Source organism: Saccopteryx bilineata, chromosome 9 (genome assembly GCF_036850765.1).
Source record: "Saccopteryx bilineata isolate mSacBil1 chromosome 9, mSacBil1_pri_phased_curated, whole genome shotgun sequence".
Classification (NCBI taxonomy): Eukaryota; Metazoa; Chordata; class Mammalia; order Chiroptera; family Emballonuridae; genus Saccopteryx; species Saccopteryx bilineata.
In genome coordinates this window covers 41047715-41119803 of record NC_089498.1, presented here as the reverse complement: position 1 = coordinate 41119803, position 72089 = coordinate 41047715, and the positions used below count along the sequence as shown (strand labels likewise).

The following is a 72089-nucleotide window of genomic DNA, read 5'->3' as shown; positions in this document are numbered from 1 at the left end:
TATTTAGGAAATTTAACACTGAAATAACACTTTTTTGTAATCTACAGTTCATCTGCCAGTTTTTTTTCAGTTTCCCTAGTAATTTCCTTTATAGCAATTTTTAAGTTCTGGTAGAGGGTCCAGTCCAGTGTTAGGAAGTGCATTTAGCTTCCTTGCTTTTTTTGTTTAATATGGGATTCTTTCTCAATGATACTCTAATAATTGAAAAATACAGGCCATTTATTTTTTATTTTTTTATTTACCGAGACAGAGAGAGAGTCAAAGAGAGGGATAGAGACAGAGACAGACAGGAATGGAGAGAGATGAGAAGCATCAATCATTAATTTTCTGTTGCGACATCTTGGTTCAGGGTCCCCAAACTATGGCCCATGGGCCGCATGCGGCCCCCTGAGGCCATTTATCCAGCCCCCGCCGCACTTCCGGAAGGGGCACCTCTTTCATTGGTGTTCAGTTAAAGGAGCACATTGAGGATCTCATTAGCCAAAAGCAGGCCAGTAGTTCCTATTGAAATACTTGTCAGTTTGTTGATTTAAATTTACTTGTTTTTTGGGTTTTTTTTTATTAAGCTGGAAACGGGGAGAGACAGTTAGACTCCCGCATGTGCCCGGACCGGGATCCACCCGGCACGCCCACCAGGGGCGAAGCTCTGCCCACCAGGGGGCAATGATCTGCCCCTCCGGGGCGTCGCTCTACCGCGAACAGAGCCACTCTAGCACCTGGTGCAGAGGCCAAGGAGCCATCCCCAGCGCCCGGGCCATCTTTGCTCCAATGGTACCTTGGCTGCGGAAGGGGAAGAGAGAGACAGAGAGGAAGGAGGGGGGGGGTGGAGAAGCAAATGGGCACTTCTCCTATGTGCCCTGGCTGGGAATCGAACCCTGGTCCCCCGCACACTAGGCCGACACTCTACCGCTGAGCAAACCGGCCAGGGCCTAAATTTACTTGTTCTTTATGTTAAATATTGTATTTGTTCCAAAATTTGTTTTTTTACTTTAAAATAAGATATGTGCAGTGTCCTTAGGGATTTGTTCATAGTTTTTTTTATACTCCGGCCCTCCAACGGCCTGAGGGACAGTGAACTGGCCCTCTGTGTAAAAAGTTTGGGGAACCCTGCTTTAGTTGTTCATTGATTGCTTTCTCATATGTGCCTTGACCGTGGGGCTACAGCAGACGGAGTAACCCCATGCTTGAGCCAGTGACATTGGGTCCAAGCTGGTGAGCTTTGCTGAAACCAGATGAGTCCACACTCAAGCTGGCGACCTCAGGGTCTCAAACCTGGGTCCTCTGCATCCCAGTCCGATGCTCTGTCCACTGCACCACCATTTGGTCAGGCGCAGGCCATGTACTTTATAGAATTTTTTGAACTTAGGTTTCACTGATATTTCTTCATGATTATATTTAAATTTGAAAGTTTTGGGCAGAATATTGCATGAATATGACTCCTTTTAATTTTGTGTCACAGGATAGGGTCTCACTTGGACAGGTTCCATGTGCACTTGAGAAGATTGCCTATTCTGCTCCTGGTGGGTGTAGTGTTCTGTAAATATCCGCCAATCAAGGTGGTAGTGTTGCTCAGGTGGACTAAATGTTCAATCCTGAGAGAGGGATATTGAAATTTCTCCAAATTGTAGTTTGTCTGTTTCTCCTTGCAACTATGTTTTCACTTCACGTATTTTATTAGGTACATAAGCATTTAGGTCCTCTTGATTAATTACCTGCTTTGTCATTGTAAAATGGCCTTCTTTATCCTAGTATTTCTCTGATATTTATATAGCCAATCCATCTTTTTTTTGGCTAATGTTGGCATGCTGTATCTTATTCCATACTTTTTGCTTTTAACCTATTTGAGTCTGTATATTTAAAGTGTATTTTTTTTAGGCGACTTATAGCTGCGTCTTGCATTTTTTTCTAAAATAACAATTTCTAACAACACATTAAAAAAAATACATCACAGTCAAATAGGATTCATTCCATGAGCAGAAGGATGGTTCAACATACATAAATTGATCAATGTAATACACCACTTCAACAAGACAAAGGACAATAATTATATGATCCTATCTATAGATGCAAAAAAGGCATTCAATAAGATAACAACACCCATTTAAGTTCAAAACACTTAGTAAAATGGGTATAAAAGTGGTAGGATTCAGCCAGTTCACACTGGTTTGGTAGAACCAATACCTAACTTTTTGTTGAGCTCGGCCAGCCATTTGTGAAAATGGCACTCACAATTTCTGCTAGTGTTTAAAGAGCTAAAAATATTGTCAGAACAATTTCTGTGAGTTCAATAGAAGCAGAAAGGGGTTTTTCAAAGATGAACATAATATGGTCAGAGAAGTTGCCTGTTTCTAAGATATCAAACACAATGACCATTAGTCTAATTGGCCTACCTAAAGGAATGGGATCCTACTCCTACAGCGAAATGATGGTTAACGATAAATCACACAGCCGTTGATGCTCGGATTAAAGCAAAGAAAATTGCAAGTGAGGATGCCAATCAAGGAGCAATATGGAAACACCTTAAATAACAGTTTTATTGTTTTTTGTCAGGTTTTTAATATTTTTTCATTAATATTTTTTAAAATATTTTTATTCATTTTTTTCTAGAGAAGAGACTGAGAGTAACAGAGAAAGAGAGAGTGAGAGAGAAAGAGAAAGGGGGGAGGAGAAAGCAACATCAACTCCCATATGTGCCTTGACCAGAAAAGTGCAGGGTTTAGAACCGGCGATCTCAGTGTTCTAGGTCAACACTTTATCCACTGCGCCACCACGGGCCAGGCCACATATTTTATTAATATTTTAAAACTCTTCTTTACAATCTAGTTTTGTCTACTTCTTTTATCATTCTTATTTAAGTATTAAATGCATGAAATAATAAACTACCTTTCAGTATACCATTGTTTTTATACTTAAAACACTCATTAGGGCAGAGAACCGATTGTTAAATTATTTGGATCCCACCACTGTATAGCAGTAAAGTACCTCAACATAATAAAGGCCATATATGACCACCATCCGCCAAGTTCATACTAAATGGGAAAAAGCTGAAGGCTGTTCTTCTAACAACAATATGTATTTTAAATATCACTAGAAACTTTTACAGCATCTTTGAAGATGCAAGAATTTTCTTCTTAGCTGTAAACTAATGGCATATTATATTAAGGGATTGTCAAATACTGAAGAAGTCTGAATTCTTGAAATAAGCTCCAGTTAGCTGTTATAATGATCTTTTCAGTCTGGTATTGGATTCCGTTTGATAATGTGTTATTTTGGATGTTTGTGTTGATATTTGCATGTAATTTTATTGATCTTCTAATCCTTCCCACTCCGTGCCTTCTGTGCTAATTTAACCCAGAAGGTTACTGCTTCTACTGATGATTTATAAGGTCACTTGCCTTGCCCTTGGAATAACCTGGATGTCCTGCTTGACTTTCTGTCAATCAGCTCTACTACCGCCTTTTCAGGGAATCCCAGCTGTGGGGCCTACAGTTGGAGCTCTGTCCGTGGGTATAGACCCTTTGTTGGTATAGCCTTTGTAAATAATAGGAGCACATATTTACTGAGCACTTCATTTCTGAAATGCAAGTTAGAAGCCTGCAGTTCTTAAAACTTCTGCTTATCACAGCACTGAAAACCTGTTTCTGCTGGTCTCTCACTGAGGTGTCCCTATTCCCAGTTCCTCTTTGTTGGCTCTCGGGTTTCCCTGGAGGACATCATTCACTGTTGTAAAGAAACTATTTTATTATTCAGTAAGTTGCCTTGCATTTCTTTAAATACTTTTCGAGTGTTCTTAGGCTTACATGATAGTTTGACTTGGTATACGTGATATAGTTGGTTCTAGGTTCAAATTCGTTTTGCTCTTAAAAGTTGTAGGCAGTTCTCCATGAGAAACAATGTCACTTATAAAGTATCTAATGAAATTTTTCCCCTCTGTAACACTTTTGGATATTTATCTTCCCCTTTTGAATATTTTTATCAGGAAATTTCTGGATCTCTGTGTTTTTTCCCCAGTATTATTCTTTGCTTATTAGATGTCTCTCCCTTTTAAAAAATGTTTACTTTATTGATTTTAGAGAGACGAAGGGAGATCGCAAGATAGAGACAGGAACACCTATCTGATCCTGTATGCGCCCTGACCGGAGATCAAACCGGCAGCCTCTACACTTCAGGACGATGCTGGAGTCACAGGGGCTATCTGGCCAGCTGGCCCCTTTGATGAGAAGGCTTACAGGACCCGTCAGCTCAGGTATCATTTTTGGTTCTGCCTTTGCTATTTCCTGTTGTTCTTCTTCCACATTCTGTGTTTCTGAAAATGTTGAAGCTGTTGGATCTGGCTTTCTTATTAAAGTTTCTTTTATCATTTCAATTTCTTATTTACTGAGAGCCTTCCTCAATTATGTATTCTGTATCTCATTTGTTATTCATGCTTCTTAGTTGAAGACTTCTTTTAAATTCAACAATCTATTCTTTAATTTCTAAGTATTACTGGTGGCATTTTCTTAGCAGAATGTTCTCATTTTATGAAACAATATCCTGCTTATTTTATTAAAAACTATAAGTCAATAATGTTATTCAAGTTGTTTCCTTATTGAATTTGATTCTGTTGTTGTTGGGTTGTCATCTGATTCTTATCTTTTATTTATACTGTTTTCTTTTTTTTTTGACAGAGATAAAAGGGGGAACTGATATGGACAGACAGACAGGAAGGGAGAGAGATGAGAAGCATCAGTTCTTTGTTGTAGCACTTGAGTTGTACATTGGTTGCTTTCTGATATGTGCCTTGACCGGGGGGAGGGGGGCTGGCTACAGCAGAGCAAATGACCCCTTGCTCAAGCCAGGAACCTTTGGGCTCAAGCTAGCAACTCTGCACTCAAGCTGGTAAGCCTGTGCTCAATCCGGCGACCTTGGGGTTTCAAACTCGAGTCTTCTGTGTCCTAGTCAGATGTTCTATCCATTGTTCCACTGCCTGGTCAGGCTATTTATGCTGTTTTCTTCAGCTGATTCTTGACATTTCTTGTTCTTTAGTGAGAGAGAGAGAGGAAAAGAGAGAGTGAGAGAGAGATGAGAAGCATCAATTTCTAGTTGCGTCACTTTGGTTTATTCGTTGATTGCTTCTCATCCGTGCCTTGACCAGGGACTCAAGCCGAGCCAGTAACTTCTTCCTCAAGTCAGAAAGCTTGAGCTCAGGCCAGCGACCATGGGTCATGTCAATGATTCCATGCTCAAGTTGACAACCCGGCCAGCAACTTCAGGGTTTGAACCTGGGACGTCGGTGTCTCACCTCAATGCTCTATCCACTGCACCACCACTGATAAGGCTGTTCCTGACTTTTTTCATTTGACTTTTTGAGAGAATAATTGCTAATGCTAAAGTGAATGTACTCAACTAATGAGCGCATTTTGCTCATCTTTCCTTCATAGAGGTGACAGCAGAAGTGAATAAGTAGGTGTAATTAGCTCGGTATCAGTTAATTTTTCCCCCCAACATTTTTATTGTGGTTAAATGTACATGACACAGAATTTTCTATCTTAAACCGTGTATTAAATATACGGTTCAGTGGTATTAAGTACATTTGTATTGTTGTGCAACCATTACCACCATTCATCTCCAGCAAGCTTCCCAACTTGTAAAACTGAAACTCTGTTCCTATTAAACACTAACTCCCCATTTCTTCTCAGTCCCCAGGAGTCTCCCTTCTGCCCTCTGGTTTCTATGAATTTGACCAAGTACCTAGTGTAAATGGAATCATACAGTATTTGTTATTTGTGACTGGATTATTTTCTTGGCATAATGTCCTTCAAGTCCATCCATATTGTAGCATGTGTCAGAACTTCCTTGTTTTTTCAAGCTGAATAATATTCCATTGTGTGTATGTATCACATTTTGCTTTTTCATCATCTGTCAGTGGATACTTGGGTTACTTCCGCATTTTAGCTATTGCAATAGAGTGTACAAACATCTCTTCAAATCCTTGTTTTCATCTGGTAGGATGGGGTATATAGACCTAGAATTAGAATTGTTGGATCATATAATAATTCTATTTTTGATTCATTGAGGAACCACCATACTGTGTCCATACCAGCTGCATCATTTTACATTTCAACCAATAGTTCATAAGAGCTCCAATTTTTCTAACACTTGTTATTTGGCCACGGTGAAGTTTCTCAGGTTGCTTTCTGTTGAGAGTAGTTTCTGAGAGTTGCTTTTAGGAAAAACAGCCATGACCAACATGGATAGATTAGACCAGTGGTTTTCAACCTCTTTATACTTGGGGACTCATAGGCTTAGGAGGATTATTTCGGGGACTGCCAAGGCAGAAATCACCCTGCACATAAGCCAGTTCTACTGAGATCATTGGGCTTAACATCTTCATACAACAGAAGGATGGTTACTCTTTCACAGACATGCGTGAAATATCTGGTGGACTGGTTTTGGAGACTGGCAGTTGAAAAACACTGGAGAAGGTTAGATGTCCTAGTTTGCCTGAGATGCTCTTAGATTATACCTGCATTCCTGGTATCCCAACTGGCTTATCGTTTGTCCTAGACAGAAGTTTTCTGTTTAGAAAGGAATATGTCAATACCCTAATTGGGGAGGATTTAGAGTGTGTTGTATTCTGCTGTTGTGGCCACAGGGTTTTTCCCAGATTCAGCATCTGGCAGCTCTGTGCACCAACAGCAGGAAGCCGTTCGAGCTGCTCAGGTGTCCTGTGGGAGACGTTGGTCACCCTACCGCTGCACTGTGACACGAACCTCTTGATGTTCACTTGTGCTACTGCCCAGCACCTGTCTCGTATAGAGTGACCCATCGCTCTGATTTCCAACTTACTCTATCTACACCTCAGGAATTTCCCCCCCAAAATATCCCTGTTGTTTGTAACCTCTGTGTTCCACTACTCCTATGAGAATGTACTTTAATGTTATATTTCTTTGAATTAGACCAGAGGTCCCCAAACTGCGGCCCGTGGGCTGCACTTAGGATCCAGTCACTCCTCTGTCCTTTGCATTCTCAGTAACTTACCGGTTCCCCTTCACACAGAATTCCTTTGTTTGTCAGGCATTATAAATTCTGACAGGTTACTTAACCTCTCTGAGGCTGCTTCCCCGTCTTTGAGATAAGCATGATGAAATGGTTGTCTTGTTTGGCTGTTGTCAAGATTAAACTTGGTAGAGACCTGCCAGTTGTCTTCCCAGGTTCCAGTCATCCAGTCTCCTTAGTGAGCCCAGTGTAAAGCAGGGACAGCCCAGCCCAGTATAACATCTGCACTCCCAGGCTCCCGCACAGAGGTGCAGCCAGTCTGGACACAGCAAGGCTCTGGCTTGGAGCCTAAGAACTCCCAAAAGATTTATATCAGTGAATGTGCCATTCCAGATTTAAGCAAGGGCTACTTCAGGGGAGCTGTGTTCAGCAGAATGACCTTGAAAGATGTCCAGGTGCTCATCTCTGACATCTGAGGGGGAAGAGGGCTCTTGAACAAGTAAAGTAGAACAAAGTAGATACATTATTGAGCTCTGTGGTGAGGGGGAAATCTCTCAAGCAGAAACAGCTATCACTTAAGAAACCCGATTGTCATAGCCTTCATAGTTTAGATGCTAGTTCTCAAATCTGTGTTTCCAAAGTCTGGACACTATTTACTTCCTTGACCAAAGGTCGAGCAGATGCAGATGGGGCCTGGTTTAGCGCAAAATCACTGTAGATTCAGTGGCTGCAGAGATCCAAAACTGCTCTGTGTTCAGATGGTGCATTTCTTGGTTGCACTGGTTGCTGTTGAGTATGAAAGCACCATTCACCTCTGGGATCTGGGCTAGCCACATGGACAGAGAGCTAGCAGCTGTTCCATGCAACAGTTCACGGGGGCCGAGCTGACAGTTGTGGCCAGGTTCTCATGACAGATGATGAGCCGAGCTCTCACAGGATGGGAAAGGCAGTCACCTTGTACTCAAAATAAACAAGGGGGTCTGCTTTATCCAAGGTTCTAAGGGAAGCTCATCAAATATGGGAATCGTTTCATACAGGATGTGGCTGAACATTCTTCTGAAAGCAAAGAGACATAGGTTTAGAGGAAAAGGACAAGGTCTTATTTGGCTGTAAAGAACTTTTTTTTTGTGACAGAGTCAGAGAGAGAGAGACATACAGAGAGACAGAAAAGGAGAGATATGAGGAGCATCAGTTCTTTGTTGCAACATCTTAGTTCTTCATTGATTGCTTTCTCATATGTGCCTTGACCTGGGAATACAGCAGTCTGAGTACCCTTTCCTCGAGCCAATGACCTTGGGCTCAGGCAGGCAAGCCTTGCTCAAACCAGGTAAGTCCACAATTAAGCTGGCGACCTCAGGGTCTCGAACCTGGGTCCTCCGTGTCCCAATCTGACACTCTATCCACTGTGCTATGGCCTGGTCAGGCAGGACTTTTTCTAGAAGGGGAATTTAGAGATTTTCCCTCGCAGGAGATTAAAGGAGATTCTCTGGCTCTGGCAGGATCCTTTCCAATCCTAGGAACACGTCTGATCAGTAGTTTGCGGCCCTTTGTTTGCACTTTTAAAAGCTTGACATTTTAGACCATGTTACTCCCGGAGAGATCCTGATGGCTGCCCCCATTCCCAAGGAATTGTTCTTCCTTCTGCCTAGAACATTCTGCCGTGCTTACTTCATGCTCCTTCCTGTTTGTTACAAGACCCAACTACCAGGAAGCCTCCCAACACCTACCCCTAGGAGGTGTCCCCTGCTTCTACCCCATGTCCTCTCCCCGCCACATGCTTCCCTGACGTGTTATAAAGCCTGTTGTCCGGTCCCCTCATCACCCACCACCACATTGGGACAGCTCTGGTGAGAGCCCCTATCTGGGAGGAGGGGACGGGCCAAGAATTGGTGGGGGCGAAGAGATGTCCCTGTCGATGAGTGATGAGGTGCTTCTCAGTTATGTGCACGATTCAGTGAGGCCATTTCACCCATAGCAGCGGCTTGCTCCATTCTCCAGCATAATTTTTTGTTTTGTTCTACTTTATTTTATTTTATCTTTCTTATTGAATTTATTCTCTCAGCCAAAAAGCTTCCCGACACCTGTTCTAGAACGTAATGAAGCCTTGGTTGGTTCCCATGGTTGTGTCAGCCAGTAGGGAGAAGAGGTCCTATGATTTGCACTGTTCAATGTACTAGCTGCCAAGCACACATTTAAACACATTGTTTAAAGTTAAATAGATTTGAATGAGTTCTAAAAAATATGAGGTGACCAAAATCTGCTAACAGCTGAATCTCCTCAGAAAGCCCACCCTGAGCCATTGGTGCCAGGGAAGGAGGACATGGGCCAGAGCCGCGGGCAAACACAGCCTTGGCCAGTCTCAGGTGGGTGAGCCTGATAGCCAGGCTTCCCAGCCCTGGTCCCTGCCCCCACACAGTGCTCTGAGGGGACTGAGGTCCCCTCCTGGGCAAGAGGCAACACTCCCTTAGGAAGCCCAGTTTGGTACTTGGGTTGGTTTTGATGGTCTATGTTGTGGGGGCCCAGGCCATGGTGATTTTGGGACCCTGGACTATTGGTGTTAAAACCAGCATCGTCCCCAGACAAATATGCATGAACGGCCACCTCAGGTCAGTTAGGGAGCTCTGGGGACTTGGCCCCTTTCATCTCTCCCAGACTCCACCCCAGGGGTCCTCAAACTTTTTACACAGGGGACCAGTTCACTCTCCCTCAGACCGTTGGAGGGTGGGACTATAAAAAAAACTATGAACAAATCCCTGTGCACACTGCACATATCTTATTTTAAAGTAAAAAAACAAAACGGGAACAAATACAATATTTAAAATAAAGAACAAGTACATTTAAATCAACAAACTGACCAGTATTTCAATGGGAACTATGCTCCTCTCACTGACCAGCAATTAAAGAGGTGCCCCTTCCAGAAGTGCGGTGGGGGCCGGATAAATGGCCTCGGGGGGCCGCATGCGGCCCGCGGGCCGTAGTTTGGGGACCCCTGCTCCACCCTCTATGGAAGAATGCTGTCCTGTTGGGTTTCTGGCCCAGGGCCCTGCTTCCAGCTGACTGTGCCCAGGATGCACGGCTGCTCTCTGGCTCTTGGGAAACACTGGCAACCTCTTTCCTCCAGAGGGAGAAAGGGACCCACAGGCCATTCATTACAGGGGTGCCCAAGTCTCAGAGCAAACACTTTAGGGAGGGATCTCTATTGTCCTCGCTCCCTCGGAGAGGGCTGCCAGGCACTGCAAGTTCATCACCATAGTGAACAGTTGTTCAAGGAAAGGTTACCAGGCCACAGTCAGACACGGGCTGTGCGTTACCTAAGGCTGCTCCTGGTTGCTCGCATGTGGGAAAGTCTGGAACTCATCGCACATGGCCTGTCTCAGGAAACAAGAGTGTGTGGTCCCGGGCCCAGGCCACCCCAGCCCCAGCTCAGACCCTGTTCAGGTGAGGGCCCCAGGCAGCAAAAGAAGATGGGACTCCACCTGTCTGCTCATTACTTTCTCCACCAGGAAGCTGCTCCTTCTTATCTGGCTTCTAGCGGCCTCCAGTGGGTAATAGACGACCTTGATGTAAAGAGGCTTGGCTCGATCAGTTCAGTTCCTGGTCCAGAATAATTGTGCTGTGTGTTGTGGTCTCTCCTCAGACCTTCATGGGCTCACAGCCGGAATTGTGCACACCCACCCAAGATGAATGGACACACAGACACACTCATCCCACCAAGGACACCCCTACATGATTATGTTGCTGCAGACACACTCATAGAAACACACTGATACCCCAGAACACCGGTCTTTACAGTACAGTCAAATCAAACCCAAGGTGTAAGAGAGCTGAAGTCAGGAATGTGTATAAACGCAAACACACAGCTAAACACTGACAGGCGCAGTCGTGAACCTTCCACCGACCCTGTGCACCTCCGTGACCTTGTACCTCGTACATGACCCTCTGGCCGTCCCTATGGCCCCATCCTGGCCTCAGGCCCTCCAAGAGCCCTTAGCAGGAAAGGTGGTGGTAGGCTGTTCAAGACACACACTCAGAGGGGATGGAGCCGGGGTGCCAGCGGCTTGGAGTCACCTTCCTTCTGGGTGGCACGGTGCTCAGGCTCATCGCAGCCCATGAGTCAGAGTGAAGCCCCTGAGCTCCCAACAACGTGGGTGCAATTGAAGAATTTAAATATATACTCACAGCAACCTGTATTTGGAAAGTCGTTAACCAAAATGTTTTTTAAAATTCCCAAAACCAAATAAAAACAACTAAGGAAGAAATCCTGTAGATTATAATATACAAGGAATGGAAAACAGTGCATATAAAAATGAAACGTGGTTAATAACAGTGTATCTGGCATTAAAGCATTATATTAGTTTAGCTATGTGGAATAATACATAAGATAACTTTAAGAAAATAAATTTGAAAGAAGAGAAAAATGTGGATGAAATTTCTACTGAAACTAGCTTTGGACATGTGAATGGGAAATACTCAGGAAATCAAATACTAGAGGCGAGAGGAAGATGACATTGTGAACAATTCTCTTTTCCTGTATTTTTGTGTAAAGGCAAACAAAAATGAAGTTACAACACTTAGGTGTACTGCAATCAAAATGTACCTAGTCACAGAGAATAAATTTCTTCCTCAAGTTTTTAAGAACGTGTTTGTAAAAACAGAACTAGTTAGGTTTAACAGAATATGGCTTTAAGGACACACTCGCTAATTTGTCATTTCCGAAAAGTCCAACTTGAAAATTCTATTTCAGTTCACTAATAAGGAAACATTACTGAGGAGAGCAGAGGAAGCTCAGGGTTGTGCAGTGTGAGAAAATAACGGAGAGGTGAACTCTGGGAAAGAGCTCGGTGAAACCGGGTGGCAGAAAGAGCTGAACCCTTGGAGACTGAGTGGAACTGGTCAGAGGCAGGAGGAGGCAAGTCACAAAAGCCAAAGGAAGGTCCAGGCAGTGTGTGAAGGAGCCTCGAAGGTGAGCCAGCGTCCTGGACTGAGTCTTGGAAAGAGACACCGAGGACATCTTGTGGGCAGCAGCGATTCCTGAAGAGTTCTACCTGCGGGAAAGCATTGGAGGGTGGATCTCAGCTCCCGGAAACCAAGCGTTTGAGTCAGGGGATCCCCCATGTTGGATTTCTCATGATATATATCAACATAAATTACTAGACTCTGAGTTATCACTGAAAGTATCTTGGGCTTATTAAGTGTTTTTGCTGGAGGCAATTAGGGAGTGAAGCAATCTTTCTGATTTGTTTTAATCCTCTCTGTAAAAGTCTAGAAGTGGTGACTGTTTTGGTCTAAAATAAGCTAGTTCTCCGCTGCCAGAAAAATGTTTCGCTAGTCTTCCTTTTTTCTCCTTAGTCTCCTAAGTTTCATGGTCAATTTTAAACCACGTGCTAACTCATTAAACACAAATTTAACAAACATTTAAATTAGTTTCTTGAAGCTGACCCTGATTTTAGTTTGTGCCTTAGGACCTAACATTGAACTAAAAGGAAATTACAGACTACCTGTTTTGGCAGTTATGGGTAAAAATGTAAGTCTGGCTGTGCGTTGGCCGGGTTGCTCAATGGATACCGTGTGGGCTTGCTTGCAGAGGTCACGGGTCTGATCCGTAGTCATGGCACATAGGAGAAGAACTCTGCATTCACTTTCTAATCATTTGTAAACTGAAGGCCAGGGCAGGAGGGGTAGGGCTTACCTGGTCTTCACCCCTGTGCATCCAGGGGAAGGGGCGCCAGTCACAGGTTGTGTCTTCTAACATGAATTCACCCCGCAGACTGGCACGTATCGAGTCTGAGAGTTTTTCTGGGTCCAAAAGAAAGTATCATTCTGGACCATGAGCACTCCAGGCTGTGGTCAGGGAGGCCAGCCCAGGATGTACCCATTGGGGCGGGCAGGCAGCCCAGGTTGTTTGTGAGTGTTCAGGGGTCTGCCTCCCCACACTCAGTGGGCACTCCCAAGACTCACCTTCCTAGGAGGCCTTGCAGAGGGATGTGGCCGTCCAGTCTTGAGCTGCTGACCCAGCAGGGCTGACAGAAGTGTTTCAGTGGGGATTCCCCCACTTCTGTCCCGTTGGGCCTTTCTTCTCTTCTCTTAGTGCAGGGAGATGGGAGTATCTCTGACCACACTGCATTCTGCAGGGAAGGGAGGAAGGAGGGTGTGGAGATCAGGAGCCCTCAGACAGGCTCCTCCAGAGACCCATGACCTCCAGCTGCTCTTTCTCCCACATCCCCAGAAGCTCAGGGCTGCCCCCAGGAAGGCTGCAGGAACGTGGTCCTCACTGGCTGGATACTGAGGGCCAGCCAAACTGCACAGCTCAACAACTGCCCTCTGAGTGCCCTGGCCCTGGAGACCAGGGTGACTTGCCCCAGAGGTATCCCTGCCTTCCCCAGCTTCCAAGCTCCAGAACCTTATAGCAGGTTTTCGCCTCTCCTCCTTCTGCCACGTCCCCCATGCAGTCTTTTCTTTGCCAGAGGACCCTGGTCACTGTCTACTGTGGGCTGGTTAGGGGAGTGGGGCGTGTCCCAGGCATTAGGGTAAGTCTTCTCTTCTGAATGAGGGGATTGTGCTTGGCCACATGGAGGGCAAGGGGTCTGCAGAGAAACATTCCCTGACTTTATCAGCCCAGCTCCCCATTTCTAATGGAGCTTAGAAGGCCTGTGGGGGCTAAGAGTGGGCATACAGGAGCTTGTTACAATTTCTTTAGCCTGTGGACTCAGCCCCAGGAGGGGCATCCCCTGGGTGACATAGGCCTGATGCCCAGATGGCTGAGAACTTGCTACAGAAGTGGGGCTTCTTGGGTCCCTGGAGGTCCCACCAGGATTACCTTGAGCTTCTCTCTGCCATGTTCTCATCCCTGTTCCTGGTAGGTGCCCAACACGCTGATCTTCGAGAGAGCTGTGTGAGCAGTGGCAGGGGCTCCTTGTCCTGGGCACAGTTTGCAGGGTGTCTCAGGACAGGGATTTTGGTGGGAAAAGGGGTGGAGGGGCGGGTGCTCCATCGCCCCAGGGGTCTGGAGGCCACAGAAGGGCCTGAAGGGGGCTGTGGGCTAGAGGAGGAGTGATGGGCAGGGCCAGGGTGGAGGAGAGGAGAGGAAGCAGGATTGGGGGGGAAGGGATTCATGGGCAGCCTAGTGGTTCTGTGGAGCCAGTGGGGCTTGTAGCATTTCATGGGAGTAGGGGGCCTGCTGGGGAGAAGTGGGAACTTGGTTTGGTGAGGTGGGGGAGCTTGAGGAGGATGAGGCCAAGGGCCCAGATTGGTGTCCTGCGGAAGGATGTGGGGGAGAGCAGCTGAGGAGGAAGGGGCATGGGGAGTGGGAGGGAGAGGAGGATTCTTGGTGATAGTAGGAAATCTGAAACCAGCTGAGGAGGAAGGGGCATGGGGAGTGGGAGGGGGACGGGGTTTGCCGGAGGCAGAAGGAAAGCGGAAAGTCTTCTTCATCCTTGTGAACGTTCGCACAGAGTGAGACAAGATCCACCCGTGGGGTCTGGCATCTGCCTCTGCCCTTGTGACCTCATAAACAGAATTCTAGAGAGAGTCTGGGAAGCCTGTCTGAAGCACATCTGTGTGCACTGTGGGGCTAGCAAACCACGGTCTCTCTGTATTCAGTGCACTTTACTTTCATATGGATTTGTGTTAGTTTCAGGTGTAGGGCGCAGTGGTTAGACAACCGTACACTTTACAGAGTGTTCACCAGATATTTCCAGTAGCCACCTGGCAGCGTGCATGGTTATTATAATATTGTTGACTGTATTTACTTTATATCCCTAGGACTATTCTGTAACTCTGATTCTGATTCTCAGTCCCTTCACTTTTTAATTCAGTCACTCTAAACTAGGGGTCCCCATATGTTTTACACAGGGGCCCAGTTCACTGTCCCTTAGACCGTTGGAGGGACAGAGTATAAAAACAAACTATGAACAAATCCCTGTGCACATTGCACATATCTTATTTTAAAGTAAAAAAACAAGACAGGAACAAATGCAATATTTAAAATAAAGAACAAATAAATTTAAATCAACAAACTGAATATTTTAATGGGAACTGTGGGCCTGCTTTTGGCTAATGACATGGTCAATGTGCTCCTCTCACTGACCACCAATGAAAGAGGTGCCCCTTCCGGAAGTGCAGTGAGGGCCGGATAAATGGCCTCAGAGGGCCACATGCGGCCTGCGGGCTGTAGTTTGGGGACCCCTGCTCTAAACCCTGCCCCCTCTGACAACCATCAGTCTGCTGTCTGTATCTGTGAGTCTGATTCTGTTTTGTTTGTTCGTTGATATTGCACTTTGGATTCCACATAAAAGTGAAATCACATATTACTTGTCTTTCTCTGACTGATTTATTTCCCTAAACGTAATTACCTCTATGTCCATCGAATCTGTCACAAATGGTAAGATTTCATATTTTTGGAGAATAATGTTCCAAAGTATGTATGTACCGCCCTTAAATTTTTTTTAAATTGAGAAGTGGGGAGACAATGAGACAGACTCTTGCATGCACCCTGACTGGGATATCCCAGCAACTCCGGTCTGGTGCTGATGCTTGAATCAACCAAGCCATCCTCAGTGCCTGAGTGAGGCTCTGACCAATCAAGCCACTGGCTGCAAGAGGGAAAAAGAGAAAGGAGGCGGGGAGAAAGGAGAGAAGCAGAAAGACGCTTCTCATGTGTGCTCTGAGTGGGGATTGAGCCCAGGATGCTTCACACTTGGTTGAAGCCTTATCCATTGAGCCAGCTGGCCAGGGTAACCCTGAACATGTTTTATTTTATTTCTTTTTTGTTTTTGTATTTATTTTTAATTTAGAAAATTAACAGGATGACATCAATCAACAAGAATACATAGATTTCAGGTGAACATCTCCACAGCATTTGAACTGTCAGTTATGTTGTATGCCCGTCACCCAAAATCAAATCATTTTCCATCATCTTATATTTATCTCTCTTTCTACCCTTCCGACAGTCCCCTCCCTCCTCCTCCTGGTAACCACTGCTCTTGTATCTATGTTTGTGAGTCTCAGTTTTATATCCCACCTATCTGTGAAATCATATAGTTTTTAGCTTCTTCTGATTTACTTATTTCCCTCGGTATTATGTTCTCAAGGTCCATCGACGTTTTCATATGTCACTATGTCATCATTTCTTATGGCTGAGTAGTATTCCATTGTATGTACGTACCACATCTTCTTCATCCAATCTTCTATTGAGGGACACTTTGGTTCTTTCCATGTCTTGGCCACTGTGAACAATGCTGTGATGAACATGGGGGTGCATGTGTCTTTATGTGCTAATGTTTTTGAGTTTTGGGGGTAGATACCCAGTGGAGGGATTGCTGGGTCATGTGGTAGCTCTACTCTTAACTTTTTGAAGAACCACCATTCTTTCTTCCATAATGGTTATACTAATTTGCATTTCAACCTGAAGTGAATGAGGGTTCCTTTTTCTCCACACCTCCCCTACACTTGTTATTACCTGTCTTGTTGATAATAGCCCATCTAACTGGTGTGGTGGTATCTCATTGTAGTTTGAATTAGCCTTTCTCAAATACCTAGTGAAGATGTGCATTTTCTCATATATATCTGTAGGCCATTTGTATGTGTTCTTGGGAGAAGTGTCTGTTCATGTCCTCTCCCCATGTTTTTAGTTGGATTTCTTGTTTGTTACTGAGCTCGGTGAATTCTTTATATATTTTGGATATGAAACTTTTATTGGAGTTGTTTGCAAATCTCATCTCCCATTTAGTTGGCTGTTGGTTTTGTTGTCAGTTTCTTTTGCTGTGCAGCAGCTTTTTAGTTTGATGTAGTCCCATTCATTTATTTTTGCCTTTAATTCCCTTGCCTTTGGAGTCAAATTTATAAATTGATCTCTGTGGCCAAGGTCTCTGAGTTTAGTACCTATGTTTATTTTTATGTAATTTATTGTTTCCGGTCTTATATTTGGATCTTTGATCCATTTTGAATTAATTTTTGTGCATGGGGACAAACTGCTTATGAGTCTATTTATGTTTTCCACTTAACTTTCTCTTTTTTTTTTCTTTTAGATTTTATTGCTTTTTAGAGAGAAGAGAGAGACACAGATAAAGGGAGGTAGGGAGGAGGCAGAAGCATCAACTCGTAGTTGCTTCCGTATGTGCCTTGACCAGGCAAGCCCAGGGTTTGGAACCGGTGGCCTCAGCATTCTAGGTCGGATGCTTGATCCACTGTGCCACCACAGGTCAGGCAGATTTTCCACTTCTTTGTGACTCAGTCCAGGAAGATTGTGTAGTTCTAGGAGTTTATCCATTTCTTCTAGATTGTTGAATCGGGTGGCATATTAGTTTTCATAGTATTCTACAGTAATTGTGTGTGTATCTATAATGTCTGTAGCAATGTCTCCTCTTTCATTTCTGATTTTCTGTATATGAGTCCTTCCTCTTTTTAGTTAGTAAGTTTAGTCAGGTGTTTATCAGTTTTATTGATCTTTTCAAAGAAGCAGCTCTTTCTTGTATTAATTTTTACTGTAGTTTATCTTTTCTCTATTTCATTTCTTTCCAAGTCACTGAGGTCTCTGGGAGCTGGCATGGCTCTGTGGAAAGGCAGGGCAACCGGTTGCTACCCTCTTGGGGCTTGATCTCCACACTGTACTGGGATGAGTGGCCGCCCCACCTGGTGAACTGTCGTGAGCCTTAAGCACACCTGACCTACTGAGAGCTCAAGGTGACAATGAGGCAACCAGGGAACCCAGAGTCATCATCCTCATGGTAAAAAAGCTTGAAAGGCAAGAAGCTGAGCAGTATTCCTAAAGCAAATCCTACAATCAGGGCCAGAGGAGATTCTGGAAGGTCATGAAACCTTGATTGGGTCGCATGGTAGTGTCAGCCAGTAGGGAAAATAGGTCAAGGGCAGCAGCCACAATCCTACGGTCTGCGCTGTCCAGTGTGCTAGCTTCCAAACATACATTTAAACACACAGTTTAATGATAGATAGAGTTGAACAAATACTAAAATTCAGAACCTCAGTTGCACTGGCCACATGTGGCCTGTGTCCCCTGTACTGAAAGGTGCAGATCTAGCACACTCCACCACAGAGAGTTCTACACGGGGCTGTACTTCAGGGTAATTGCTCTGGGAATTGTATGGGGTAGAGAGGTGGAAAAGGGAGGAAGAGGAGAAAGAGAAGGAAGGAGTGGGAAGGTGTTTGTGCTCCCTGAATTGAGTCTGAGGGGCCACAGATCACAGGAACATCTTTCCCCAAACAGCATAAACTCTTGGGAACGCATTCTTCCCAGAAGGTGGCAGACTTCAGGGCCTCACCTGGGGACATCTATCAGCAGCCCAGGAGGGAGGGGACTCCAAGGCCAAGCTGGCCTTGCAGCAGCTCTCAGGCTCACCTCCTGCTTCTCTGAGCCTGTGCTGGACAGAGCCGTCCACACAGTGCCCTCTCCTGGCTCCTCACGTCGGCTTCAAGCAAACACGTGCAGGCAGGGAATCCTGGGCTCAGGTCTGATAACCCTCAGCATGTACAGCTGGGCCCCTGCAGCAACATTGTCACTGCATTAAGGACAAGTGGTTATGTCACTCTCCTGGAGCACATCAGGAAAGAATTCTGAATGCCAGGGGCCAATTGGACGGAAACCATTCCTGGAAGAAAAACACGGTTCCAACAGTGAGGTCCGGGCATGTCTCCCTCACACACACCCCTGCCCCCCGCCAGATTTTCTGATGCAGCCTCCCAGGGGGCCTCCAACATTCACTCTCATTCTCCATTCCATTCAACTTGATTCAACCATACTGGGTTTTCCCAAATGCCAGTCTGATGCACTTGTAATCTTTTAAAAACCTCCCACTGTCCTGCCCCTGTTCCATCTTCTACCACTGTCCCCTCCCAAGCATGAGCTTCCTCTGTGGGTGGCACACACCAGAATGTCACCTGGAGGCCTTCATACAGTGTGCCTCTACCAAGACAGTCTGTCCTCACCCTTCATTGCTGCAATTACCAGACTCATCTTCAAGTCTCAGCTCAGATAGCCCTGCCCCCTGGAACCGTCTCTGACCCTGAGGACCTAGTCAGCATGCTTTGTCCTGTCTAAGTTTCCCCAAAACAAAGCCTGGGGCAAGGATGAGTACACGTGCTTTAGTTAGAGTTGATCCAGGGAGGCTTGTGAGGGAGGGGGGGAGTGACACAGGGCAGGAAAGGAGCCAGTACAGAGGACAATACCAGGACGGTCACCACTGTGGGCAGCCAGGGTTCAGTCCTGCTGGGACCTCCAGGAGACAGTAGAGAAGCAGCGGGGGAAGAGGCTGGGTGTTGATCCACACCTGCCACCGTCAGTGTCGCTCCCCAACACTTCCAGCCTGTCCCTGCACAGACTCCCACAACCAAAGATCAACCCAGTCAGAGGTTGGTGGTCCTTGGGGCACCATGGGAATGTGGGCAGGGTGTGACATGGTTGATGTCCCATGTACTCCCGCCCTGATGCTCATGTGTACTTCACTTTTCTTTCTTGCATTTTCTTATTAGTTACACCAGTTAACAAAATTACAGATTTTAGGGACCAATTCTACAACACATCTCTGTACACTGTATTGTGTGTTCACTGCCCCCCAAAGTTAAGTTCATCCATCACAGTTTATGCCCTCATACCCACTCTCAGCAATCACCATACTGTTGGGGTGCGTCCACGAGGTATGTTTTTAGGTCCTTTTCTGTTCCATCCCTTCACCTCCCTCACCCAACCCTGACCCCACCTCCCCTCCGTTTCCCATAGCTGTCAGCCTGCTCTCTATGTGTCTTTCTCTGTTTTACTTGCTAGTTCATATTGTTCATTAGATTCAACTTATGAATGAAATCATATGTTCCTTGTCTTTCTCTGACTGGCTTATTTCATTCAGCACAATGCTCCTAAAGTCCATCCATGCTGCTGCAAAACGTAACATTTCCTTCCGTTTTGTGGCCGCGTACTATTCCATTGTGTCAATGTACCACAGCTTTTTGTTCCACTCATCTGCTGATGGGGATTTGGGCTGTTTCCAGATCTTGGCTGCTCTAAATAATGCTGCCATGAATATAGGGTGCATATATTATTTGGAATTTGTGTTTCCGAATTCCTGGCATATATTTCAAGAAGTTTAAACACTGGGTTAAGCAGTAGTTACATTTTTAATTTTTTGAGATAACTCCTTATTGCTTTCCACAGTGGCTGCACCAGTCTGCAATCCCCAACAATGCACGGGGATCCTCTTTTCTCCACACCCTCACCAACACTTGTTTGTTAATTTATTGATGATAGTCATTTTGACAGGTGTGAGGTGATATCTCATTGTGGTTTTTTAATCTATTTTATTTTTTAAGATTTTATTTATTGATTTTAGAGAGAGGAGAGAGAGAGTATGAGAAAGAGGTGAGGAGTGGGAAAGCAGGAAGCATCAATTCAAAGTAGTTGCCTCTCATGTGTGCTTTGACTGGACAAGCCCGAGGTTTCAAACTGGCGACCTCAGCATTCCAGGTCCACACTTTATCCACTGCGCCACCACAGGTCAGGCTTCATTGTGGTTTTAATTTGCATTTCTCTGATGATTAGTGATGGTGAGAACCTTTTTTATATGTCTACTGGCCATCTCTATGTCTTCTTTCGAAAAGTGTCTGTTCAGATCCTTTGACTCTTTTTTAATTGGATTGTTTGTTTATTTTTTAGTATTAAGTTTTGTAAGTTATTAATTTTTTATATTGATCCCTTATCAGATATATCAGGAAATATGTTCTCCCATTCAGTGGGTTGGGTTGTTTTTTCATTTTGTTGGTATTTTCCTTTGCTGTGAATAATTTTTTATTTTGATGCGATCCCATTTGTTTATCTTTTCACTCATACCCTCAGCTCTCACTTTCCTGAGAGTTTTTAACATAAATAGGTACTGAGTTTTATCAAATTCTTTCTCTGTATCTATTGATATGATCACATGATTTTTATTTTTTGTTTTATGTGGTGTTTCATGTTTAATGATATTCAGATATTGTACCAACCTTGCATCTCTGGAGTAAATCCCACTTGATCATGGTGTATGACCTTTGTAATGTATTGCTGGATCCAGTTTGCTGATATTTTGTTCAGTATTTGAGTATCAGTGTTCATCAGGGATACTGACCTATAATCTTTGTAGCATCTTTTTTGGTTTTAGAATTAATATCATGGTAGCCTGGCAAAATGGGCTTGGGAGTCATTTCCTCCTCTTGAATTTTTTTGGAATCCTTTGAGAAGGAAAGGCATTAATTCTTCCTGAATGTTTAGTAAATTTCACCTGTGAAGCCATCTGTTCCAGGACCTCTGTTTGTTGGGAATTTTTTGATTGCTGCTTCAATTTCACTGGCTGAAATCTGTCTATTCAATTTCTCTGATTCTTCCTGAGGCAGTTTTGAAAGATTGTATGTTTCTAGGAATGTATCCATTTCATCCAGATTGTCCAGTTTGTTGGCATAGCCTTGTTCATAGTATTTTCTTACAATGCTTTTTATTTCTTTGGTGTCTCTTGTTACTTCTTTTATCTGTTTTTCTTGATGAGCCTGATTATTTTGTCTATTTGCTTATTTTTTCAAAGAACCAGTTCTTGGTTTCATTGATCATTTATATATTTTTTTAGTCTATTACATTTATTTCTGCTCTAATCTTTATTTCCTTCCTTCTGCTCCCTTTGTGCTTTGTTTGTTTTCTTTTTCAAGTTCCTTTACTTGTACAGATAGATTGTTCAGTTGAAATTTTTCTTGTTTCTTGCTGGCAATCTGTAATGCTATAAATTTCTCTCTTAACACTGCTCTCGCTGTGTCCTACAGATATTGGGTTGTTAGGTTTCATTTTCATTTGTTTCCATTAATCTTGATTTGTTACATAATCTCATTGTTAAGCCATTTATTGTTTAATAGCATGTTGTTTAGCCTCCATACCTTTATGTGTTTTTTGTTATATTTCTAGTGATTGCTCTGACCGAAGAGCCTGATACAAAAGCAGATGTTCTTATAAAAGTGTCAGCAGTCTTTCCTTTGGCCGGCCCTGACCATCCACCTAACAGTCAAGTTTATCTCTGTTCTTCCCAGGGTGCGTGCAGGGAGTCCCTCTAAATTTGACATCAAGTTGCCAAACATAAAAAGAAAGATGAAGCTTCCTAAAAAGCAGAGAAGTAAAACATCACAGTGCTGACCTACTCATGTTGACAGGTCACACCGAGCTGACGAACCCCTGCCCAGACCCCTTCCTGGGAGCACACGCCCTAGACAGCTGGTGACCCAGGTAACTCATAGGTGAATGTGCATCACAAGGTTTGTCATCGCAGGTAGTCCAACACTAAGAGAACAGACACACAGGACACAGGGACGTCCACTTCTGGCCAGGGCAGAGTGACAAAGCCTAAGCTAACCTGCCCTAAACAGCTCGAAACATGGGGAAATGACAGCTATAGTGGGTTTCAGATCCTGGGCATTTTCTAGAATATTCCTCTTACAAGTACATGGTGAAGGCAAAGGAACTAAGTAAAAGGAAAAACACACACACACACACACATACACACACATATATATAAAACACATAGACACAGACAAGTGTGTTATGACAGCCAAAGAGACAGGGGTCATGGAGGTGGACAGAGTGGGAGAAATGAGGATGGAGAAGGATTTTACTTGGGGCGATGGGCACACGATGCCGTGTGTAGCTGATGTGTGATGGAATTATATACTTGAAACCTGTACCCCAATAATTCAATAAAAAAGCCATACTTCAGTACATGTAAATTAGAATTGCACACATTTGCATGTTATTTACATACATGTGTGTTTACATGTAGTTTACATAGAGTATGATGAAAAGGAATTGTCTGGAGAGGGGCTGTGGTGGGGAAAGAATGGGTGAACTGGGAGGGAGGAGTTCAGAAGAGGAAGAGGAGGAAGGCTTTTTCAGAGACTAAAGGAAGAAGCTGGGGAAGGGGTGGCCCTGCTCTGAACCCCAGAGTCTTCCTGGAGGGAGTCAGCAGGCAAGCAGGTGAGAAATGTGAGTCCTGGCGGAGGCTGGTGGGGTCCGGACTGGGTAAGGGCTTTCCAATATGGAGCCTGGATGGCTGGGGCGGGGCTGGGGGAGAGGCAGCAGGTCCCCCCCCCCCAAAGGTGCGCTTCAACCCCAGAGGGCTGGCTGGGCGAGCTGGCTCAAAGATCCACTCTCAATAGGGACACGATGGAAATTTATGGGAACGGGAACTGGTAGTGTTCTGGGGACAGGATGATTTTAGAACTTGGGGACAGAGAAGAGGGGAAGAGAGAAAGGCGGCGGCCCCAGGGTGCCCGCTCCCCACCATCAGCTCTGTCAGATCTGCATTGCTCTTCCGTGAACCTGACTGGAAAGAAAAGACACCTGCGTTGTGTAATGAGCAAGATCTGGACAGTGAGAACCACATACCAGTAATCACGGCCACACCCATGTCCACCCTTTGTTCAACTACAACCAAGTTCTCCACATCATGGACTTAGTGAGGAGCCACTGAACCATTTCACCTGCAGATGTTGTAAAGTACCAAAAGGCTACAGAATTAATATTAATATTTTAGGAGGCTTGGAGAACATTTTATTAATTTGGGTTAAGGTGCACAGAGAAATTGTGAGAATAGTTTCTGTACTGTGTGATTAGCATAACCAGGATGGCTCTTGCCATTGTATTTTAAATGAAAAGGGAAGGAAAGCATAGATTCCCTGACATTCCACCACACCTGTGGGGAAAGGAGTGAATGGCTAGCCAGGTGCAGGAAGAGAAAAGCCAAAATAAACCTTTTCTTATAACTATGAGCCATTTGCGGGCATTTGTCCCCACAGAAACTACCTCTCTTATGTAAATGCATGTGGTTAATACCTCTGACTCTGGACAGAGAGATGGCGGATGAACACTAGAAAATATAGGAAGGCCTTTAATATGTAAAGAGATACCTTTCTACCATTGTGTTGACTTGTAAATTTTGTTTTCTCCAAAATGATGTATGGTTTGCAAATTGAACATGGTCCTATCATGTTAAAGGACATATGACTATAACCAATAGCAGTAAGGGGCTCCTAATTGCAATTTTTGCTTCTGTACTTCCCACTTACAAAACTATAAAAACTAAGTAGAACAAAGGGCCAGCGCGCTCTCCGTCAGATTTCTGTCGGAGTTCCCGCCGCTTGGCCAAGCTAGACAATAAAGCTTTAATGTGTAAACGACGGACCTTGCTTCTGTCTTCCATAATTCGGGTCCCTCCGAATTTGGATTAACACTTAGTTAAACCCCAGGAGCCCCACAGTGGCTGCACCAGTCTGCATTCTCACCAGCAGTGCAGGAGGGTTCCCTTTTCTCCACACCCTCAACAGCACTTACTGTGTGTTGTTTTGTTAATGAGCAGCTTTCTGACAGCTGTGAGGTGGTAGCTCATTATGACGTTAATTTGCATTTCTCTGATGATTAGTAACTTTGAACATTTTTTTATATGCCTATTGACCATTTTTATCTCCTCTTTGGAGAAGTATCTATTCATTTCTTTTGCCCATTTTTTAATTGGATTGTTTGTCTTCCTGGTGTTAAGTTTTACAAGTTCTTTATAAATTTTTATTAACTCCTTATCAGACGTATTGGTGAATATGTTCTCCCTTTGTATGGTTTGTCTTTTATTTTGTTCATAGTGTCTTTTGCTGTGCAAAAGCTTTTTAGTTTAATATAGTCCCATTTGTTCATCCTGTCCTTTATGTCACTTGCCCGTGGACATAAATCAGCAAAAATATTGCTACAAGAGACATCGGAGAGTTTACTGCCTATGTTTTCTTCCAAGATGTTTATGGTTTTGTGACTTACATTAAAGTCTTTTATCCATTTTGAGTTTATTTTTGAGAATGGTGTAAGTTGGTGGTCTAGTTTCATTTTTTTGAGAGTAGATGTCCAATTTTCCCAACAGCATTTGTTAAAGAGGCTGTCTTTACTCCATTGTATGCTCTTACCTCCTTTGTCAAATATCAATTGTCCATAAAGGCGTGGGTGTATTTCTGGGTTCTCTGTTCTGTTCCATTGATCTGTATGCCTATTTTTATGCCAGTATCAAGCTGTTTTGAATACAATGGCCTTGTAGTATAACTTGATATTAGGAAGTGTGATACCTTCCACTTTATTTTTCATTTTTAAGATTGCTGAGGCTATTCGTGTTCTTTTTTGGTTCCATATAAATTTTTGGATTATGTGTTCTATATTTTTGAAGTATGCCATTGGTATTTTAATAGGATTTGCATTGAATTTATAGATTGCTTTGGGTAATACAGACATTTAAATGATGTTTATTCTTCCTACTCATGAACACCGTATATGCCTCCACTTTTTTGTATATTCCTTAATATCTTTTATCAATTTTTTTTTCAAGATTTTATTTATTTTTATTTAAGAGAGGAGAGAGAGTGAAGGCGGGAGGAGCAGCAAGCATCAACTCCCATATTTGCCTTGACTGGGCAAGCCCGGGTTTTGAACCGGCAAACTCAGCATTCTAAGTCAATGCTTTTTCCACTCACCACCACAGGTCAGGCTCTTTTATCAATGTTTTATAATTTTTCAAGTAGAGGTCCTTTACCTCCTTGGTTAAATTTACTCCTAGTTTCTTTATTTTTTTTGTTAAAATAGTGAAGAGGATTGTTTTCTTAATTCTTCTTTCAGACAGTATATTGTTGGTGTATAAAAATGCCACTGATTTCTAAATATTAATTTTATATCCTGCACCGTGTCAAATTCATTTATCAGGTCTAGTCGTTTCTGACTGAGACTTTAGGGCAGGGGTTCTCAAGGTGTACCCCAGGAAGCACTGGTACGCCCTAGAAGACGCCCAGGGGCACCCTATGGTATTCCAGAGAAATATGTGCCTGTTGAGGACCAAAAAAACAACAGAGTATTTGGAGTTTAGATTTTGGGGAGACAGAGGTGTGGGAATTGGCTGTAAGCTGACAGTCTGCCCAACTCTCCACCTTGCTTCCCTGATTAGGTTGCAAAAGGCTGTTAAGCTGTGGTGCTGGGTTGTTTACACTACCCCCATGTTCCCCGGAAAGACTGGTGGCAAGTTTCTTCTATCCTTCGTTTGGTGTCAAGTTAAGATGATATGTATGGTGGGGGTTTTCTGCACTTGGTAAAATTCTTGGGTCACATTGGAAACATGATCAAAGATCTCATTGATTTGCTAATGGCACACTTTACCCTATAAATAAAGCAAGATGCAGTTTTGGAATATGCTTTGTTCTTGCCAGCCGGAATTACAGAGCCCTGTTGACCCCGTATTTTCTTAATTCCATCTATTTTCTTAATTCCACACCATTCCTACTCGGGACCTGAAATTACTAGCTGTGCTGGTTTGTGGGATGTGCCCAGATATAAAAAAAATATACTTACTCTATTATACCATTTCTTTTTGGCCTTTATCATGTTGAGGTATGTTCCCTGTATTCCCACTGTGCTGAGAATTTTGATCAAAAATGGGTGCTGGATTTTATCAAATGCCTTTTCTGCATCTATGGATGCTATCATGTGATTTTTATCCTTCCTTTTGTTTATGTGATGAATCACATTGATTGATTTGTTAATATTGTACCAGCCTTGCCTTCCCAGAATAAATCCCACTTGATCATGATATGTGATTTTTTTCATGTATTGCTGGATCCAGTTTGCTAATATTTTGTTGAGAATTTTAGCATCTAAATTCATCAAGCATATTGGCCTATAGTTGTCTTTCTTTGTAGTGTCTTTACCTGATTTAGGAATGAGGATTATGCTTGCCTCATAAAAAGAGTTTGGAAGTCTTCCCTCCTCTTGAATTTTTTGAAATAGCTTGAGAAGAATAGGTGTTAATTCTTCTTTGATTATTTGGTAAAATTCACTTGTGAAGCCATCTGGTCCAGGACTTCTGTTTGCTGGGAGTTTTTTCTTTTTTTCTTTTCTTTTTTTTTTTTTTTTAAATAAAGAACAAGTAAATTTATTTTTTTATTTTTTATTTTTTTATATATATATATTTTAAATAATTTTATTTTTTTAATGGGGTGACATCAATAAATCAGGATACATATATTCAAAGATAACAAGTCCAGGGTATCTTGTCGATCAATTATGATGCATACCCATCACCCAAAGTCAGATTGTCCTCTGTCACCTTCTATCTTGTTTTCTTTGTGCCCCTCCCCCTCCCCCTTTCCCTCTCCCATTCCCCCCTCCCCCCCGTAACCACCACACTCTTATCAATGTCTCTTAGTTTCACTTTTATGTCCCACCTACGTATGGAATAATGCAGTTCCTGGTTTTTTCTGATTTACTTATTTCGCTTCGTATCATGTTATCAAGATCCCACCATTTTGCTGTAAATGTTCCGATGTCATCATTTCTTATGGCTGAGTAGTATTCCATAGTGTATATGTGCCACATCTTCTTTATCCAGTCATCTATTGATGGGCTTTTTGGTTGTTTCCATGTCCTGGCCACTGTGAACAATGCTGCAATAAACATGGGGCTGCATGTGTCTTTACGTATCAATGTTTCTGAGTTTTTGGGGTATATACCCAGTAGAGGGATTGCTGGGTCATAAGGTAGTTCTATTTTCAGTTTTTTGAGGAACCACCATACTTTCTTCCATAATGGTTGTACTACTTTACATTCCCACCAACAGTGTATGAGGGTTCCTTTTTCTCCACAGCCTCTCCAACATTTGCTATTACCTGTCTTGCTAATAATAGCTAATCGAACAGGTGTGAGGTGGTATCTCATTGCTGTTTTGATTTGCATTTCTCTAATAGCTAAAGAAGATGAGCATCTTTTCATATATCTGTTGGCCATTTGTATTTCTTCCTGGGAGAAGTGTCTGTTCATATCCTCTTCCCATTTTTTTATGGGATTGTTTGTTTGTTTGTTGTTGAGTTTTATGAGTTCTTTGTATATTTTGGATATTAGGCCCTTATCTGAGCTGTTGTTTGAAAATATCATTTCCCATTTAGTTGGCTTTCTGTTTATTTTGTTATCAGTTTCTCTTGCTGAGCAAAAACTTCTTAGTCTGATGTAGTCCCATTCATTAATTTTTGCCTTCACTTTTCTTGCCATTGGAGTCAAATTCATAAAATGCTCTTTAAAACCCAGGTCCATGAGTTGAGTACCTATGTCTTCTTCTATGTACTTAATTGTTTCAGGTCTTATGTTTAGATCTTTGATCCATTTTGAGTTAATTTTTGTACAGGGGGAGAGACTGTAGTCCAGTTTCATTCTTTTGCACGTGGCTTTCCAGTTTTGCTGGGAGTTTTTTCTTAACTGTTTCAATTTCATTTGTTGTAATCGGTCTGTTTAGGTTTTCTGATTCCTCCAGATTGAGTTTTGGAAGATTACATGTTTCTAGGAATTTATCCTTTTCACCCAGGTTGTCCAAAATTTTGGCATATAGATCTTCATAGTCTTTTCTTACAACCCTTTGTGTTTCTGTGGTGTCAGTTGTTACTTCTTCACTTTCACTTCTAATTTTATTTATTTGAGTCTTCTCTGTTTTTTTCTTGATGAGTCTGGTTAAAGGTACATCAATATTCTTTAGCTTTGCAATGAACCAGCTCTTGGTTTCATTGATATTTTGTATTATTTTTTAGCCTCTATGTCATTTATTTGTGCTTTATTATTTCCTTCCTTCTACTTTCTCTGGGCTTTATCCATTGTTCTTTTTCTAGTTCTTTAGATGCAGTGTTGTTTATTTGAGCTTTTATTGCTTCTTAACATATGCCTGTAATGCTATGAACTTCCCTCTCAGGACTGCTTTTGCTGTGTCCCATAAATTTTGAGTTGTTGTACAGTATGTTCATTTTTATTTGTTTCAAGGAAATTTTTTATTTCTTCCTTGATCTCATTGTTAACTGATTCATTATTTAATAACATGCTGTTCAGCCTCCAAGTGTTTGAATGCTTTTCAGTTTTTCTATTGTAGTTGATTTCTAGTTTCATGCCAGTGTGATCAGAGAAGATGCTTGATGTGATTTCAATCGTCTTAATTATATTGAGACTTGTTTTGTGTCCTAACATGTGGTCTATCCTAGAGAATGTACCATGAGCACTTGAAAAGAATGTATATTCTGCTTCTTTGTGTTGAAAGATTCTGAAGATATCTATTAAATCTAGTTGATCTAGTGTATCATTGAAGACTGTTGTTTCTTTGTCAATTTTGTGTCTGGAGGATCTATCCATTGATGTTAGTGGATATTAAAATCTTCTATTGTAGTATTGCTGTTGATCTCGCCCTTTATGTCCATCAAAATCTGCTTTATATATTTAGGTGCACTTATATTAAGCGCATAGATATTTACAATGGTTATATCCTCCTGTTGCATTGCTCCTTTATCATTATGTAGTGACCTTCTTTTTTTTTTTTTTTTTTTTTTTAATTTTTCTGAAGCTGGAAACAGGGAGAGACAGTCAGACAGACTCCCACCTGCGCCCGACCGGGATCCACCCGGCACACCCACCAGGGGCGGTGCTCTGCCCCCCAGGGGGCGACGCTCTGCCCATCCTGGGCGTCGCCATATTGCGACCAGAGCCACTCCAGCGCCTGAGGCAGAGGCCACAGAGCCATGCCCAGCACCCGGGCCATCTCTGCTCCAATGGAGCCTTGGCTGCGGGAGGGGAAGAGAGAGACAGAGAGGAAAGCGCGGCGGAGGGGTGGAGAAGCAAATGGGCGCTTCTCCTGTGTGCCCTGGCCAGGAATTGAACCCGGGTCCTCCGCACGCTAGGCCTACGCTCTACCGCTGAGCCAACCGGCCAGGGCCTGTAGTGACCTTCTTTATCCCTTACTATAGCCTTTGTTTTAAAGTCTATTTTGTCATATATAAGTATTGTTACCACAGCTTTTTTTTATTTCCATTTGCATGAAATACTTATTTCCATCACTTCACTTTCAGTCTATGTGTTTTGTAGACAGCATGTGTACGGGTTCTGCTTTCTTATGCACGCAGCTACCCTATGTCTTTTGATTGAAGCATTTAATCCATTTACACTTAAGGTTGCTGCCAGGAGCCGATCCACTAATACTGGCTAACTAAGTCACAGCAGGAGAAGATCCACAACTGCTGGTTGACAAAGTCACAGCAAAAGAAGACCAATGACTGCTGGTTGATAAAGTCACCGCAGTGAAGACCAACAGCTGCGGGTTGACAAAGTCACCACAAAGGAAAGGCACAACGATACTTCCCCCTTTAATCTTTTGAATTAATCTGGCCTTATATCCCCCCTTTTCTGGGTGTGTGCTATTATTTATAGCACAGGGCTAATAGTACCGTGCTTTCCCTGTAGATTTGTAATAATTTCTTTGAAATTGAGACAGAATGTGTAAGTTCCATAGAAAAGCCTGTAAGCCCCTTGAACTGGGCTCATAAACATAAGAGGCTGGCCATGGTATCCCTCATAAAGGGTTAAGTTTGTAGGAGAATTTCTTTTTATTAATCATGTTAGAAAGAATAAAGTTAGAACTTAACTAGTGTATAAATATAGTTAATAAATAAAGTTTAACTAGACATTAGAATCTTAGGTAAGGTGTAGTGGAGTGGCCTGTTGCGTGGCCTTGGAGAGAAGCGCAGCTGGCAAGTAAAGAATGTTTTGTTAAAAGACTTGTTTTGTCACTGAAGGCAGTTGCTGGGCTTTTCTCAGTAAAACATTCTCATGAGATTTTTGTATTTTCCAAGAATAAGGAGAGGAATGTGGTGGGATTCATAGCAGCAATAGCAATTAATGCCTTCTGATATTATCTTGCTACTAGCTATCTTGCAGGTGCACTCTATGTATCTTTAAGTAAAAGTTACTCTTAATGCTATGTTAGTTTCTTAAGTAGCAAGTCTTTTGTAGTCTTGTGAAAAAAGAATTAGGACACTACATGAACTCAAGGCTATTTGCCTGAGCAAGCGGTGGTCCTTTGCTAGTCCTTGATGATTTAGTCTGCTATCTCTTTCTGTGCCCTCGACTCACAACAACAGTAAAATAGAGTTATTGATTAGTACTAATCTTTTAGAAGTTTGTACCAATATTGTTATTACTATTCAAGTTATTGTATAACTGTACTTTGAATAACTTACCACCTGACTTGTAGCTTATAGATATGAATTAACTGTTATCTAGAAATATGTAACCATAGTGAAACTAAAACAATGATGTATTCAAAATACCATGTGATTGTAACTTAGTGTGTGTGCATAAAAAGTAATGTTAGACCAGCTATTGGCAGAGATGCCTGGCAGTAAATGCTAACTAGAGAATAAAGAGAAAAAAAAGAATTCGGCTCTCTCACTTGAATTTCGCCGACGCCGTCTCCTCCTGTGGGACCCCTCGATCCCCCCCGGGGCTGGACCCCAGCAGGTTGCTATTGATATGTAGCTGTTTATTGCCATTTTATTCTTTAAATCTACAACCCTCTTTTTCTAGATTTTTTTTTCCTTTGCTCTTTTTACAGCAGGCCCCTTAACATTTTTTGCAGTACTGGTTTGGTTGTAATGAATTCCTTGAGTGTTTCTTTGTCTGAGAAACTTTTTATTTCTCTTTCAATTTTTTAATGATAGCCTTGCTGGATAAAGAAGTCTGGTTGTAGGTTCTTGCTTTGCATCATTTTGAATATTTCTTGTCAATCCCGTCTGGCCTCCAGTGTTTCTGTTGAGAAGTTGGATATCATCCTTATGAGGGCTCCTCAGTAGATAATTAACTATTTTTCTCCTGCAGCTTTTAGTATTCCTTTTTTGTCTTTTAATTTTGGAATTTTAATTATTATATGTCTTGGTATAGGCAAGATATGGTGGGTTCCTCTTTAATGGAACTCTGGGCTTCTTGAACTTGTGTGACATTTTCCTTCATCAATTTAGGGAAGTTTTCAGCTATGATTTCTTCAAACAGGTTCTCTATCCCTTGTTCGTTCTCTTCTTATTCAGTAACCCCTACTATGTGGATGTTGTTTCTATTCATGTTGTCCCAGAGCTCTTTTAGAGTTTCCTCAGACTTTTTGAGCCTCTTTTCTTTTTGCTGCTCTGCTTTTGTGCTTTCATTTATCTTTTCCTCTAAATTGCTGATTCAATTCTCTGCTTCATCCAGCCTGCTGTTAATCTACACTGGGCCTGAGAGAAGGTCCGTTCAAATGGTCAGGTTTCCCTGCATCCTGTCTCCTGCAGCCTCTTTTTGCTGGCTGCTTTTTGGGCTCCGCAATTGAAGAAACCTCTGGTAGAATCTAGAGCCTGGGTAATCCAGGGATTAGGAAGAGTGGTGGGTGTGGCTCTTGCCCCTCAGCCCCAGCTGTCAATCTGTCCAGAATTTTGTTACAGACCTTGTATGGTGTGGCCTCCAGTATTCCAGTGGGTGTGGCCTCTGAGACCCAGAGGTGTGGTCTCCCCACTTTCCGGAGAGCTTCAACTGAGTCTGCCGTGAAGTGGAAGCACCAGTTATAGTCTCAGGAGAGTGTGGGGGAAGCTCTGGTCTCAACACCAGAAAACTGAGTCACTGACATGCCCCCTGCTTCTAGCCTCTCCGAACAGCCATTGTCTTGACTGGGATAGGAGAGACTCCCGAGGGTGGAGCATCTGCTTTACCCCAGGCTGATGCCACTCAAAGGGGACTGCTCCACCAAAGAACGATGGCAACTGATGTACTGGAGAATGACTAAGCACAGGGGTTCCAGTGGCAGTCCCCCACAGTGTCTCTCCCTGGGTCTCCAAGTTTACATTCTCATCACACAACTCCCGTACTCTCTGTTCTCCCCACCAGAGCCCCAGGTAAGTGGCTGTGAATGAGGTTTTCTGTGCGAGTCCTTTAAGACAGACTCTGTCTGAGAGCTCTGTCTCTTTCTCACAGACAGAAACCCAGCTCTTTTCACAACTAAATGCTTTCTGGGTGCCTCTTCTAGGCTCTGGGGGCTCTAGTCTGGGGCTCCCAGCCTGGGGCTGAGCACCCACACCTCTCAGGGCAAACCTCCCTGCAGTGAGAGTTTCTCCAGACTCTTAGCTGCCGCTCGCTCCTGGGAGCCAGGCAACCCTTTCCATGTCTCTGTCCTTCCTACTAGTCTCAGTTTGGCTCCTTCGCTGATCCTTGGTTATAGACTTCTCTCAGTTTAGTCCAAAGTTGGTTTTTCAAAATGATTGTTCTTAAATTAAGTTGTAATCCAATGTGGTCCTGGGAGATGGCAGTTGGAACGTCCGCCTACTCCGTCTCCATTTTTGTTTTTCTCATATATTGTCTTTTTAAAAAAATATTATATTTATTCATTTTAAAGAGAACAGTGTGGGGGGGAGAGCATGAAGCATCATCTCTCATATGTGCCTTGACCCAGCAAACCCGGGGTTTCAAACTGGCAACCCCACTGTTCCAGATTAATGCTTTATCCACTATGCCACCACAGAGTAGACTATATTGTCTTTGATAATAGCCATCATAGTAGGTGTGATGTGATATAACATTGTGGCTTTTTTTAGAGGAGTGGAAGGGAGATAGACTCCCACATGCCCCCTAATTGGGATCCACCCAGCAACTCTCATCTGGGGCCAATGCACAAATACTGAGTCCAAGCTCACTATTCTCAGGGGCAGAAGCCCAATCGAGCCACTGGCTACCTGAGGGGGACAGAAGCAGATGGTCACTTTTTTTGTGTACCCTACCGGGAATTGAAACTGGAACATTCATATGCCCTGTGGACACTCTATCCACTGAGCCTACCAGCCAGGACCAAAATGTAAAATATTTAAAAAAATAATTTTGTACTCACTAGATGTTGAAATGATCATTTTTAAAAGAGTAGGTTACATAAAGCATTATGAAAATGAATTTCATCAGTTTGTTTTTCCTTTTTTATTGTGGATTCTAGATCATTTAAAATTGTGTATGGTGGCCTGCCCTGTCCTTCCCAAGATATAAATCATCCCTTGTTTCCAAGCTGAATATGTTCATACAAGTCACCTACCTGTCTGATCACTACGTGTTCGCCATTTAGTAAGGTTCCTGGTCAGCAGATCCACTGCCACAGTGTCTCAGTGCTTATATTCAAGTCACCCTTGTTTTACTAAAAACTGGCCTCAAAGCCATGCATGTAAAGTTTATTATAGTACGTATATTGCTATAATTATTTTACTTGTTGTTGGTTATTGTTGTTACTCTCTTACTGTGCCTAGTTTACAAATTAAACATTGTCATACGTGTGTAGGGTAGGGAAAAAGCACAGTGTACTTAGGGTTTGGTACTACCTGGGTTTCAGGCTTTCACTGGGGGTCTTGGAACACATTCCCCATGAATAAGGCAGGACTAGTGTATATTATTGTCCGTCTAAAAAATTCTAAAAGCACAGCAATTGTTTATTGTATTTAAAAATTTCTGGCTCTTTCCATGCCCCCTCTGGTATTGACAGAGGTGACTTAAGTGCGTTCAAGATTAGGCTCCCCCTATTACTCACAGCCGGGGTGGAGGAAGGCATTGCTTCTGGAGGGGTAATGGATGTTACCACTGCTTTACAAGAGGTGCTGAGACTGCGCGCATACACAGTGGCCTAGCACGCGGAATTCACGGTTACCTTAGACGAGCTCCATGCCCATCTCTGTGTGGCTTTGAATTCATGAAGGTAGGTTCTGTGTCTTATTTTAACTTTTTGAATCTCTAAAACTCAGTGACTTAGATATAGTAAACCCCTAACAAAAAGTGAGGGAATAAATAAAGAAGTGATCTAAACCGGCCCTGGCTGGTTGGCTCAGCGGTAGAGCATTGGCCCAGCATGTGGAAGTCCCGAGTTCAATTCCTGGCTAGGGCACACAGGGAAGCGCCTATCTGCTTCTCCACCCCTCCCCCTCTCCTTTCTCTCTATCTCTCTCTCTATTTCTCTCTCTCTCTTCCCCTTCTGCAGTCAAGGCTCTATTTGAGCAAAGTTGGTTCCGGTGCTGAGGATGGCTCCATGGCCTCCACCTCAGGCACTAGCATGGCTTTGGTTGCAGTGGAGCGACACCCCAGATGGGCAGAGCATTGCCCCTGTTGTGCATGCTGGGTGGGTCCTGGTCGGGTGTATGCAAGAGTCTTTCTGACTGCCTTCCCACTTCTAACTTTGGAAAACAAAACAAAAGATTCCACTAGAACCTGAGCAGGAAGACTGTGGAAGAACGTAAGGACAAGAATGGGAACACCTAGCAATCCAGTTAGAAGGAAAGCATGTGTGTTCTGAAATCTCATGCACAGGGGACTTGCTAAACCACACTGACAAACAAGAGACCCTCAGAAGGTATCACAGAAGTAAAGTATTGAATGGCTCCACATTCAATGTGCATCACATGTTGACAGCAGTGAGTCTGGGCAATAATAATTTCTATCAGATGACTGTATTTTAAAGATTTAGATCTATACGTTACTTGTTAATGGAATTCATGAGGAAATCCTCTCACAAAGGAACAGTGCATATTTACTGTCAATAAGTTTATCCTTTTCTGAGTTATATTCACAATGGTATGAAATATTGGTTCTGTCAGCTTCTTACAACTTACAGGTTTATGCTAAGGAGGTGCTTCAGGATGGGGAACAGACAGGCCAGAAAGACCTATACCGTGATTACAGGTCCAGAAAAAGAGCCTTGTCTCTGGGGAAGACAGAGGACCAGAGATTAAGTTCAAGTGCATGATCAGTGACTGAAAAGATCACACCTACATATTGAAATCCCAAGAAAAACCCAGGTTGCCAAGCTCAGGTGAGCGTCTCTGGTGACTGAAACGCACGTGTGTGCTGTGAGGGAGGCCCAGACCTCGGGTACGGAAACTGGCTACCTGGGAGCGTCCCGCACACCCAGTGATCCCAGTTCCCAGGACGCTTTCCTCCATCACCCAGTGTCCACATGATGGGCTCCTCCTTCTCCAGGCCCATCTCATTTAACAGCTTTAGCTCTTCTTCCCTTCTCTTCTTCCCCCCAGAAATGTCTACAATTTCCTCATTTCTTCTGCATGCTTCCTACTTTACCACAAATTCCAGATTTGTCTTGTACCACATAAAACTGCAATTGGAGGTTGTGAAAGGAGTCCTGTTGGGGATAAAGTAGTGAATACTGTGTGATCTCTTGTGCCTGAGTTTCCGCTGGTCACAGCCCTTTTCCAGGAAAGCATGTCTTGAGGAGTCCCTTGTCTTTTATTCTGGGTTTTACATTTTTGTCTCTGTGTCCACATGCTGTCTTCCTTCTTCCTACTCTTCCTGGTCTCCTTCCTTAGTAGCGTCCCCTGCTTTTCTGCTTTCAGACTCTAGCTGAAGATCTGAGCCAATGTCTATTGTGTTTTCTACATATGTGGAAATTAAGTCGGGATATTCAAAGTTATGAAATTTAGATGAGGCCCTGGCTGGTTGGCTCAGTGGTAGAGCATGGGCCTGGTGTGTAAAGGTCCTGGGTTTGATTCCCGATCAGGGCACACAGGAGAAGTGACTATCTGTTTCTCCATTCCTCCCACATCCCCCATTTCTTTCTCTCTCTCTCCTGCAGCCATGGCTCAATTGGTTTGAATGCATCGGTTTGGGCACTGAGGATGGCTCCATGGAGCCTACACTTCAGGCACTAAAAATAGCTTGGTTGCGAGCATGACACCAGAAAGGGATTACCAGGTGGATATTGGTCAGAGCACATGCGGGAGTCTGTCTCTCTGTCTTCCCTCCTCCTCCTCTCATTTGGAAAGGAAGAAAAAAAAAGAAAATTGGTTGTATAATCACAACCTGCTAGGCAACATGGATATTAACAGTGAACAGGTAATCAGTCTGATACAACCACACATATCATGAAGGTGAGAATGTCATCTTTATTATATTTCTTAAGAGATGCATTGCACTGTCCTCTTTAATGATCTAAAGTAACACGCAAACATGTCATCATGGCAATTTAAAAAATTACAACTGAATTCTTACAATTAAATAATAAATACCAAAAAATAAATACGTATATTTATAAGACTATGGTGGAACTACCCACCTAGTGGAAAGAGAATTAATGTTATATTATTATAATAGAGAAAACCACAGAAATCTATTGTAAAAATGTAAACAAAATTATATTTACATATGATAAGTCATTATAAAACTAGATACAGCATGTTTTCAAAACTATGTCTGTTATGAACTCTTTAACATAACTATATAAATATTAAATATAAAAATAAATATAATAATACTAGGGGCAACATTTAAAAATAAACCAATAAAATTTATAACATACATTAACCTATCACAATCCTATGATTCTAACTTTATATTTTTAAAGTGTTTTTCTCTGATTCTTAGTCCCTCAACTACACCTGCAGATGGCTCTAGACGGTTGAAAAGATGTGTATAAAATATGGGACCTCCAGCTTATATCAGAGGAGAGATTTGAATTTAACAATCTGAAATTTGGGGCAGTGTCTTAGGAGGGAGGGATCCTACAATAATCCTATTATCCTATAGTCCTTCTACGAGAGCAGGATGTCTTAACTCTTCAGCTCATTTGATATTATTCTAATTTTGCTCGATTGTTTGCACAGGAGGCTCCTCTTTCCTGTCCTTGTGTCTGCCATTAGCCTCCAGATGGTCATTCTGCTGAAAACTCAAATCTCTTCTGGGCTGAGTGATCTAGAAGAGGAGAAAGAGATGGATGTCACATTTCAAAAAGGCAACTCTCCAGATAGAAAGACTATTTAAATTCTCGATCAATTCTAATAAGAGTTTAGGCTAACCTGTAAATCTGAGTTTATCTCTAATCTTTCTCAACCCAACTCTTTTTTTTTTTTTCCTGAAGCTGGAAATGGGAGAGACAGTCAGACAGATTCCCGCATGCGCCCGACCGGGATCCATCCGGCACACCCACCAGGAGCGATGCTCTGCCCACTAGGGGGCGATGTTCTGCCCCTCCGGGGGGTCGCTCTGCCGCGACCAGAGCCACTCTAGTGCCTGGGGCAGAGGCCAAGGAGCCATCCCCAGCGCCTGGGCCATCTTTGGCCACTCCAATGGAGCCTCGCTGCGGGAGGGGAAGAGAGAGACAGAGAGGAAGGAGGGAGGGTGGAGAAGCAAATGGGCACTTCTCCGCGCTTCTCCTATGTGCCCTGGCCGGGAATCGAACCCAGGTCCCCCGCACGCCAGGCCGACGCTCTACCGCTGAGCCAACTGGCCAGGGCCTCAACCCAACTCTTGAACCATTGCTTTCAGGTGTGATTCTCCAACTTTGAAGACTCAGAGTCTAAAATTATTGAATATTGCAGGTAATCAGCTTTATAGCAAGGACTTTAGATGGTTCTATTCAGGGAGTAAGATGCTGCAAAAGTGTTGCTTTAGCTCACTCACACCTGGTCCTTCTGTACTACTGTACCTAAAACCTTAATGTGTCACCACACTACACACATCACTGACACATTTACATCACAAACCACAAGACCGGATGCTTGATCCCTAATGCTATCCCTGGATCTTAAGTTGAACCAGACTACCTTGTCTAACCTTGGCTAATACTATGGTCTGAGTATTTGTGGCTGCCAGAATTTATAACCTCAAAAATGATGATATTAAGAGATGGCGGCTGGCCCTGGCTGGTTGGTTCAGCAGTAGAGCTTCGGTCTGCCATGTGGAAGTCTCGGGTTTGATTCCCGGTCAGGGCACACAGGAGAAGTGCCCATCTGCTTCTCCAGCCTTCCCCCTCTCCTTCCTTTTTATCTCTCTCTTCCCCTCCTGTAGCCAAGGCTCCATTGGAGCAAAGCTGGCCCTGGCACTGAGGTTGGCTCCATGAATGCCCCAGAGGGGCCTAGCATTGACCCCTGGTGGGCATGCTGGGTAGATTTCGGTCAGGCGTGTGCAGGAGTCTGTTTGCCTTCTCGCTTCTAACTTCGGAAAAATATAAAAAATAAAAATAAAAGAAAATAAAAATAAAATAATTAAAATAAATTAAATAAATAAATAATTAACTAAAAGGGATGGTTGCCTTTGGGAGGTGATTAGGTCCTTGGGTATAGTGATTATGAATTATTGCCCTCGTAAAAGACCCCAGAGAGGTGCATTGTCCCTTCCAATGTGTAAGGACATGGTGAGAAGGTGGCCATCTGCAGCACAGATGACAGTCCTCAGCAGAGCCTGACTGTGCTGGCACCTGATCTCAGACTTGCAGCCTCCAGAACTGTGAGAAATAAATGTGTGCTGTGTATAAGCCCCCCAGTCTGGGCTATTTTGTCCCAGCAGCCAGAATGGACTAAGCTAGTTCCCAAGATTTAAACCAAAACTTTGCTTAATCCTGTGCCCAAACCCGTCACTCTAATGTATCTATCGTAGAAAGGCATACAGGATCTAGTATTTCTCAAACTTCCCTCATTCTGACAGACTTCCTTGACCATAAACTTGAGGAGGGAATTGTGTAATTGTGCAAGAGGAGAGCTTGATGGGTCAGGGCAAATGAAGAACACACAAGTGATCTGGCCATGGCCATTTGTTTGAGGGTATATTAGGATGAAAGTATAGCTGGTCATGAAGTATGTCATATTTTTGAATATAGAGACTATTCTATCTAATATTCTATTGTTTCAATAAGTATCCACGCTGGGATTTCAGAGAGATAGAAGGCCCAAGTAAATTAACAACAGAAAGTCAAAACACAAGATATGGAAAAAATGGAAAACTTCACTTTTCACAAAACTCAACATTTCAAGAAAGCTAATATATGGACCCTGTTACTTTGGTTCAAATGATTTCAGCCCAATCATGAGGTCTGGCTCCCACACGTGCCACCAAGGTACGTGAATGTGGTCGTCAGCCTGTGTCCTGGAGCCTGTCAGAGCCTGGCTATGTGCCTGGGGTGTCCACTTCACAGTGTGTGGAATGGTGAGGGGGACGGGCAATGAGCGAGGATCCACCAATCGGATTGCTGGGATTTCCTAAGTAGACAACAAATCATTCCGTCTGTACCCATGAGGAGACCACCTTCCTTCAGACCCACCTTAGCCTCAGTGGCCTCAGAAATAAGGGTGCGATCGCGCCCCCACACCCAGAGCTCTGGATCAAAAGCCTGGATCTGGAAAGAGAAACAGCCCCCTGAGAAGATGATGACTCTCCAGATGGACCTCGTCCCACCCCTTGTCCAGCCCCCAATTCTGTCTCAGCCTCAAATCCCAAAGCTAATCCCCAGGATCCCTTCTGTCTCCAATGTGGCCGCCTCCGCCAAGTCCCCACAGCCACCTACCTCCTCACACTCTTCCCGGGTGACCCACGCCCTGTAGCCCATGGAGCGGAAGAACTGGAATCGCAGTTTTTGGAATGAGCGGCGCTGAGCGAGGTGGTGCTCCCCATAGAGGAAGGGAAGGATGGCCTGCTTAGGGGCGTGGTAATGCTCCTGCATATCCAGAGCCAGGTAGCTGAGGACAGACACCAGGTGGCCAGTCAGCAGCAGGAGAGGAAGGACCCCTGGCTGAGGCCAGTTGCCCAAAAGGACAGGACTTCCAGGAGCCCTATCTAGTGTCACAGGGTGCCACCCAGTCTTCAAGAGGCCACTGCTGAGCAGGGACCTAAAGGGCACCTCTCATACCTGGATGATGAACATAAAATCCTACAAGGAAGCCGGCTCCTTTCCTTTAACCTGCTGTGTGCGCACGCACCAGTCTCATAGTGCAAGTACCTATGCTGCTCCCGTGGGCGGCCCTGACCGGTCCTTACTGTATTCACCGCTTTCCTACCAAATGACTCATACAGGACTTGCTGTGGTGGTGCATTAACTCAAGAAACTTCTTGAATTCTCTTCTTCCCCTCACGTTCCTTGGCACTGAGATGCAGTTTATAAGTTTTCATAGAATGAGTGAGTGAATGAGTGCTTTGTCTCATAGCAAGTGCAAACCTGATAATCTCAGACTCAATGTAATGTAAGCATCTGCAAAGTGATAAGAATTGTACTATTTAAGAAGCCATCTATATACTGACAGGTGCTGCCTTCAACCGGGTTCTAGTTTAATGGGATTGGCAAAAGAGAGGAAAGGGCATTAAAAATAACTCATTTAAAATAGCACATTTTAATGGAATTCTAATTAGAGTGCTACTGGAATGCAGGTTAGTGGGTCAGAGAGGGTATCCAAAGATTTTGGTGTTTGAACTGTTTTTAACAAAATGTCTTTTATTCAGATATATATGTGTAAAAATACCTAGACGGAAAATACAATAGGAAAAAAAATAACAGGGAAGGGTGTTTTGGAGGAGCCTTGCAACAAAGAATGGAATATCAGGGTGGTAGGGAAGTTTGATGGAGATCCTAGAGAGAGCAGAATTCAAATTGAAAACTCTTGCCTTGATTTAGAACAAAATTAGTGAAATTGTTGGGGGGTTGAATTGGTTAACTTGTGATCTGCAAGGATTTTCAGAAAGATTTGTAAGAAATTTCGGCAGGGAGCATTTTACAATACATAAAAATGTGCTATTTAATGGAGGTGTGAAATGAGGAGGAAGACCTCTACGTTTGGTGTTGTTATGAGGGGGAAACAGAGATACAGGAGAGAGAGGAACTGGACACGGAGAGTCTAACGCCTGTTTGCTAGGCGGCAGGGTGGTATCATTTGTTTATGAAGCATCTGTTTTCTTCTCCTTTGTTCAGCCTTTCAAAAAACGTTTATTCATATTAGAGACAGAGAAAGGGAGAGGCAGAGAGAGGAATATCTAAATCTATCTGTTCCTGTATGTTCCCTGAGTGGGGATCGAACCAGCAAGCTCTGCTGATTCCAGACAATGTTCTAACCAACCGAGCTATCCATCCAGGGCCTGCTTTGTTCAGCATTTTACCTGACATTTAGGTTGCTGGCTTTTGCAAAGAACACTGTAAAAAACATTACAGTTTTTACTACAATCTTAATGGTTTTTTACACAGAGTGAACCGTACAAATAGATTTTTTAAAAAGGTGAAAGTCAGAGACCCACTCCCCTCCCTCCATACTCCCAGGGTTTGAATATTGAGTGAAGGGATTGAAAATAATACTCACAGGGCCAGGAAGAAATGAATTCGCTGGTACTGCCAGGAGTGGAGGCCCGCGCGGCTGAAATAAGCCACCACCATGGACAGCAGATACTGAGGGAAAGAGGGAAATACATACATAAAAGAGGGCTCACACCCTGAAAGAGGAAGCGCAGTGGGATAAGGGAGAGGCTGATGCTCCCAGGATGGCAAGTGCTGAGTGTTCAGGGCAGGTGTTAGGACCTCTGGCGTCAGGAGGGTATTTGCTAACCTGGAGCAAAGGGGAGTCCCCAGGCGCTGTGAGGAGACCTGATGTGCTAACAACCATGGAGGCAAGCCTTGGGCTCTCATCCCAGAGGAGCCATCCTAGTGGCAGGGACCCCCCACACACACACTCCCATCACCCCACTCCCTACCCCCATCCACACTGTAAGAATCCCCTTGGTCCCTGAGGGGAAGCGGTGACAAGGCATCAGGTCGGGGAGAGAACCCTGGGCACGGAAGGCTCTCTGTGCCCGAGGACAGATGGTAGAGCAGGGATACACCCTACCTTGTCAGAGATCATCAGATTTTTGTCCCAGGCCAGGAATTTCTTAATGACAGGATCCTCTATGAAAAGAGGGCTTATGTTAGCTTGACCAGAACAGGGTTGCCATGGGAGCGTTGCAGGAAAAGAGGGAACCATGCCCCGCTTGGGGGAGTTTTAGGATTGTGACTGAGGGGGAGGCTAATGGGAGGAAGGACAGAAGAGATTGTTCCCTGAGCCAGGGAATGTGGTGACCACCATCCCCATTTACCCAGTCTGGGGTGATTGAGTGACAGGTAGGATGTCAGCAGCATATCTGCATGATTTAGATCTTTAGTAATGAGTGATGCTCCCTCATCGTGAGTGAATGTGCCCCTGCCAATGTCCCAGCACTCAGCCATTGTCTCCATTGACAGTCACATCGGGCTGGGAAGATGGCTTTATCGTCCCTTATAAGATGAAGGTCTTTATTTCAAAAGGCCAGTCTCAGAGGTACAATTGAAACTGAGCTTTCTTTTCGCAAGTGCAGACCCTTTTACAGTCCAGCCTAACACTGTATCATTTGTAAATGTCCCTGATGAGCGATCAATACCGACTTCTCCTAAGATAGAGAGCTTACGAACTAGCAGAGCAATTTTTTTCCATTGGAAAAGAGTAGCTACATGAATACATTTTTAAGGGATAGATTGGAGGGTGCTCTCCGGGGTCCCCTCCTACCGAGCAGCCTGGTGAAGGCCTTATGGTGCTCGGGTAGCACTGAAGACCGCCTGTGCCTCTTCAGCTTCATCTTGAGCCCACACAGCGTGTCCACGACCCAGACGTCCTGAGCCCCAGGGGCAGCCTCCTCTCTCTCCTCCTCTGTTGACCCCTCCCTCTTCCTCTTCCTGTCAGCAGACTGAGGCTGGGGGCTGAAATCTACATGGGGGGCTGAGGAAAGAAACCAGGCTACAATATAAAGTCTTTGCCTTTGGAATTCAGCTACTGGTCCATTAAACCCATCCCCACTCCATCCCACCTATTTTTCTCCCCAATCCCAGTGAGCAAACCTGTCCATCATCTCCGTGTCACAGACAACTGGCCTTCTCCCCAGCCATCTCTCCATCTTTCTCCTTTGGCGAAATCTACCTGACCCCCCATTCATCCTGCCATTGTTCTATGAATCTGTCCTCAAAACTCCTCCTTGTTTAAAGATTATTTCTCCTATTGGGGGGGAATGAAAGGAACTCTCTACTGTTTTCTCCCTTCCCATCTCTCATGCTGGATCTCATCTCCTAACCCTCCTTCCTTGCTTCCCAGGCTTTTTCTTCATGGGGATATGCTCTTCCCCAGCTCCTGTGATCTCCACTAATCTCTGGTTTTCTGAATCTCTCCTTTCTTTCACACACACTCTCACAGGTCTCCCTTCCTCCTCACTGGTCAGCCCTCTCCAATCCCCTCTGTCCCTAGTTTCCTCACCTGATGGTCCTGGCAAGACTTCAACCACTCTCACCTCCAAAGGGTACCCTGAGGACCTAGGCTGGGGACTCTGCTTCTCAGACTGGAAACTTGATTCACAATTGGCCATGGTTTTTTCCTAACTCTTTCTTTTCGGGTACCTAGACTCTAAACTCTTCTGGGTTTTCTATGAACACACTGTTCTCTCAACTGATCCGCAGCTTAGAATGGAGAAAACCTCCAGTAAGATGCTGTTGGCACACCTCTGTTGCCAAGCACCACGGAATCTGGTCCTTCCAATCAGGAAGGTCGGAGGCCTCTGAGGTCATCGGTCATTCCAACTGGGCAACATGTTTGAAGGATGCAAACACGTGTAAGTGTCATGTGTGCACTTGTCCTGAAGCTTGGGGGCAAACACTGTCTCCTACCACTGACCCCACAACTTCTGACCAGCTTCCAAAACCATCCTCCTGTGTCAGCATCAGTTCTTACCCCTCCCTCGGGGATGCTGCGTTCTCTCCATTCTGAGCTTGAAATATGTTGGGCTCCTCCTTTCCCATTCCTATTCCAGAGCGTAGTTAGGTGGAAGAGGGAGGGGACAGGGACATTTAGGGAAAACAAAAATTCTAAAACCTTTTGAAAATGAAATCAGTGTTTAAAAAAGATCCCAGGTACATTGACTTTTCAAATTAAAAGTTTACTTTAAAACCATCCATTTGGCAAAGCCTGATGGTTGCAGACACAATATACAGGATTCTGTAACGGGGGCACGAATCCTGTATGCTTAGGCAAGTTTCAGTCTGAGAGACATTGTAAGGACCTAAAATCCTAGAAAACAGTACATATGCTCACATACTTCAGATGGTGTCTACAATGTGGGGGATTCTATGGATCACCCAAAGCTCCTCAATGTAGAAAAGGAAAAAACACCTCCAGTCTTCATTTCAAAATGTTAAGCCTGTGTATTTCACTCTTGACCCAGAAGTTTCACTACACTCATGTCCTATGAATAAAATGCCACACTCACAAAAATAATAAGTGGAAAGTCTTCGAGACAAAAAATGATGCTGTCTGTGCAGGTGTGGAGTGCAGATGCAGAAAAGACACTAACCAACTTGGTGTTCTGCAGGATCAGGGGACAGTTCTTCTGAAATGCCTGCCTGTCTTATACCATTGCTGTGCACCTGGGTATTGAATCTTTCTTTCTTTCTCTTTCTTTCTTTGTTTCTTTGTTTCTTTCTTTCCTTCCTTTCTTCTTTTCTTCCTTCCTTCCTTCCTTCCTTCCTTCCTTCCTTCCTTCCTTCCTTCCTTTTTTTCTTCCTTCCTTTCTTCCATCTTCACTTATTGTAATAAAATAACATAAAAAATTCACCATTTTAACCACACTTAAGGGTAAATTCAGTGGCATCGAGCACATTCACATTGTTGTGCTACAATCACCACCGTTCATCTCTGGAACATTTTATCTTCCCAAACTGAGTCTGCATCTGTAAACTACTAACTCCCCACCCTCTCCCCCAGCCTCTGGCACCTACCATTGAACTTTCTGTATCTATGAGTTGGACTTCTCTAGGGCCCCCATATAAGTGGAATAATACAGTATTTGTCCATTTATTTCTGGCTCATTTATCAGCATGATGTCCTTAAAGTTCCTCCATGTTGTAGCATGTGTCAGAATTACTTTCATTTTTAAGGCTGCATAATATCTATTCTATAGGGCACATTTTGTTACCCAGAGATCGGCTGATGGACAGTTGGGTTGCTTCTACCTCTTGGCTCTGAGTCTTGTTTTTGATCCTTTGTGTGAAATTTGATGAGAAATTCAGCATATACCCAAACATTTATTTTTCTTTTTATCACATATTTTTAATCAGTACATATTTTAATATTGTACTAAGCATGAGTGAAGTCAGATCAGTTCATACAGAAAACCGTCCAAGGGGTCCTTGTTTATGACACAGTTCTGTTCCTACAACAGTGACATAACGCGAATTTTGTAAGTCGAAGCACACACTAGCCTAAGTCACTTACCTATCCTAACACAGTTGTAAAATCATAATTTAGAATATAAAAACAGAACTGAGCCACAGAAAAAGGAAAATGACATAAATATACTGTACTGTACACTACTGTAGTAACAGAAAAAAATGACAAAAAGTGAGTGTAAGTAACTGTGATTGGCTTGCACACATAAAGGGGCATTGTGTGGTGAGACAGATTGAATTATTGGGAGGAAGAGGCTGGAGCGACAGGGAACCTGCAGAAGGTGCTGGAGATACTGGGTCAGGTGAATCAGGATTACCTAAGGAACATGCAGGACACACTGGAGATGATTCTACCTGTACTACAGGTGTTTCATCTTGAGATGATGTAGAGGGTACAGGATCTGGTGCAGGCCTCTACCTCCTTAAAGATTTGTTCCAGGCTAGTCTGGAAGGTTGATGACGTCTTCTCTTCCAAAATCTTCCTATAGCATTCCAAGGCATCCAAACAGCTCTGTAGACCTTTCTGAATCTGTCATCGCTGGGGTTCTTAGCCTGAAATTCTGCCAACCTATCCTCTACCATAGGAAAACCTTCTTCCAACTCTTGGTAGTAAATCTCTTGGGTGCTGGTGTATCTCTCTCTTCCTCTTCAATCAGCTGCTTCTTCAGGTGAAGGAGGTCCTCGGGAGACAGCTCCTTCCATGTGATGCCAGTAGCTCTATCATTTAGTAGTCATGATAAAGTCCAAAAGTCGTCAAAGCAACACAAATGGAACACTTGTGCTTTTAACAGTCCAAAATGGTATAGATAAGCATGCTGTTGGACGCCAACTCCCTCACTCATACAACACATTACTGCGTATTCTTCTGCTGTGTGCGACCAAACTATATAGTTTACCCACATAGTCCGTAAGTATGACACTAATGCCATAAGCCCAGAGGCGGATCAAGGTTGGTTGAGGCCCCAGGCGTGGAAGAAAATATTGGGCCCCTTAAATAAAGAGACAGGGAAAATAAAAATACATGTTAACCATATTTTTAAATAAATAAAAAATTTTATGTACTATTAATGCTAAATTTGCACATATGAAACGAAACTTGGTGTCATTAGAAAATAGTTAGAAGTTGGGGTATAGCGGGCCCTTCAGAAGTCAGGGTCCAGGGCATGCACCCAGTGCACTCGCTGTTAAAGCCACCTCTGCATAAGCTAAAAAACTCATGTCTCCCCAGCTTAGAAATCTGTACTTCTGAAAAAGAGTCCTAGGATAGTCTCACAATTAGGCATTTTAGAAATTGCTGTCTAAATTACCAATCAAAGGTCTCTCTACCCTCCACAAAGCCTTTACCTTTGGGTCATAAATGGCCTCAAACTGCTTGCTAGTTACCTTATATATCTTGGTCTTATATTCCCACCTGGACTGTAAATTCATAAGGTTTTCTATCTGAACTCAAAGGGGTCATAGGGACCATATAATCTGTTCTACCAAAGACATAACTTAGTTCATTTCAGGCCTAGATCTAAATTCGCAATTTTCTGTATTTAGTGGTGATTTAAATTTTTGTTTTCTCACTGCCAAGGCAGGCCAGCACTTTACTTTTAAGAAAGACAGTGTGACTACTGTAGTCTTGGTGAAAGGTTGGGTGCTTATATTTACACCTTCTACTGCTCTGAGAAACCCTGTCAAGCAATGTTTAGTACAGCATCATGAAGTATAAGCTACTGAATGACAAATAAATCTAACCTCTGCCTACCGTAGCCCAAGGGCCCAAATAATTGCCTCGACTTTAAGACAAGTTCAATTCCACAACAGCTGTCAGACCCTGGACCAGTATAATTGTTATTTTATTATACTTTCTTCTTTAAGTCATGAATCATAAGAGCTTGCATTAATTGAACATCTCTCACCAGATGTTATTTAGATGAATTACCTGAGTAATTTGATAGGCCTATAAGAAATTGAAAGCTTGGATTTTATTTTCATTTGGTAAGAAGAGAGGAGGCAGAGACAGACTCCATTATGTGCCCTGACCAGGATCCACGCGGCAAGGCTAGTAGGGAGCAATACTCTGCCCATCTGGGACGTTGCTCCATTGCTCAGCAACTGAGCTCTTTTTCGTACCTGAGGCGGAGTCCATGGAGCCATCCTCAGCACCCAGGGCCAACTCGCTTCAATCGAGCCAACGCTGCAGGAACGGAGGAGAGAGAGAGAGAGAGAGAGTGTGTGTGTGTGTGTGTGTGTGTGTGTGAGAGAGAGAGAGAGAGAGAGAGAGAGAGAGAGAGAGAGGCAAGAGGGGAGAAGTGGAGAAGCAGATGGACAGTTCTCCTGTGTTTCCTGTACAGGAATCAAACTGGGACATCCACATGCCAGGATGATGCTCAACCACTGTGCCAACCAACCAGGGCTGAAAACTTGGAAATTTTAAGTTGACTTGTCCAGGGTGGTTTGCTAGGAAGTGACAAAGCTTGAATTTGAGGTCAGGCTAATTTATTAATCCATTTTCTTAATTGCTGTGCGATTTTGCATTGATGAAAAGAGAAGACAAGTAAAATGCTTACCAGAGTGTGTATGTAGTTCATTCAAGAATCTCAGTAAACGGCCATCGTCATCTTCACTGCACCAGCCACTAACCTTTCCTTACAGGAATCTTATTATGTACCAGGCATGGTTTTAAGCACTTAACATATATTTATTTGCAAAATAACCCTATGAAGTAGTACTGTTATAATAGATTTTACAGATGAGCAATCTGAGGCCCCAAAAGATTATGTAACCCAAAGTTATATAGCTGGTAAGTGTCAGAGGTGGGATTTGAACTAGGGAGTCTGGCTCCATACTTAAGCCATTACCCAGTACAGTATGCTGTCTTCCATGTGGTAAATGGAAAAAAGTACTAATAATGATGATAAGTAGTAAGACCCTCAGAGTCTTTCAACATAATATTTTTCTACATGCTTTCCTTGTGGGCATGCCCTTAAGATAAAAACATATATGATAGTAGATACAAATGTCCTTTTTTATGTCTTCCCTTTCTGCCCTCTCAAAATTCTTATATGGTTCAATCTAATGCTATTTCACATCATCTGATTTCTTAGTCATTTTGGAAGTGACCTCTAGAAAAGGGAAGTTCATGGGATCATTATATCTTTTAAGCTGGGAGAAACTTTTGGAATTCTCCAGGACAGAGGTCTCTAAAATAAAATGCTTGTACCCTTCAGGTTACACAATCTTATCCATCAGAGATGGAGAAGAAAATATTAGTATAAAACCAAAATTAAGGGCCCTAGTGATCTTCCTATTGCTAAGTCCAATGGACATATCCTAGACACTATCGTAATGACTCCTCAGATCCAGCTGACTCTTCTTGAATATTTGTCTCCCTTAACTAAGTGAGGTCACACTCTGGTCCCTTTACTTTGCTTTTTCTGGTTGCCACATCTCATCCTATATTACAGGTTTCCTATTTCGTGCATTAAAAAAAATTAATGTATAGATTGACGTGGCATCCTCATTTGCTCTATGCATCAGAAGATCATAGACCATGTACAGTGCATCCCATGTCTAAGGCAAGAGTGAAGCTTCTACAGCAGCATGGACAAAGCACCCTCCTTGTTACTTTTCCCCCCAGTATATTTATGAATGCTGTTATAGGATAAATTACATTCCCCAAAAAGATATGTTAAAGTCCTAACTCCCAGATCTCAGACTGTGACTTATTTGGAAATAGGGTCATTGTAGATGCATTTAGTTAAGTTAGATGGCATCATATTGAATGAGGATTGCACTCCTAATCTAGCTGGCATCCTTATTAAAAAAGGGGAGACATAGATAGAGAGACACTCTGAGAGAAGACAGCTATGGGGTGAGGGAACCCATCACAATGAAGAATCAGCAAGCCAGGAAGGCCATGGATTGCCAGTGAGCAAGAGGTGAAGAATGATTCTTTCCTACAGGTAGCAGAGGGAGTGAGATAACAGCCACAGAAAACTAATACATGGGCCTACTTGTACTTGTGAATCCAGTTTCCCCATTTACATGAAAGTACCCCTCACTTAATGGGTACTGTGCAAGGACACGTCCAGTTGAAGATTATGCAAGCAGGGTGGACCACATGGGCACAGCGGCACTGCCCCACCCCACTGTCACCACTATGTGGGAAAAATAAAAACAGCTCCATCAAACCTGGTAAGAAGTCAGCCAAAAACATCTTGAATTATAAGATATTTGATCTATAAGTATTGTTTATTATTATTATTATAATAAATTAACCCAAGTTCAAATTCTGACCATACTAACCTATTCACATAACCACCCTGGATCTTTTTCCTTATGCATAAAAAATGGGTGAGTGTTGCCTAAATCGGGGGCCTCCAGATTTGATCGTGTACCCCATTAATTTAAAAACATGAGCATGAATTCTCACTAGATAGGCAGTTATTTATGTTTTCATTTACGAAGTATAAATACATGCTTTAATTAAAGAAATAGTCCATATAGTATTAAAAAGCATAAAAATAAAATATTTAGAGGATGAGATAAAGATGAAATGAAGAATATTAAATATCCTCTGACTGCAGGCCAGGGTGAGACTCTAGAAATGCTCTCTTCCTCAAAGCTGTAGTGAGATGCACTCATTGCCCTGTCTTAGCCTCACGAGGCCTTGGGAGATTTTGAGTAAGATGCTCTTGCTTAGCAAGGCTTGTGGAAGCACAGGCGTTCCAGCAGGCTGATATGGGCATGAGTTCTGGCTCTGCTACCCAGTTGTTGTGTGACCTGGGGCAAGTAAGTGACCTAACCTCTTCGGTCTTTACTTTTTCAACTATAAGATGTGAAAAATTGTGCTTATGCCATAGAATTGTTTTTAATGAATAAATTAAGTAATGCCAAGTGTAAATTACACCTTCCTCAAAGTCTAATTGCAATAGTAATAGTTGATTGCTATTGAGATTATAAAGGTGCAGGAGATGTACTTCTGTCTTATGTATGGAAGGGTTCCTGGGACTGAGGGATAAGACCTATGTCAAGATAAGACTATGAGGATTGCCTGGCTGGGCAGGTGGAACAGAGGTGGTTTGATGCTGCTTGTGGCACCCAGCCCAGGAACCAGTGATGGCTTCTGTGGGCTGATATTGACCAGGTGAAGACCTGCGATTCTCACAACGTTTCTCTGATCCCAGGTCACATTTTTGTTGTTATGCTAAGTGAAATAAGTCAGTCAGAGAAAGACTAATACCATATGATTTCACTTATGTGTAAAATCTAAAGAGCAATTTGCACGAATAAGCAAACAGAAACAGACCCATAGATACAGAGAACAGAGTAATGGCTGCCGGGTTGGGGAGAGTCAGGGAGATTGGGTGAAAAATACAGATTGGTGCCCTGGCCAGTTGTCTCAGCGGTAGAGCATTGGCCTGTCATATGGAAGCATTGGTAGATCATATGGAAGTCCCAGCTTTGATTCCCAGCCAAGGCACACAGGAAAAGTGCCCACCTGCTTCTCCATCCTTCCCTCTCCTTTCTCTCTAGCTCTCTCTTCCTCTCCCGCAGCCAAGGCTTCTTGGAGCAAAGTTGGCCCGGGCACTGAGGATGGCACCATGGCCTGCAACTCAGGCACTAGAATGGCTCTGGTTGCAACAAAGCAGCACCCGAGATGGGTGGAGTATCGCCCTCTAGTGGGCATCGGGTGGATCTGGTCAGGTACATGGGGGAGTCTGCCTCTCTGCCTCCCTGCTTCTCACTTCAGAAAAAAAATACAGATTGGTATTAATACCAATATATATTGGAAGTTAAAAAACAGTCATGGGTATGTAAAGTACAACATAGGGAATACGGTCAATAATACTGTAATAACTATGCTCAGTTGCAGTTGGGTACTTGAAGTATCGGGGGAACACTTAGTAAAGTATATGGTTATTTAATCCCTAAGCTGTACACTTGAAACTAATATAAAATAATATTGAATATAAACTGTAATTGGAAAAAAATTAAAATTAAAAAAAAATCCCCATGGCTCATTGAGAGTTACATTATTTCTCTTGTCTCAATCACAGGCTAATGTCTTGATGGAGAAGCCTCTTTCTTACCTCAACCCACTCTGCAGTCCACTGTCATCTGGATTTTACCCCTTAACTGTCTGGAACATGCCCCACCAAGGACCATAGTGACCTCCTTGTAGTGAGGTCCAATGGACACCTCTGGATTGTTACCATGACTCCTTGCCACCGTTGTCACTGTTGGGGACAATTTGATTCCTCTTTCTCCTGGAAGCACGCTCTCTTTCCTGGTTGAGAAATAGCACACCCTCTCAGCTCACCCTTTCTGCGCATGCTCCTTCGCACTTTCCTTTGCTGCCTGACATTCTTCTGCCCTGCATTTGCATGCTGGGACCTCTCTCAGCTCCGCCCTGCACCCCTATTCTTCCTGCACAATTCCATCCGTGCGCATGGCTCTCACTCCACTTGGCATCACTGATTCTCAAACAAGGGAAGGACTGTCAAAATTGCCTGCCAGGAGGAAGCCTTGTTCAAACTACATATGCAATTGTAGGGCTTCTGAATGTACCATGTGTCACTGACATCCACTGTCATTGTGGTCCTTCCAGGTATGGTAGGTCCTCAGTTGTGTCTGTGTGTGTTGAGGAGCACTTATTTAATGCTGACATATCCCAAGCTGTCAGCTATACTTTTAGGTGCTACTACACATATCCACTTGGATGTCCACTAGGCACCTCACACTCAATCTGACTCAAGTGACACTTAGCTCTCCCATAAACTTGCTACTTTTTTTGCATGTCCAGTTTCCAGTGAGTGGAACCACCATTCAAACAGTTGCTTAAGCCTAAAGTGAATCATCACCCTTGACTATACCTCTTCTGTTACCACCAACCTGATGCCCACAATCAATTATCAAGCTCTTGTGAATCTACCTTCTAGAAAATCACTTGCATCAGATCATTTCTCTTGTTTCTCACTGATGTTCTACTCCTTACTTCCATCCAATTTCCACTGTGTAGTCCACTGGCCGCACTTAGCCCTGCTCAAAAGCAGTTCCATCATGGCTCCCTCTGCTTTAGTGCGTTAGGGGACCTTGTTGACCTCAGGACACAGTTGGCCCCACCCACCTCTTCAACATCATTTCTTGCAGCTCTCATCTTACTCTATACATTTTGGCCATACTAGGGAGGTCTTTAGGGATCATCCAGACAAGAATATACTGGATAATGAAAGAGGGATCTGTTAATAATTTCTCTGGGACAGTAAGAGAAGACTAGAACTATCCCAAGAAAACCAGGAGTTATAGTCAACGCAAGTCATACTGATCCTTACTCACATGTGCTTTGTGTTCTGTCATCGCTAGACCTTTGTTTTAAAGTCCCCTCCACCTGGAGTCTTTTATGCCTTTTTGAGACTTTCACTCCTCCTGTGTGTTCCCCTAGTATCCTGTACCTCATCCATTTAGCTTGTAAAACACTCCATTTTAGGCCCTGGCCAGAGGAAAATTATGATAGCTGGTACATCTAAAGAATAAGGACATCCTCCTATTACAAAACAATAAATACCATATCACACTTAAGAAAATTAATATAATTCAAGTTATGTACATTCTGATTCTGTATTTTAAATATTCACATTTAAAAATAAATCTCTCCTCTCCTTATCTTTCTTTCACATAAAAAAACCTCTTTGCTCATTTAAATTTATTCAATGAAATCTAAATACCATAGGACTTGATACTCATCATTATCCATTTTTTTAGTATATAAATATGTTCTTTCTTAGCATTTAGATGTTTACATATCTATTCTTTTTGAATTTATATATCTATTCTGCTTAACTCCACATAAGTTTACTATAATGTATAATTGTTTATGCTTGAAAGTTTTTCTCCTATTAATTTTAATAAATTTAATTAATTTATTTTTTTTAAAGAGAGGACAGGAGAGAGACAGAGAGTCAGACACATTGATATGTTCCTGTATGTGTCCTGACCGGGGATCAAACCCACAGCCTTTGCATATCAGGACAACACTCCAACAATCAAGTCATCAAGCAGGGCTTGAGTGTTTTTTATTGATCATCCTAGCATGTTATTCTAAACCAAAAACTACATTGATTAAAATTGAATTCTTACTTCATATCCTGTAATCATAAAACTCTTAAGTATTGAAAATTCTTCTTGATTGAGATGTTATAATTATTAGTAGTATAGAAATCTGCTATTAGTATGCATCACAATACCACAACTGTGATAATGGTCATAAAATGTAAAAAATGTTTTGAAAATACATCTTACAAATGACCTGATTGGGGCTTTAACAAATAGTTTGTGCGTTTATAGGTGAATATTGCTCATTCCTAGAAAGTGGCGAGGGGCAGCATCAATTCTGTTTCTACTTTTTATAGATGCAAATAAAAATTCACATACAAATAAGTAGTTATGGAAGGAGATTCACACTATTAGTTTGCCTTGGGTGGATAACTTGGTTGGTTATCATGTCAGCCCAAAGCATAGAGATTACTGGTTCGATCCCCAGTTACAGCACATACAGGAACAAATTGATGTGTGTGTGTGTGTGTGTCTCTCTCTCTTCCTCTCTTACCAAAAGCCAATAAATAAACATTTAAAATTATATGAGTTTGAATTCCTTCATGATTATATGACATGTCAAATAGTAAAATATTACAAAATTTATTTTAATAATTTTAATACTGATACATTTGACAATGCAGTTAGTTCCTCTCTCAATTTTGTTAAAAGGAACTGGAAACGTCCTAAATTGTCAAGTCTTTTTTATCCAGTTGTGATATTTACCCTCTTGATTTCTTAAAGTTTTATTGAAAAGTATTTATTAATTGTTACAGAATTATTATTTATTACATGTATTTTTTCACCTACTGGTATTTTTTTCTTCTAAATGATTGAGAAAATAAAAACATGGGTTAATTTAATAGATATTACCAATCCAATATTTTTTAAATGAAATGCAGATACTTCAAATGTATTTATATGAAACTGTGTAGTTATAGATTTTAATATATAAAACATGGTCATACCTCATCAGCCAAGTCTACATGCCGGAAAACATCTGAGTTCATTTGCTCATTCAAGTAGCCAGCTCTGTGATAGCTCTCTACCTCTGGGCCCCAGTTCTAGTAAAGAAAGTAAGAGAAGGGGACCAGGAGCTCATGGCTGGTTGATAAAGGCTAGTGTTGCCCTGGCCAGTTTGCTCAGTGGTAGAGCATTGGCCTGGTGTGCAGGAGTCCCAGGTTCAATTCCCAGCCAGGGCACACAGGAAAAGCGCCCATCTCCTTCTCCACCCCTCCCCCTCTCCTTCCTCTCTGTCTCTCTCTTCCCCTCTCGCAGCCAAGGCACCATTGGTGCAAAGTTGGCCCGGGCACTGAGGATGGCTCTATGGCCTCTGCCTCAGGCGCTAGAATGGCTCTGGTTGCAACAGAGCAACACCCCAGATGGGCAGAGCATTGCCCCCTGGTGGGCATGCCGGGTGGATCCCGGCCGGGCGCATGTGGGAGTCTGTCTTGACTGCCTCCCCATTTCCAGTTTCAGAGAAGTATTAAAAAAAAAACACAAAAGAAACAAAAAAGAAACAGGCCTGTGTTTCAGCCTGTGCTTCGCTTGTGGCCTCAGGACCCTTGCTTCCTTTGATGCAAGTCAGGGATAGAGGAGGAAGGACGTTTGGTAGGAGCTCTCCCAGCCTGGATAGCAGACCTCATCTCTAATGCCCCAGTTGGTCCCTCACAGAACACATTTAATACCAAGAGAGGCAGCAGCCCTGCCAGGTGCCTTGCAGGACAGCGACATCCACACTCTCCTTTAGTTTAGGGCCCTGGTGGATGAACACCCTGAGCCAAGTTCCATGGGAAGAGTCAGGCTGGGTGAGGGGACTGGCGTTTCCAGTGAGCCGGGTGACCATGAGCAGGGAGGTGGCAGAGACCATGAGCAGGGACTGACAGACTGACAAGAAACCTGTAATATAAAGTAGCCACACAGAGGTCAGTGTCAGAAAGAGGGACGGGGGAGTAGGAAATCTGGAACTTGATTTCCTTAAACTATTCACTGCTGCTGATCCTATACAGAAGTTTCTAGTCCCCTCAGGATGTACTGACCTCCATGAAGCCTCCTAGGCCAGTGAACTGACTTCACTGGAGTCTGGGTTGAGGATGACAGAGGGGTTGGGGAACGGACGAGGTACCAACCGAGTCCCTGCTAGTCCTGGGTCGAGCCTCGATTTGAGAAGCTTCTGCAGGGCCTGGAGGAGTGTGGGGGAACTGCAGGCTGACCTGGACAATACTCCCTGGTGACAGAGAATGCCCTTTGTCCACTCAAGCAAAGCTTTTCACTTTTCTATTTTCTGAGGAAATTTCAAAGCAAACCATTAACATTTATTTAATCAAGGCTCATCCAAGGCTGTCTGGGGACAGCGTGGTTTGCTCAAAATGTATATTAAGGGACCTCTTGAGTGCTTGAGTGTCTTCCTTTTGAGAGCAAGACTTCTGCACCATTTGGAGAACTTCTGTTGTGTAATCATCTATTCTAAATCTGCATGAATCAGCTCTTTAATCTCTTGGCTTTGTAGGCTACATAAAGCCCAAGCAGTCGGCCCCTCTCTCTCAGCTCTCTAGGGCAACACAAGAGAAAGAGAGACGTCTTCAGATGCACCCCTCTCCCCATCACCTCCTGTGAAGACATTTTCCAGTTTGGGTCAAGGAGAATTCACAAACCATTGCCGTGTGAGTAGTTTGCTCAGTTAGAACAATATGCTCATTATTCAATTAAGTTTTATTTCCTCATATGTAAAACACAGTGGATTTCACCTTCTCATCCCCAAATTTCAATGTCAAGTTTCTCTTAAATATAAACTAAAACAAAAGTGCCATATGGCAATGGTCAGCTGGCGCTAAGCAGTGCCTTCGTTAGATGGTGGTGTGAGCTCTCTGGCCATAGCTCCGGCCCCACCACTGACATTTCCTTACCTGTTCTCTGCAGCAATTTGAATTTGTGACCTCCAGGTAAATATTTATTGAGGCATTTTATTAATTTTTCCAATAAATATTAATTGAGTACTGATGATGGCTAGCCAAACTCACAAAAATCCCTGACTGCAGGGAGCTTACATTCCAGTGTGGGAAGACAGACAATAAACAAGTACAGCCGTGCGCCACTTAATGACTGAGGGATGGACTGAGAGGCATCATCAGGTAGTTTTGTCATTGTGTGAGCCTTACAGAGTGCGCTTGCCAACTCTAGATGGTCTAGCCGACTCCTGTGATTGAGTGTGCTGTACTTTACTACAACTGGCAGCACAGTAAGTTGGTTTATACCAGCATCTCCACAAATACAGACAATGCTGTGTGCTGGAGGTCTAGCCTCTTATGAGTCTCATTTCTTCATATGAACTGAGCGTTTGAGCAAGGAGATTCCAAGATTCTTTTCAGCTCTAATGGTTGGTGATGCTACAGCAAAGCTCTTCTCTTAGGAAAGGCAGGAGGCTGTGTGCTCATGCGGATGTGCTCATAGAAATAAAGAGTCTTTCATTGTTTCTCTGAGGAGAATGGAATTTGAGGAAGGTGGCTTCTGCTTCTGACTTCTCTCACAAGGGAAAGAAGGGTCATGCTGGGTTGTGGGGTTTTTTTTGTTTGTTTGTTTTTTTGGTATTTTTCTAAAGTTGGAAATGGGGAGGCAGTCAGACAGACTCCCGCATGTGCCTGACCGGAATCGACCCATCATGCCCAGCAGGGGGCAATGCTCTGCCCATCTGGGGCGTCACTCTGTTGTAACCAGAGCCATTTTAGCGCTTGAGGCAAAGGCCACAGAGCCATCCTCAATGCCAAGGCAAACTTTGCTCCAATGGATCCTTGGCTGTGGGAGGGGAAGCGAGAGACAGAGAGGAAGGAGAGGGGGTGGGGTGGAGAAGGAGATGGGTGCTTCTCCAGTGTGCCCTGGCTGGGAGTTGAACCCAGGACTCTTGCACACCAGGCCGATGCTCTACCACTGAGCCAACCGACCAGGGCCTATGCTGGGGTTTGACAGCAGCAAAGCACACTTGCTCTGGGGTGGGGGGCTGGTGGCACCTGTGGAGCAGATGGGATGGAAATGAATGGAACTGGCAGGGCTGATTGCTATCTTTTATTCCTGTTCAGTGTCTGACTTCTGCTATAGTTCCAGCAGATGACAAGAGATAGCTAGGCACAAGCCAGAGTAGATTGTTTCTTATCTGATCATTCTTTGTGTGTTTGGAGTGAATGAAGGTTTTAATATTGAAAAGTTAAACAGCTTGGACTGTTTTACCCACCATCAGCTTCACCTGTTATTTACAATCCCATTCCTTTAACGTTCCAATTATTTAAAAAAAATTTTTTTTTTTTTGGCATCAGCAGCTTAACCTGATCATGTTGAAAGTTGAATGTTGGAGATCAATATACATCCTCTGTGGCTCTTGGGCCCCTTTTGGGGACTTTTGGGTTTGACACACAATCCCCTTTTTATGCTTACACAGTTGACTTCCATAAAACACATCCATCGCCTTAAGCAAATAATATTTCAATATATCATGCCAAAGGTTTGGTCGTAGCTGGGGCTAAGTGCCTGAAGGAATTAATTCTGCAACTAGCTAGTTCTGAATCATATTCAGAGAATTATTCTGAGATTTTTAAAATTAGTTGAAAGTGTTAAAAATATTTCTATTTTCTGGAAATTATTTGGACGCTAAGGACAGTGTTTATATGTGGAAGTAGTCTGGGGAAGCAGTAGGGGTGAGTGATGAAGAGGAAAAGGGTGTGAAGACTGTGAAAGGCTTGGGATTTTATTCTGCTTGCAATGAGCTAAGCAACCAGTTAATTAGCCACAGTTTTCCAGATGCCAGTGGACTCCTGACTCAGAGTTGAAGAACTTTGTTACTTCCCACAATAGCAGTAGCCAGAGTATCAGCATTTGTGCCAGTTCCCTGAGCCCCATTCCCACAGGGTATATGAAGAGGGGCTGGTGACACTCACTTATTCAGGGCATTGTGTTACAAGAGAGATGCCCCGAGATTAGGGAACCTGAATCTTTTATAATGGGCCATATGCGTGCCTGCCCTGATCTCCAAAGGGAGACATTCTCTTTATTACATGGGCAGTAAGCAAACTTGTCTTTTGCTCTGGAGAGAGATGCTATGTTTGTCTTCCAAGGCTGTTCTGTTTACAAATATCCTGAAAAAGAGATTCTGGAACAAAAACAGTGTCTTTGCCTGCAATATGGGCAGAAACCCATGAGTTGCACGGAGAATTGTCTTCCAACAAGGACAAAGACATATTTTTGCCCTAAGGTTGCAATTTCCTCCCTGTCTTCCCAGCTGCCTCAGGTGAGTTTACCTTAGCTTTGGATCCTGGTAGATTTCCATCTTAATTTCTAAGGAAATCCAGGCAGACAAATTCCTGCCTGAGCTGAAGGTACAATTCAAACTCTTCCCAGCGGCAGAGCCAGGGAGAATTTTTAACATCTTATTGACATTCTGTTCAGTAATATCTCTTTTACCTTGGTGCTCTTTGCAGGGCAGTGGGACACTCCAACTATTAGAATGTTAATTTCATGTCATCTTTGAATTAGAGGGGTCTGTGGGTTGTTACTGGACCAAGAAAATCCTCCTTGATTAACATGGGTTTTAACTTGAGGCAAATAAGTTTCTGAAGAGTCAAGTTTCTTGTTTAAAGCTGTTTAGGAAAGAGATGGTGGGACTATGGTTCCAAGTCAGGTTTGTGGAAACCAAGAAGGTTTCCTATAGTTCTTCTCAAAACTGGAGTTTAGACTAGGAAATGTTTTCAGAAAGGCATGTGAGGGTTCTCACAGTATCTCTCTGAAGCTTCAGTACTGTCAATAAAGCAATATGTGAAAGAGATTGGTAGTGGCCTACTTATATCTATTCTTTCCTTTTGTTTATTTGTTTATTTATTTATTTATTTAGTATTTTTCTGAAGTGAGAAGCAGGGAGGCAAAGAGACAGATTCACGCAACCACCCAACCAGGATCCACCCGGCACGCCCACTAGGGGGTGATGCTCTGCCCATCTGGGGCATTGCTCCGTTACAACTAGAACTATTCTAGCACCTGAGGTGGAACCCATGGAGCCATCCTCAGTTCTTGGGCCAATTTTGCTCCAACGGAGCCTTGGCTGCAGGAGGAAAAGAGAGAGAGGGGAATAGAGAGACAGAGAGAAAGGAGAGGGGGAGGGGTGGAGAAGCAGATGGGCACTTCTCCTGTGTGCCCTGACTAGGAATCGAACCCAAGACATACACACACCAGCACAATGCTCTACCACTGAGCCAACCCACCAGGGCCTCCATTCTCTCCTTTTTAAGAATAGGACTCCTATGTTTTTTAATATAACAATTTGCCAAGTTTAAAACAAAAACACTTCATTTGCTAGTTTTCCTTCAGGTTGAAGTACTCAGTGAGGTGTGGGGTAGAAGTCTCTCCTAGCATATTTTTGTCAAAGCGACTCACGTGGCTGGCAGGAGACCCTTACTTTCTCCCAGTCTCTCCTTCCCACCTGGAACATGGCTGGAATGACTAGAGCCATAGTTATAAGCTGTGATTAGAGAAATCCTTATAGATGGAAGAATGAGTTCAAAAAATGGTGGAGCAGAAACATAGCAAGAGCCTGGACCACAGAGAACATCGTGAAGCCACCACACCAGCCTTGGAGCACCTACTTCTTGGACTTCTCCAATATGAGAGAAAATAACTTCCTTTAAAAAATGTAGATTTAGATAACAAATTCATGTAGCTCCTTGTAGATATTAAGTACTTCTTAATACCCGATTGTGATTCTTGAAAGTTAACTGTATCTTCTCGGGTTTTTAAATTGCATGTAACAGGAACATGGGCTAATTTTAGCATAAAACGACTCACATTTTTTATGAAGGTTGTGGGTTTCCTCCTGAGAGTCAAGTGTGGGCTGAAGAACTAGGCCTGGAGCAGGTGGGCCCTAGATTGCTCCAGGAGGTCTTGGAAGGAGGCTCTGCTTATTGGTCTTATCAGTGTTCTCTAATTTCTTACCCATCCTTGTGTCACTTGACCAAGATTCAACACTCCAGGGAGTTGAGTACTGTATTTCCACTGCGCCACCACCTGGTCAGGCTGGCAAGTACTGTATTTGATTGGCTGAGCCAGGGTCACATGACTGCTCTATGCTAAGGTCACATGAGCACCTGCACCATTTTGGTAAGAGGAAAGACAGAGCAGAAGGAGCCTCCTGGAAGTCCTCCAGATCCCACCAAGGAAGAGCAGATGCCTCGATTTATTGTCCCAAAGGGTTGCATCCAGGTGGGGGCAGAGTGAGTCCCTATAAGAAAATCAGAGTGCTGTCAGGAAGGGGCACTGTATTGAGAGCCCATCCCAATAAAAACAATATTCCGTGTAGCAAAGGATTTAGACTTTTCTGATGTGAGGAGTGAACTGCTCATGATAAAAGGCAAAGAGTGTTCTGCCCTGAAGTTTTCAGGGATAAACAGTTGCTGACAGGTCCTCCCACCTCGGGAACAAAGGCTTAGGACAATGACAGTGCCTCTGAGAAGGGCAAATGCTGTATGTAAAAGTGACCTTTTAATCTCTCCATTTATGTTGATGAAGTAATATTCCATGGTAAAAATACTAACATCTATTTCCTTGGTTGCCTCTCTTTACCTTAACTGGGCTGCAGTTTCTATTTCACATTCTTTTTTTTTTTTTTTTTTTTTTTGACAGAGAGGGCGTCAGAGAGAAGGACAGATAGGTACAGACAGACAGAAAGGGATATCAGAAGCATTAATTATTTGTTGTGGCACCCTAGTTCTTCACTGATTGCTTTCTCATATGTGCCTTGATCAGGGGCTGTAGCAGACCGAGGGAACCCTTGTTCAAGCCAGTGAACTTAGGCTCAAGCCAGCGACCTTGGGTTTTAAGCCAGCTAACCTTACTCAACCTGGTGAGTCCACGCTCAATCCAGCAAACTCAAAGTTTCGAACCTGGATCCTCCACATCCCAGTCTGATGCTCTATCCACTGCACCACCACCTGGTCAGGGTAATTCACACTCATTGACCCATCTGCAGCAATTACAGGTCTTCGTGGATCTCCCTGAGTGGGGGCAAATAAACTTGTGCCCTGTGGTGAGAAATCAGAACACCTGAAATGTCAAGTGCTGTTTCCAAGGCCATGAAGTGTGACGAAAGTATGGTGACAAAAAAGCAAATTACAGAGCCTGCAGTTAAGGTAGACACAGGCCTTCGGTTAAGTAATGCCTGCTGAGAGAGCTGGCCTCAGCATGAAGACATTTGCAAATAGAGAAACAAATGTGATGCTCTAACCTCAGAGACTCTAACCATGGATGGAGTATTAGTGAAACCTGTCCAAGATACAGGAACTTGTAGATGTGGACCCTCAAGTTACCAACCAGACTTTGGTTTCTTTTCACAACCATATTTAATACACATTACTGAGGAAGGATATCAGGAGGAAAGCAAAAGCTGAAGTCTCTACCCAACTTAAAACTATCCAGTGAATTTCCAGTTGGTAGAATAAAATCCAACCTCCTCTTTACAGCAATTAAGATCTTTTATAATCTGACCCTGCCATCTTATATGTTCTTTTTTCTCCTCTGACCCTACCTGCTGCTTCAGCTACTTTGGTCTTTTTTTAGTACTGAAGTGTTGTATCAGAACAGTGAGAAACAGATGTTTTGCCACACAATTAAGTAGCAAAATTAAGGAGTCTTTATTTTAAAGCTAGCGACCTCACGGAGACTTACCATAAGTCATTCAAATCATGGGGCCCTGAACACAGTTTGTTAGCTTTTAAAGACAGAATTGCACAATGATTGGGGTGTGGGGAGGAGGGGAAGCCTAGCAGTAAAACAAGCTGTTTTACAATGTTTATCTATAAGATTAATTCAAGGAGAAACATTCTGGGAACACCTACAATCTCTCTGAACTAGCCCAAGGCCACAGCCTGCAAAACCAGCCTTAAGGCCAGGGTTAGTGAGTCTTTTATAAAAAGTAAGTTCTGCTGAAAGTCTCTTTGTTTTAGAAAAAGTGAATTCTGGTGGAAGTCTTTGTTTTCGAGACAGTGAATTCTGCTGCTTCATTTCAGAAGCTGTTTATAGCTCCTTTGCCATTGCTACCTGGGAATGCTCTGTCCCAGAATGGTGCTTGGCTGACTCTTCTTCGCCATTCAGTTATCAGCTCAGATGTCTGCTCTGAGTGGGGACAGAGCCCCACAGCCTGGCTTCCATTCTTGGCTCTATTTTGTGCTGGTTGTGTAATATTCAGCAAACACTTAACTGCTCTGTGTCTCATTTTACTGAGCTTGTAAATGAGGCTCATGATATCCTTATAGCATAAGGTCATGGTGCCCTTTAGACAAGTTAATGTAAGTGAAGTCCTTAGGACAGTGTCAGCGGTACATGTACTAGTGTTGTTGTTATGGGAGCCCCCACTCTGAGTCACTCTGTCAGAAAACCTGGTTTGTTTTCTTTATAACACTAATCACTGATTGAAATTACTTTTTTAAAACCACCACAAAAACACTTGACTTAAAAAAGGTAGCAACAGAGGAAAGAAGTATGGAACACAAACAAACAAAAACAAATGATAGAAAAACAAAAGAGAAGAATCAAACTAGATACAAAACTAACAGAAAGCAATTTATAAAATGGCAGTAGGGAACCCACAAGTGTCAATAATTACACTAAATGTAAATGGATTAAACTTACCAATAAAAAGACACAGAGTAGCAGAATGGATTAAAAAAGAAAATCCAACTATATGCTGCCTACAAGAAACACATCTAAGCAACAAGGATAAAAACAAATTCAAAGTGAAAGGCTGGAAAACAATACTCCAAGCAAACAACACCCAAAAAAAAGCAGGCGTAGCAATACTCATATCTAATAATGCTGACTACAAGACAGAAAAAGTACTCAGAGACAAAAATGGTCATTTCATAATGATTAAGGGGAAGTTGAATCAAGAAGACATAACAATCCTTAATATATATGCACCAAACCAAGGAGCACCAAAATATATAAGACAGCTACTTATTGACCTTAAAACAAAAACTAACAAAAATACAATCATACTTGGAGACCTCAATACACCGCTGACGGCTCTAGATCGGTCATCCAAACAGAGAATCAATAAAGATATAGTGGCCTTAAATGAAATACTAGAACACCTGGATATGATAGACATCTACAGGACACTTCATCCCAAAGCGACAGAGTATACATTTTTCTCTAGTGTACATGGAACATTCTCAAGAATTGACCATATGTTGGGCCACAAAGACAATATCAGCAAATTTAGAAAAATTGAAATTGTACCAAGCATATTTTCTGATCATACAGCCTTGAAACTAGAATTCAACTGCAAAAAAGAGGGGGAAAAACCCACAAAAATGTGGAAACTAAACAACATACTTCTAAAAAATGAATGGGTCAAAGAAGAAATAAGCGCAGAAATCAAAAGATATATACAGACAAATGAAAATGAAAATACGACATATCAGAATCTCTGGGATGCAGCAAAAGCAGTAATAAGAGGAAAGTTCATATCACTTCAGGCCTATATGAACAAACAAGAGAGAGCCGAAGTAAACCACTTAACTTCACACCTTAAGGAACTAGAAAAAGAAGAACAAAGACAACCCAAAACCAGCCGAAGAAAGGAGATAATAAAAATCAGAGCAGAAATAAATGAAATAGAGAACAGAAAAACTATAGAAAAAATCAATAAAACAAGGAGCTGGTTCTTTGAAAAGATCAACAAAATTGACAAACCCTTGGCAAGACTCACCAAGGAAAAAAGACACAGGACTCAAATAAATAAAATCCAAAATGAAAGAGGAGAGATCATCACAGACATCATAGATATACAAAGAATTATTGTAGAATACTATGAAAAATTATATGCCACCAAATACAACAATCTAGAAGAAATGGATAAATTCCTAGAACAATACAACCTTCCTAGACTGAGTCATGAAGAAGCAGAAAGCCTAAACAGACCAATCAGCAGGGAGGAAATAGAAAAAACTATTAAAAATCTCCCCAAAAATAAAAGTCCAGGCCCAGACGGTTATACTAGTGAATTCTATCAAACATTCAAAGAAGACTTGGTTCCTATTCTACTCAAAGTCTTCCAAAAAATTGAAGAAGAAGCAATACTTCCAAACACATTTTATGAGACCAACATAACCCTCATACCAAAACCTGGCAAGGATGGCACAAAGAAAGAAAACTACAGACCAATATCTCTAATGAATACAGATGCTAAAATACTAAACAAAATACTGGCAAACCGAATACAACAACATATTAAAAAAATAATACATCATGATCAAGTGGGATTCATCCCAGAATCTCAAGGATGGTTCAACATACGCAAAACGGTTAACGTAATACACCATATCAACAAAACAAAGAACAAAAACCACATGATCTTATCAATAGATGCAGAAAAGGCTTTTGATAAAATACAACACAATTTTATGTTTAAGACTCTCAACAAAATGGGTATAGAAGGAAAATACCTCAACATGATAAAGGCCATATATGATAAACCATCAGCCAACATCCTATTAAATGGCATAAAACTGAGGACTTTCTACCTTAAATCAGGAACAAGACAGGGTTGTCCACTCTCTCCACTCTTATTCAACGTGGTGCTAGAAGTTCTGGCCAGAGCAATCAGACAAGACAAAGAAATAAAAGGCATCCATATCGGAAAAGAAGAAGTAAAGCTATCACTTTTTGCTGATGATATGATCCTATACATTGAAAACCCGAAGGACTCCACAAAAAGATTATTAGAAAAAATAAACCAATACAGTAAGGTCGCAGGATACAAAATTAACATACAAAAGTCCATAGCCTTTCTATATGCCAACAATGAAATATTAGAAAACGAACTCAAAAAAATAATCCCCTTCACGATTGCAACAAAAAAAATAAAATACCTAGGAATAAACATAACAAAGAACGTAAAGGACCTATATAATGAAAATTACAAAGCATTGTTAAGGGAAATCGAAAAAGATACAATGAGATGGAAAAATATTCCTTGTTCTTGGATAGGAAGAATAAATATAATCAAAATGGCCATATTACCCAAAGCAATATACAAATTTAATGCAATTCCCATCAAAATCCCTATGAGATTTTTTAAAGAAATGGAACAAAAAATCATCAGATTTATATGGAACTATAAAAAACCCCGAATAGCCAAAACAATCCTAAGGAAAAAGAATGAAGCTGGGGGCATTACAATACCTGACTTTAAACTATATTATAGGGCCACGATAATCAAAACAACATGGTATTGGCAAAAAAATAGACACTCAGACCAATGGAACAGAATAGAAAGCCCAGAAATAAAACCACATATATATGGTCAAATAATCTTTGATAAAGGGGCCAACAATACACAATGGAGAAAAGAAAGCCTCTTCAACAAATGGTGTTGGGAAAACTGGAAAGCCACATGCAAAAGAATGAAACTCGACTACAGCCTGTCCCCGTGTACTAAAATTAATTCAAAATGGATCAAAGACCTAAATATAAGACCTGAAACAATAAAGTACATAGAAGAAGACATAGGTACTAAAATCATGGACCTGGGTTTTAAAGAACATTTTATGAACTTGACTCCAATGGCAAGAGAAGTGAAGGCAAAGATAAATGAATGGGACTACATCAGAATTAAAAGTTTTTGCTCAGCAAGAGAAACTGATATCAAAATAAACAGACAGCCAACTATATGGGAACTGATATTTTCAAACGACAGCTCAGATAAGGGCCTAATATCCAAAATTTACAAAGAACTCATAAAACTCAACAACAAACAAACAATCCAATAAAAAAATGGGAAGAGGACATGAACAGACACTTCTCCCAGGAAGAGATACAAATGGCCAACAGATATATGAAAAGATGCTCAGCTTCATTAGTTATTAGAGAAATGCAAATCAAAACTACAATGAGATACCACCTCACTCCTGTTAGATTAGCTATTATCAACAAGACGGGTAATAGCAAATGTTGGAGAGGCTGTGGAGAAAAAGGAACCCTCATTCACTGTTGGTGGGACTGTAAAGTAGTACAACCGTTATGGAGGAAAGTATGGTGGTTCCTCAAAAACCTGCAAATAGAACTACCTTATGACCCAGCAATCCCTCTACTGGGTATATACCCCAAAACCTCAGAAACATTGATACGTGAAGACACATGTAGCCCCATGTTCATTGCAGCACTGTTCACAGTGGCCAAGACATGGAAACAACCAAAAAGCCCTTCAATAGAAGACTGGATAAAGAAGATGTGGCACATATACACTATGGAATACTACTCAGCCATAAGAAATGATGACATCAGATCATTTACAGCAAAATGGTGGGATCTTGATAACATTATAAGGAGTGAAATAAGTAAATCAGAAAAAAACAAGAACTACATGATTCCATACATTGGTGGAACATAAAAATGAGACTAAGAGACATGGACAAGAGTGTGGTGGTTACCAAGGGTGGGGGGGGGAGGGAGGACATGGGAGGGAGGGAGGGAGAGAGTTAGGGGGAGGGGGAGGGGCACAGAGAACTAGATAGAGGGTGACGGAGGACAATCTGACTTTGGGCGAGGGGTTTGCAACATAATTTGATGACAAAATAACCTAGACATGTTTTCTTTGAATATATGTACCCTGATTTATTAATGTCATCCCATTACCATTAATAAAAATTTATTAAAAAAAAAAAAAAGAAATTACTTTTTTATTTATTTATTGTCTATTTCTTCCAGGCTATATGCAGGTTGAGTAATTGGAACTACACAGAACTCAACGTTTATTCCTTGGATAGGGGTGGATGGAGCAAAACCTCACTAAAGGCATCCTCACGTGCCCTTCCTTGTTGCCCCCTGACCCTGTGTTCCACCCTGTTTGCCCAAGGGGTGGGACCCATTAGTAGTTTCGTTGTATATCTGAATCACCCAGGGGGCCTGGGAAAGCTAACGGTGCCAAATAGAACCACTGTATGTCCTGGATACAGGCTCTACTGGGTGTGCATCCAAAATAACTGAAAGGGTCTTAAAAGAGATATTTCTTGAATGTTCAAGGACATTATTTTCAACTGCAAAAAAGGTAGAATCTATATAATGTCCACTAAGAGATGAACGGATAAACAAAATGTGTGTATACATACAATGGGATATTAATAGGACTTAAAAAGGAAGGAAGACTGTCATATGCTACAACATGGGTGAACCTTGAGGACATGATGCTAGGTGAAATAAGCACGTCACAAAAGGACAGAGACAGCATGATTCCACTGAGATTACTTCAGGGAGAAACATTCTGGGAACACCTACAATCTCGGTGAGGTATCTAGTGTAATCAAAATCCCGGAGACGGAAAGTGGAATAGTGGCTTCAGGGATCGGGGTGGGAGGGGAATGGGGACTTGTTTAAAGAAGACAGTTTCAGTTTTACAAGATGAGCTGCCCAGTAGATCTGTTTCATAGCACTTTGAATATAGCACTTAACAAGGCTGAACTGTCTGCTTAAACACGGTGAAGGTGGTAGATATTTTAATGTATTTTTTTTTACCACAATGAAAAAAATCAATGAAGATGCTAAACCTAAATTCTGAGTAAACAGGTTGGCAGGGTGGTATATTTTCATTTAAAAAATATCCGTGGGAGAGATTCTGATACTCACCAAAGTTAGAATCACTGGGCTGCCACACCATCCTTAAAGATGTGTCTGTTGTTTGAATTTAGGGTACTGTATTTGAAACTGGCACTATCTCTGGATATAAAGCCTTAATTATATGGAGAAAAAATTATCCCCAAATCCTCCTCATGAGTTCTCTTTAATTTTTCGGAATTAATCTGATTCTCCTTTCTATTCATACCCCTCGCAACCGGTTGTCTTTCTGAGTGGAGGGATAATCTTCAGGCAGAGGGCATTTGGAACAAGCTCACCGAGGTGTTTTTCTCAAAGTGTCCACAAGGTAGCAGGCCAGGCACTTGGATTTCGGCAGCCAAGGGCGTGACCAGTCTGCTGTGGCAGGGCTGGAGTTCCCTGGCAATCTGCTAAGGGGACTTGAGAGACCCCGTGCCCTTCTATGGTTTGGGGGTGCCTGGATGCTGTGGGGTTCCCGTGGGTTCCCAGGCTAGAAGTGAACTTTCCTGAGAGCCGGTGCGCATTTGTTCTCAGGTCAAAACAAACCACATTCACCTCCTGCCCACAGTGAGTGGAATGGACACAGACACTTCCGCTGGGCTCAAGAGCCTCTCTCCAAGGAGATGGTGCTTTAGTATGTGCACGTGAGTTGAAGAATTCTGGGTTTTTTTTGGATGGAGGGGTAATGTGTTGGTGATTTCTTTTCTTCAAATAATTAAAAGGCCTGAGGGAGAATAGGAGATGTTCTGTGTGTCGAAAACTCCTTTGATGGGGGGAGAGTGACTGATTCCTGTTAACAGGCACCAGCTGTTGGAGATTTAATGGGCGTCTTAAAAATACTGATTTGCTGACCCTCTTCAGCAAATTACTTAATATTTTTTCAGGTATTATTTAATATTTTAACACTTTCTTATAACATAAGTTAGTTCTGTGTACCTCTTTTATTCTTAATTATGTATTAAATGCATGAAATAATAAACTACCTTTCAGTATATCATTTTTTATACTTAAAACAGTCATTAGGGCAGGGAACCGGTTGTTAAACTATTGAGTCCCACCACTGATGCTAACAGAAGTTCTCAGGGGACTAGCTCAGGAATGTTGGAGGAAGGAGGAGACAGGAGCTAGTGTATCAGGCGGAGGTAGGGTTTGCATCCAGGGGGCGGGGAGTCCAGACCAAACACACTTGTAGTGTGAAGCGTGAAGTGTTTGCCACTGTTTGTTTTCCCCCTAAAAATTGAACTTTTTTTTTTTAACTATCATTTAAAAATTGAGAGACTTCACTTGGAATTCCAGGTTTTCAGCCCCTGGAAAAATATAGAGTTGTCTACATTAAGCCAATATGTCTACATGAAGCAAGGGCCTGACACTAAGTAGTGGGTGCCTGTTTAAAACAGAGCATGCACCGCAATCCTCACCACTCCCTATTGTTTGCATATAATAGAGAGCTATTGTTGGGAGGATCCTGAGCCTGGAGTTCTTTAATAGCAGCACTTCCATGAAGTAAAATCACATCCCCACCGTGAGCATAGCTGAGAACATGAAACTTCCTATTGAGACATTTTGGTTGAAATAAAGCATTATCCTATAAGACGGGCCTGTCCGTGGAGACCCGTGGGAAGCCAGGAGAGAGGGATTTGCAGGTCCTGCTGGAAATGAGGAGGTAGCAACTTCCGTCCATATGAGGATGATTAATCTCAGTCATGGAACTGTTAGGAAGCCCTGGCTTCCCTGTTCTGGTAGGAGGCAAAGGTGGATAATTCCTGTCACAAAAGAAGGAATGAGAAAGAGTGGTGTGGGGTTCGCAAAGAAGAAGTGGGTGTAGAGGGTGGCCACGGGGCAAGAAGCAAACTTCCAAACTCAGAGTGGTCACGCTCGGGTTCCTCTCAGGGCTCGTGTGTGGAGCCATTTGTCAGTGGGTGACAGTGGGTTGATGTGGTTGCCCCACGTCACCCAGGTTCCCAGGTTCCCATCTGCTTCAGGATCCAAGAGACAGCTGCTGGCAGAGGGAGTTTGGGACTAAGGGATTGAAGGGGCCAGTGAGTCTTCCAGGCTCAGATGGTGGAGGGGGAGCAGGGCTGCCCCTGCCCCTCCTTCTGTGCTAACTGCCTTTTGTCACTATTGTATTAATTAAAGTAATTTCTGTTTTGCAAATTATCAAACTGGGAAGTATAGAGAATAGTATGACTCAGTGGTTTCTGCATATTAGAATCACTTGGGTAACTTTTACAAATCCCGGTGCTGAGGTGTGCTCCCAAACCATTCAAACTCGGCCTCTGCAGTGCAGATGCAGACATCACTGCTTTGGAAGCGAAATGTAGGGGAAAAAAGGCTCTTAGCCTAAGTAACTTTTAGCAGAACTTAATTTTTCTAAAACAAGGAAACTTTTAGAAGAACTTATTTTTTCTAAGACTCCCTACCCCTGGCCTTGAGGCTGGGTTCCAAGACTGTAGCCTCGGGATAGTTCCGTAAGGTTGCAGACGTTCCCAGAATGTTTCTCCCTGAATTAATCTTATAGATAAATATTGTAAAAGAGCTTTTTCACTGCTTTGTTTTACTGCTAGGCTTCCCCTCCTTTCTATTCCCCAATCAGTGTATAATTTTGTCTTTAAAAGCTGACTTTAAACTGTGTTCGGGGCCGCACAATCTGAATGACTTATGGTAAGTGTCCTTGAAGTCACCGGCTTTAAAATAAGACTCCTTAATTTGGCTACTTAATTGTGTGACAAAATGTCTGCTTCTCGCTGTTCCAATACAACAGAAGCTCCCTGGCTGCTTCACACATGCTGATGATTCTGGGAACTGGCCTATCATCTGCCTTCTACAGTTATCAGCAGGTGGCCAATCTTACTGATCCTGCAGTTCTTGTGTCCTAATTAGATCCCTAATTTTCCATTGCCCCCACCCCAATTATTTTAAAGTGAATACCAGACTTATGTTGTGTAATGAAACAGCACTTTTTTTAAAAGAATATTTTTCTGTTTATCACACTTGTGGAAAATTTGAAAAACAATAGGATAAAAGTATGAAGAAACAAAAATCACTTACATTTTACTACATAGAGATAATTACCATTATCTACCAGAGATACTTGACCATTTTGTTGTGTATACTTCTAGTCTTTTTTTTTCCCTGTGCCTAAATATAGACTATTTTCTAGATTCATTAAAGTTGTTGCTAATTTCTTTAAGTGTACTTAAGACTTGATGCTTTTAAGAGCAATTTTAATATGTTTTCTTCTCTATTATGTTGTAGCAAAACCAGTGAGAATATACAGACCTTCTCCTCACCAAAGTTCAAATTTAAAGGAGTCTTTATTCAAAGCCATCAAGCACACAGACCTAAGTCATTCAAATCCTGGGGCCCCGAACACAGTTTGAAGTCAGCTTTTAAAGACAGAACTACATACTGAATGGGGTATGGGAGGAGGGGAAGCCTAGCAATAAAACAAAGCAGTGAAACAAGCTCATTCAGGATGCTTATCTATAGGATTAATTCAGGGAGAAACATTCTGGTAACACCTGCGACCTTGCAGAACCAGCCCAATGCCGC

General features: G+C 42.7%; 1 protein-coding gene across 1 annotated transcript; it reads right to left on the bottom strand.

The window, feature by feature from the left end:
* Positions 1-37438: 37438 nt before the first annotated feature.
* Positions 37439-43978, bottom strand: LOC136313607 (speedy protein E4-like). Its single transcript, XM_066244125.1, has 7 exons — positions 43870-43978; positions 43132-43341; positions 42439-42497; positions 41917-42002; positions 40140-40311; positions 39897-39971; positions 37439-37552 (listed from the first exon to the last, which is right to left on the bottom strand). The coding sequence occupies exons 1-7, from the start codon at positions 43976-43978 to the stop codon at positions 37439-37441; spliced, it is 825 nt and encodes a 274-aa protein (XP_066100222.1).
* Between the last annotated feature and the right edge of the window lie 28111 nt (positions 43979-72089).

Bases quoted from the DNA above. Each gene is read 5' to 3' on its own strand.
- LOC136313607 (XM_066244125.1), bottom strand. From the start codon at position 43,978: ATGGCCAATTGTGAATCAAGTTTCCAGTCTGAGAAGCAGAGTCCCCAG. The intron at 43,342-43,869 runs GTGAGGAAACTA...TTCTTTCCTCAG, and splicing joins AGTCTTGCCAGGACCATCAG to CCCCCCATGTAGATTTCAGC. The intron at 37,553-39,896 runs GTGGGTCTGAAG...CTCCTCTTCTAG, and splicing joins CTGAGGCCACTGAGGCTAAG to ATCACTCAGCCCAGAAGAGA.